Source organism: Leuciscus leuciscus (assembly GCF_965113295.1).
Source record: "Leuciscus leuciscus genome assembly, chromosome: 21".
Lineage (NCBI taxonomy): Eukaryota > Metazoa > Chordata > Actinopteri > Cypriniformes > Leuciscidae > Leuciscus > Leuciscus leuciscus.
The window spans coordinates 3,530,826-3,602,914 of record NC_138745.1 but is presented as its reverse complement, the minus strand read 5'-3'; the positions used below and the strand labels follow the sequence as shown (position 1 = coordinate 3,602,914).

The window sequence follows — 72,089 nt, the reverse complement described above, 5'->3', positions numbered from 1 at the left end:
AAAACTGTTTTGAACTATGAACTGTCCGAAACATTTAGCAATGCAAGCATAATGCATCTATTTTTAAAGATCAAACACAAACAATTATGTAAATAACGACACGATCATTTTTGGATGAATAGTAATAATTTTTTACATTTTCCACAAATATTAACATCATAATTCTTGCTAAGTTTTTTATATTTAAATTTTAAACAATGTAATGTACTGGAGATGCACCAAAGAACCAATATTTATCAGCCAGTTTTGATCAAACCATTGGCATTTCGGCTATAAAAAAGGCCGATATAACAAACCGATATTTCATTAATTAATGCCGTGAAGACACTACATAAGAAATATGTAATGTTCTGTAATATGTCAACTATGAGTTAATGTTGTAAATAAGAAGTATTTGATAGCATGATTAACTTGAAGGTTATCTCACTTTGTGCCTCTCTTATTATGTTGGCCTGATGAATGTTAAATGGATCCAATCCATGTCTAATAAATATGATTTGATAATGCAACAAACCTTAATGCATGCGTTTTTGAACTTTAAAACATGATCAAAACAATCTATTTTAAAGACAAAAGCAAGCAAGCGACAAATATCGGTATCGGCCAAAAGCTGTTTGTTAATATCGGTATCGGCCCAAAACGATAATTAAAAAAAATCCTATCAGTGCATCCCTATTCCCTATAATGTATATTTATAATGTTATGCTTTGTGTTAAATTACCTTGGCTTTAAATTACAGAATAGTTTTTTTTTCTTCTTCCCGTTTCTAAATCTTACTCTTTTCTGACCAACGTTATCAAAACGCTTGATTTCTATTTTTCCTCTTATAGAAAGTCATAGAAAATATATGACTTATGACTATCATACATTTTTCATAGATTTCATAGACTATTTATGACTATCATAGATTTTTTTTCTTTTGCTATAGGGACAATTGGGAATGCAAAAAAATATATTTGCTGTGGTCATTCACCATTATAGAGGTTTACACAACTATGACGGAAGTGAAAAGGGTACATAAAAAAAATAAAAAATAAAAACCGGTCTTTCAAACTAAAAATATTTGCATAGCACAGTAATTCAGTGATCTGAACATTAGTTTCACTCTGAACATCTCTGACTCTCCACATCCTCATATATCCTCATCACATACTGGCGTCATTTCTCCTTTACATCTACACTTCATCCTCCGATCTCTCTCTCTCTCTCTCTCTCCTCCTGTTGTAATGTTGAATTAGATCATGCATTGATCCGGACCTCATCTGAGATGTGGATGTGAGGCTGAAGAACAAGCTTTTGAAGGATCAGCTTCGTCCTACAAGATCCACTGCAGGCTACGCGACGCGTGGAGAATATCTTTGCTTTGCTGGCACACATTTGTAAAATAAAACCCCTAAAATGGCACGGCAACGAAGCACCAAACAATTGCCTGCAGTCACCCGCGAAGATAAAATAAAAACACGAATAAAATAAAATATAAAAATAGGAGAGATAGATTTTTTGGGGGGAAAAAAATTAATAAATGAAATATTAAATAAAAAAATAGGGATGCATAAAAATAAATATATAAAATAAAAACGAAATATAAAATCAATTTCATTTTTTAAAATAAAATAAATTAATTAAAATAAGCAAATAAATAAAATAATTGGAATTATTAATTAATAAAATTTGATTTGACAATCAATCACGATCTTCATTTAAACAATTATTCTCAAAATTCCAAGATCAATCTCTTATTCTATGCCTGTATACATTAATTTCTGCAGATGTATAATAAGCAGTCTGTCCCGCTAAAACAAACTTCATCACAATTAATATTAATATAATAAATTATAAGTATTTTTATTTTTAAGTATTCAATTATTTGCTCTCTTCATTTGTGAGTCGCTTTGGATAAAAACTGCTAAATGATTAAATGTAAATTAATATAATAATATGGCATGTTTGATGGTTTCAATCGTTGTTGTTCTGTGAAACATACAATGCAACCAACTCAGTCTGATTCACGAACAAATGACTCACATGAGACGGTTCTTTAGATGAATCAAATCAAAACGAAAATTAAATCCATATGAACAGGTAAGTAGATGACATCAGACCAGAGAGAAGGGCTCCGGTTAGCCACGGAAACCAGACGATGATGCCGGAACCAGTATAACCAGCAACAAACCAGCACTGTCATCCCTCGTAACGCATGTGCCTTTCAGTCATTCTGGCAGCTCACAGCGAATCAACATCCTCGAGGACAGCGGGAAGGATTTTTTCATTGGTCCTCCATGCACTATAGAGAGAGAGAGTGTGTGTGTGTGTGTGTGTGTGTGTGTGTCTTTGGCCACTCTGATTGTTGTGAAATGCTTTGTTTGAGGTAAAAAGTTATGCAGTTAATGCATTTTGAATTAGGATGCTTAAAAAAAAATTTTTGGTGCATCCCTATATTGAAAAAGCAGTCCAAGTGAAATAAAATGTATGTGTTTTATAGAGTATATAGGGTGTGCTGGACTTCTTTATAGGGTAAAAATGTGTCTATATTGTGCCAAAAGTAAAAAAAAAATTGTATCAATTATGGTGATTAGTTTTAATATTTTACAAAAGTTTTTTAGAATATTTTAATAATTGTTTGGGCCTGATTGTTATGGTAGTGCCATCTGAAATATTATCATAAAATCTATAATTATATTTTACAATTATTACGTTCACCACATAAATAGTCTTTATTTTACCAACCATTTAAAATAAAATGTAAAATATTTATTAGGTTTATATATTTATAATTAAATAAATAAATGCAAATAAATAGACAAAAATAAATATAAATAAATAAAATATTTTAAATAAATAAAAAATAAAAAATAAAGAGAAAAATAAATAAACTAAAAAATAAAGAGAAAAATTAATAAAAACTTTAAAAAAGAGAATTTTTTTTATTTTTTTATATATATATTTTTTTCTCTCTTTATATGGACACATTTTTCTTTTATGTCTATGGAGATAAACCATTCATAAGGATCAATGACGACAGTGACTATAACCGGTTTTCGAACCGCCAATCACATCGGCTATCGCAGTTTCTGCGGCAACCGAACATCCAATCAATGCGTGGCTGCCGTGTTTCCAAGATCACAAGTGTAGTAGGAGGCGTGTGGGTGATGAGGAGAATCAAGGGAGGCAAGAGACATGAAAGAGGAGAAACAAAGAAGAGACACAGAGAGTGAAGCGCTGATGATAAAGGATGGATGACGGTTCAAACACATGCAGATGAGGTACGAGAACGCCTCGACTGTGATGAGCCCGCTCGAGGCCAAATAAACCAGATCAGCTGAGAGAAACAGAGCGCATGTGAGCGAACGCAAAGGGAGTGTAAGACTGATGCTAAGAAGCTGAAGGCAACACACCACAACACAATTAGTGGAGAGGCCTTGTTGTCAATTACCCAGAGTCCCATTCTGCTGAAGGACTGCTTCTGAATGGGAAGGACGCTCACTGTGTGAAACGTTATTACACTTAATCCCGGAGTCTATCCCTTTTCTGCAATTAAAAGACTCATTAAGATCTGTAGCAGAGAAATAGTGAAACTCTAGTTTCTTTACAGTGATTCAAGTAACATGAGACAAAACATGATGACCGCCTGTCTAATATGGTGTTTAATTGATACAGTTAATTTTGTCAGCTATTTTTTTATTTAGTCTTAGTCCTGTGTCAAATGTGTGCTTTTTAGTTAGCATTAGGGATGAACCGATATAAAAATTGTGGCCGATACCGATAACCCTTTATATTTGATAACCGATATATTGGCCGATAAATCTAAATCAAAAATGTTTTATATTTTTTGAGAGCCTGATTACAAAAACAAAAGTCTCATCATATCCCAAGCACACCATTATAATGATGTTCTCATAATTTTATGTAGCCGATATGACGGACTTGCGCTGCACATGTCGCACTGAACTGGATTTTCCTTTTTGAAGTGATTCATTCATATTTCAAGCAAAACCATCATGTTGAACAGTGTGCATCTGAAGTGTCTCAGCCCAAGGAAATAATACAATATTTATCAGCTTTAATATATCAGTGAAATGTTCTTATCGGGCCGATAACGATAACATTAAAAATTAACATATATCGGCCGATACCGATATGGTGGCCGATATATCACGCATACCTAGTTATCATCATATTTGGTCAACCTTATCCTGTTTTTGTTTAGTCAAATTTTAGTCAACTAAATGTTTGAGCAAGTCTAGTTTTAGTCAATAAAAACGATGGTTAAATTGCTAATCCCGATTATTTTGCACAAAGTTATAAATCAACAGAAATTTATTTTCACATTTCATTAGAATTATTGCACTTTCACCTATAAACACAAATCAAGCTAATATAGTCGTAAACCACAAACGCTAATATAGTCAAGAGATGTTTATGTTTAGATTTATTACAGTTCATCTCCGAGAAGATTCGATCGCAGATTTAGTCGCAGAAAACAGCGCAAGTGGCTCGTGAGTCGTGACAGAACACCGACTGACTGAACCACACCTTCATTTCAGCAGAAATCTCAAATGGATTAATATAAACGAGCTCATCCGCACGACTTGAGAGAGCGTGTGTGCATGGTTGCCAGATTGCAAATATTAAGTAAAACACCGGGTAGAAAGCGTGTTCTTTTAACAGAACAGCTCTGATTGGTGGACTGGTTTAATTTGCTCTGGATGAATATTGTTGGTGTTACAGGGCTTGAATTGCGTGTATTGAGCATAATCTTACTAATTCCTGCACAAAATCTGCGTGCACATAAAGAGAGGCATTGGATATATAAAACAGTATAATAGGACCATAAGTCAGGTCTTAAAGTGACAGCAGCCTAATATATCGGCTGACAAATTATGAGATAATATTAAAAATATCTATATGGCAGTTTTTCTCCATGGTATCGATGCCAAAATTGTGGCCAGTGAAGTGAGTGGCTGGTAACTTTGGAAAACCACTAGCCAACTGTGGCTGGTAAGTAAGCCCTGATGGTCATATATGTGTATATGATGTACATAATTGGAAATATAATTGGTGCTGAATTTGTTTGTAAACGAGTTCATTTACACGAACTGGCCAAATATGAAGGAACCAAATAAATGTTTAGGAGAGTGTGTCTGATTATTTGACCACAAAGTTGCATGCAGGCTACGGTCACACTACTGAAAATGTATTGAAGTAAGAGTTTATAGTCTCTACTTTTCACTTATTAGTCCAACAAAAGTTCTGCAGTTTGTGGTACCTTGAATGTAATCTTCAATGCATCTGGAACGAAGCCGCCCTCCTCCACCACACACTAAAACCCAGAGAACAAAACAGTATCTTGAGATAAAAATGATCAAACGTTCTTGATTTGTATTCAAGTCACAAAAGCGGTGTGTTTAAGCATTTGTAAGGCTGTGAATTATGAGCCAGTAAAACTGTAGTCCTTTATCTCCCTTCCTTGAGTCGCATTGCTCCTTTTCTTCAGCTTTTCTGATTTAAAACATCCTCTACGCCCCTTTAAAACTCCTCTGAGGCCTGATGTCGAGCGCTTTAGACTCGCACCTTATCCGTAAATATTCCCGTTGAGGCTCAGGAGAGACATGCAGATGCTGCGGGACCGTATATATTAAACACGAGAAGCTGGTATCAATATGACAACCGGCCCATGGTCCAATTAATTATTGATGGTGAGCTGGAAGCCCATATAACTTCACATGCAGAATAGATGTGGAACAGCCGCCCTATAAAAATAGTTTTAATGGTAAATTAAGACTATGCGAATAATTGGACAAGCTTCAGTGAAGGCTTGTGTTAATCACTGCGATGGCTAAGATGAACTTTGTGTGGATGATGGTTGTGCAATTTTTTCCAAAAGAAAGCCATAATTCTCACCCTCAGACTAATGACCACTATTAATTGATGCGTTTGTGAACGTCGACAAACACAATATGAATTAAATGTTCATTAGTAAAACTTAATGGGTCGAAATTAAGTCATCTTGATGGGTTGTGTACTTTGTGTCACGTTTTTTTTTTTTTACAAAGGCCCAATCTTATTTTAATGTCCGTGACCCTGAGTTCATATTTTACCAGGGATGTAATATGTATGCATTACATATAAATATATGAAGTGGATATACAGAAATGTCAGTACTGGTGTGCAAACACTGGTACAATTTCATGGTTCTCTGCACCGATTTTTATGCCATAGCAAAAACTACTGGAGGACTGATTAAAGTTACCATTTGAAAATAAGAAAATATGAAATTACTGATGCTAATAACAAATGTATACATATATACACTTAAGTATGGTCAAAATTGGTACCCAGGAGAACCATGAACCAATGAATCAATGGTCCAATCATAAAAGAGCGCAATTTACCTTATTCCTGAATGAATCAGCAGTTTGAACAAATTGAATTAAGGACTCTAATGGCAGATTTAGTTTCTTATTTAGAGTACCATAAAATAAAATAATAAAAAACACAATTTTTCCATATTAATTTAGTATAGTTCACCCAAAAAATTTAAATTCTGTCATCATTCAGAAGCCTAAAAGTATATATTCTAAAGCTACTTTTTGTAATGTCTATTTGACGGTTTTCTCCTTTAAAAAAATTATGACTTTATATCATATTTTGGGGGTAATTTCTCAGCCAAATTTAATGTATGAATATTTAGATAAAAAAAATGCAATCGCTTGACAGCCCTAATATGTATGTGTGTGTGTGTGTGTGTGTGTGTGTGTGTGTGTGTGTGTGTGTGTGTGTGTGTGTGTGTGTGTGTGTGTGTGTGTGTGTGTGTGTATATATATGTGTGTGTGTATGCATGCGTGTATGTATGTGTATATATGTGTATATATATATATATATATATATATATATATATGATTGATGTGTTATGCATGCAATTTGAGTGATTAGATAAAAAAAAGGCAGATAGCAGGCATTAACTAGGCCAAAGATGTGATGCTAAGCTAAGGTGAATACAAGCACAAATGATAAATAAATGAACACACCCGCAGGCGTCTCTGCATACGTAATGAGTGCTCTGTTCACTTGCTGTTTGAGCAAAGCAAACACCGTTGTCTACATGAAATGCATAAAGCCAGCTCAGCAGGGATCATTATGATCACTGCATGGATATAACTAAACCTAAGCGAGGCGTCTCTTGCGCTCATAGTATAACAGGTCTGGTATTTATAGTAAGTCACATGGTGGGGAAAACACAAAAAAAAAAAACTCAATTGCACACTTATCTTTGAATCTACTGATTCAGGGCATGGGAGGGAAAGCATCCATAATAATCCATGTAATCGGACTCACTACACAACAATCACTCCTCAATTGTGCTGACTTAAAATACTACAGCTAATAATGTGATGTTTAGTGGCGCCTACCCACCTGAGCGAAACCGCACGGGTAATCTGGTAATCTGAGCCGAGTCCTCTAGCTGTGAAGGACAGGCCTTGTGTTTTGCAGCATATTTTTCATAAGAATGAGACAGGACGAGACCATTTGACTAAAAAGTGAAGCAACCAATCACATTCTGCCTTGTTTATGTGTGGCACTTGTTAATCTGTAATGGATAATGGTCACAATAGTAGGCCGATGTCATGCAGGATCATATTGCCCGCGTTATCATGACATCAACAAGCCATTTTAAAAAAGCCTTTCTTTTAAAAACAAATGAACACTATGCTAGTATGCTAAGCTGTTAGCTTGCACACTGAAGGTGAACTGAAAACGTAAAGGGAATCATTTAATTTAACAATTTTTAGCCATAGTAATATAATGAGATGTGATTTACTAATTAACATTTTCATGATTAAAAATTAAATGCGCTATAATTATTCTCTCATTTAAGGCTCTGATACAAGTGAAATGGTGGGACGTCATTTTGAACAAAATCAGGAAAGCGAAGTTTGTTTTAAGAGTTCGAAAGAGCAAAATTTTCCAGAAACGCCTTCAAACTAACATTGGTCCGTCTGAGGCTCCGCCTTCTTTAACGTGGACATCTTCTCCGGTTCAGTCCGTCGAGGACAAACGAGTAAAAACATGAACACATTGGAGATTAATGACATAATTGTCATTAAAAAGTTATTATTATAACTTCACTATTATAAAAACTGCCTTATGCGACTTAAATGTTTGTACAAATCCGTTGTTAATTTTATACTGTAATATTATTGTAATGCAAGAGAAAAGTGTATGTAGTCTACAGTTTATATCCAAATTAGGGCTGTCCAGACTAAAGATTCTTCTAGTCAACTAGTAGTCATTCATTTAAGCCATTAGTCGACTAATTGCACATTTATATTAATTTAATGACTAAAATATATACTGGGGGGAGGAATATATAGCCTATTCAAAGCTGATTATAATGTATATGATAATGATTGTGAATGTGTCAAAAAAAAATGGCAAGGAGACATTATTTATTAATGAACTAGTATTTTCCGAGTCTGCACAGATGAAGCTGACGATGCGGACTCGTAGCCGAGAGTGGACGCGCCTATAGAGAGAAATGCACCATTACATAATCAGCACACATTTGATTTCTATTTGAATTGGTTTAAAAGTAGACATGCTCCGAAAAGTAGTTAACGGAGATCGAGACGGCAAAAAGCAAATCTTGTTTGTTTTCTTTATCTTACAAACATTTTGGCATTGTGAGTTTACACAAACAAAATTAGACCCTTTGCAGTTTCGAATGATCCATATGACCAAAAATGTAGTATTTTCTCGAGTATTTTAAGCCGTTTCTGCTCTTATCGCGCCGGCGCCTCCATGTCATCCAGTAGGGACGCACCGATACCGATACCAGTGCTCGGGTTTCGGTCCGATACTGTGCTCATGTACCCTGCAAATCCAGAGATCTCGCGAGACCACAAGTTGAATTTGCGTCGAGTAATGATAAAGATTGATAGTGGAAAAAAAATTCTGTTGCTTTATCGTTATCGGCGGATAACGCTGTCCAATCACAAGCCAATTTGGTGTGTTACTTATGTTTACTCACTTTGCTGGGGAAGTTCGTGTAAGCCAAATATGTGCAGATTTAGCGATATCTTTATGATATATTAAATACAGCGAATTGTGCAGAATCTGCTCATATCTGGCCTTCTTGAACACACACGTCACTACGCAACAAATAACGACCCGCTCGTTCAGTTGCATTGAAGTAATAACGAAGATTAAAAAGCATTTTGTTAACAGAAAAGACTAATTTTCCAACATCCTACATATTTTTTTATGTTCTTTGTACTGTATTGATCTGTCCACCTAAAACACATTTTGGGTGAAAAGGATGAGGATGAAAGAGGAAGGGAAGAGAAGGCTGGGTGACAGGAATTTGCTTGAATAATAATAAATAAAACTTTATAAATTTTATAATAATTTCTCAGACAAATTCAATGAATGATTAATTCGATTAAAAAATGTAGCCTAATCGCTTGACAGCGCAAATATATGCATACACACATATACATGCATATACATAAACGCACACATATGTAGGCTACTAATATATATATATATATATATATATATATATATATATATATATATATATATATATATATATATATATATATATATATGAGACATAGTTAATCTGGTTTATTTCTTTTCTTTTTTTTGGCTAGTAGAAGTCTTGCATGGCTGGTAACTTAAATTTAGTGGCCAAATTGGCAGGTGAGCGAAAAAGTTAATTTCAAAGCTGTGGTTCTATAATATTGAGAATGATTTTTAGAACTATATCTTTATTGTTTATCTTTACAGTTATCATCCTTGGTGTGAACTGGCCTCAACTATTGGGGGCAAATCCAAATGAATCACTCGTGAACAAAAACCCCAGGCCTATTGTGAGCATCAGACGGATGGGTGTGCCATCTGAAGCTTAGACTCGGCACTGGTGTAAAAAACATCCACTAAAGGCCTTCATCACACACACAGTGTGTGTTGTTCTGCAGCAGGGCTTTATAAGCTCCTCGTATTCCTGCTGTTCCTTCACGCGTACAACCTGACAGATGAGAGGCGAGCTGGTCCCTTTCCCCACCCGATGCGATCTGGTTTCTGACAACTTATGATTAATCTGTCAATTGTGACCCAAGAAGGGTAAATTCAGCATTTCGCCCATGTCTAAACGCTGCATTAAAGGGTAAGTTCACCTAAAAATGGAAATTATGTCATCAATTACTCGACCTTGTGTCGTTGCAATTTGCAAACCTGTAAGACTTTCTTTCATCTTCAAAAAGAAGATATTCAGTAACACTTTACAAGAAGGTTCATTAGTTAACATTAATGTATTAACTAACATGAACGAACAATAAGCACTACATTTGTTACAGTATTTATTCATCTTTGTTAATGTTAGTTAATAAAAATACAGCTGTTCATTGTTTGTTCATGTTAGCTCACAGTGCATTAAAGAGATACTTCACCGATTAGCATTAAGCTTTGTATCAGTAGAAACCCGGTAGTATTTTCGCATGACCGTGCTTCCCTCCCTCATGTCCCCCTGAGACCAGAGATTTCTGTATTGTGTGTCTGGAAAAAAAAACCTCTGACGCAAAAATCGTCATTTAGTGTCATCAGAGGCTCTTGTGTCCAGAGGCGAGAGACTCCAGCCAATAGGAGGAGCTCGTCCCGCATGTCTTCAACCCGCCGACAGGGGGATCTCACGATAAAATGCCATCTTTCAGTTTCGGGTCGACTAGTAGCCTAGCTGTATCATTTCTCCCGATACTGCCCTCTGTAACCGGGAGATATGGCCTGGGAGTGTCCTCGTAGGGCAGTGAAGCAAGTGCATTCTGGGAGTTGTAGTCTTTCATCCACATGAGCCAAAAACACATTTTCTGGCTTTTCTCAATCTAGAAGGCACCAACTTCTAAAAAAAAAATTCACATTTCTACTACATAAATGACCCAATTTAAATACACATTCATCTTTCCAGCGGTGAAATATCCCTTTAAGTAATGTTAAGAAATGCAACCTTTGATTTTAATAACTTTAGTAGATGTTTAAATTAATATTAACTAAGATTAATTATCATTCGTTCAAATTAATATTAACTAAGATTAATTATCATTCGTTCATTCTCAGTTCATGTTAACTAAGGTAGTTAAACAATGAACCTTATTGTAAAGTGTTATTGATATTTTTATTGAAATCTGAGAGATTTCTGTCCCTACCATTGAAACCCAAAACTTCAAAACGCTTCAAAACGTTCATAAAGAGAGAGATCGCTTGATGAACCGAGCGTGTCGTCTGAAGAGTCACGATGGCTTGATGAACATTTAATTTAGGCTTTTATTCACATGTAAACACTGATCCACGAACGTACACCCGAGCACGCAAATATGGTAAACGGAAGGATATGAACATTTTGGCCGATACCGATAAAACTCTTTACATTTGAAAGCCGATAACCGATATATTGGCCGATAAATCTAAATCCAAATTTTTATATAATTTTTGAGAGCCTGATTACAAAACCAAAAGTCTCACCATTAAATCCCAATGTCCCAAACACACAATTATAATGTTCTCATTATAATTTTATGTAGCTTATATCCTGTATTTTCCTTTTTTTTTATGCAATTCCAATCATATTTCAAGCAATTCAAAACCATCATGTTGAACAGTGGCATCTGAAGTGTCTCAGCTGAAGGAGATAATACATTATTTATTAGCTTTAATATATCAGCCAAATTTTCTTTTCGGGCCGATAACGATGACATAAAAAATTACCATATATCGCCCGATACCGATACGGTGGCCGATATTTCGTGCATCCCTAACAAAAGCTCAACCGTACTTGCTCGGTTCATATGGATTTATTTTATGAATGCTTTGAAGTGTTGGGTTTCAATGGAGGGACAGACTTCATTAAAAATATCTTCATTTGTATCTTAACGCAAGTCTTATGGGTTCGGTGAGCAATTGGAGACAGAATTTTCATTTTCGGGTGAACAGTCCCTTTAAATAAACTGTATAATAAGGCTGAGAATAGCGGGTGTGTCTAATACGTCAGATGTGCTGCAATACAAACCAAATTACAGTTTTCCATGAGATATGGAGATTATAGACTTTCAAAGAGTGCCATATGGAACAATCATGATTATGCTTCTAAAACTCTCTCTACTATATGCATTAATACCTCACAGAAAGCTTGTCATTCAATGCATACGGTATATTAAAACAGTGACATTTACTCACTGAATTTGGAAGTTAATGCATACAGGGAAACGATCATGTGGCTGGTTTATAGATAAGAATTATTGGGGGGGGGGGGGGTTTATTAATAATGCACAAAAAAACATCACCTTTGAATAATTTGCAATAATGCAATAAGAAAACATAAAACTCAGTTGACTTGACCTCAATTGTGATGATGATGAGTCATGCAATCCTGAGTGAACCAGATGTAACTTGAGGCAACATGACGGCACTCACCCTAAAGATTCGCCCATAAAATGATTATCATCAATATGTGTTATCATGTGTGACATATCAATCTGGCAAGCCTGTGAGACTGGCATCTCTTTCAGAGCAGAGACGTGTATATCGAGGGTGACATTTGATTTGCATGAATCATGATGCATATTTCAGGATAATCCTTTTGTTTTCCAGAGGGAGATGGGTAGAGTTAGGATAGTTAGTTATTAAACTGTCATTTGATGCCACACGCTTTGACGCCATCGAAAAAGCGATGGAAGTCTGACTCATTTCTGCGAATTGGTTCGTTCGAACACTTATTTAATGAAGCGATTCAAAATAACAAAATGTGCACCGTCACATGGTTCCTAACCGGTTCAGCTGCCTTAGTTCCAGTAGGATTTTCATCCATTTATTTTGAGATAGGGATTTTAAAAAGGCCATGAAATAAGCCAACCAGCTACGAGATTAATCAAAACATTACAAATATGATTTGAAGGAAAACAGCACAGAAAGACAAAGGCACCAGACAGTGAACTTTAATGAGGGAAGAAACCACACATTGGACTATTGTTTAAACACATTATGTATATAAAAACGGTATATTTTGACATATATTTTGAAATATGTCTTTTGCAGTGCATCATGGGAGTGGGCAGGAGTTATTTTGCTGCAATTTTTTTGTTTCCATTCTCTGATTGGTGGAGAGTGTACGCAGAATCATGGGTAATGTAGTTATTCACGAGAAATCCTCGGTTAAAAATTATTATTTACAAAATAAGTTGTAAGAATGTTGGCTAGCGGCTTTAACAAACGCATATACAATCATTTAACGCCTAGTAGTAGCTCACGTCACAGTAGGTCTACCTTTTAAGTTTATTGTTAATAATCAGTTCAATCAATCAAAATATGTTGATTTACTATTAAGGGTTTTTATTTAAATGTAATGTTCGGTTAGTTGAAGAAGACTTGACTCTTTAAAAACGTCATTTAGTTCAGTTATATTTTTGAATAATTAACGGTTCTCGGTTCAAACAAGGCGGCGAACCGATTCAGTGCGGTTGTTAAACGAAGCATTCGAACCGGTTCAAACGATTCATGGAAATGATCCGTTTTAAAAAGGTTCACGAATTGTTGCTAAAATAATGGAATTATTAAAAATGGAGGCAGTGAACATAACTTGTTTGTCCTGAATGATGACACACAACGGACAAATTCCGTGATAACTGTGAAACTGAAACCTCTATTCGTGCATTGGGCAATCAATGATTTTAAAGGCCTGGTAAGCATCAAACAACGAAGAAATTAGGTCGTGTATGGTCAAAATGGCAATTAAACTCGCTTAAAGCAAGTAAAAAACACTGGCAGCTGAATAGCATCTCTTGATCCCCACGTCCAGCCCCATGAAAGCAATGCATAAGGAGTCTGCGCAGGCCAGCCAATGCATCCACATAGGGATAAACGTGGATTCATATCTCTTGGTGAAAATAAATCACGAATTGTGTTTGAGGGGGCAATGCGACTTGGCATCGGGAAGGATGGGCCGATGCAATGCACCACTGGGTTCTGGTGGATTTTATTTACCTTGCGTTTCCTGGTTTCGGCAGAGCCGCTCCACACAAAGCACTGGTATATGACCCGCAGATTCTGCTTCCAGTTGTCCACTTTGAACCCGTTCACATGGGAGCACCCGGCCGGACTCATGACAGAAAACACATTCGAGTTCCTCTGTATTTCAGCGATGAAATGAAGTCACGAGGAGAATTATCCACCAATTGTTCCGTTTTGCCAGGCAATGCGGGGTCGAAGATGCGTACCTTATACATGCGTGGAGCGTTTCTCAATACCCTCGCTGCATAAATATGTCATTCCTGACGATAATAACGCGCGCAAGCTTGTGCTAAAACTGAGCACACTTTGATATTGTATTTTCCAAGTCGGCTGTTTTAATGGACGGCAATGGAATTCAACTGAGCACCGTGGGCGACGCAATCCTTGCGATACTGAACGCTGATTGGCAGATGGCTTGTAGCCCGTGGCTTTGATTGGCTAGCGCGCGTGTCATTTCCGTTAAAGCCCCGCCGACGTTTCAGAACTTTGAAATCTGATTGGCTGGCGCGTCCGCTTGTCTTTGTTCAAAGACTTGGAGCGCTTGTGATTGGCTGCAGTTGCACATCGCGTCGGTCCTTCTGTTCTTGTTGGTTATGTCATTCAAGTAGAAAACACACATGCCTACCTGCATTGAAGTTGTGAATTTGAAAATCAGTGTTGTCATGAGTGTGAAAGTGGAGCTTCTCTGTCCCATTCGTTCATTACGGAGAACTGCTCACTGAATACATGGACTGGTTGGATACATTAATTACACAAGGCATTTTAACCCGTTTTAATATTTTGTTGATTGCATATAATAGTGGCATAAGCTATTTTTGTCATATTTTAGACCATATGAAATACAAATATAAATTTGGCTTAAAACAAACATCAATTTTATCATCTTATTTGGTTGTGACACAGGAATATAAAATAGTGTAACATCAAGAAACACCCCTATATCATCAATGAATAGTTTATAAATAATATTACTACGAAGTGTAACAATTCTAATGACCTATTTTGATAGTGACACAGGAATATAAAATATAAGAAGTCCAAGAAACATCCCAAAATCATCAATAAATGGTTTGTGAATAATATTGCAAGAAAAATTAAGCCTGTAAGTTGAAATGTAAATAGACAACATTCAATTTCAACTTAAAAAAATATATAATAAATTTTTTGCTAGTGATACATGAGTATTATGAGATTCATATGCTCTCAAGAAACACCCCCAAATCCTCAATATAACTGTTTATAAATAATATTAAAAGAACAATTAATTGAAATTTAACAAGAAAGCCTTTCATTTTATTATCTAATTTGATAGTGCCACATGAATATAAGATAAGAAACACCTCAAAATCATCAATAATTTGTTTATGAATAATATTACAAGAAAAATGTAGCCTATACATTAAAATTTAACCAGACAACCCTCAATTTAATTATCTATTTTGTTAGTGACACATGAATATAAGATAACTATCTCTCAAGAAACAACCCAAATCATCAATAGATTGTTTATAAATAATATTGAAATAAAATTAATTGAAATTTAAAAATAAATCCCTTCATTTTATTATCTAATTTGATAGTGGCACATGAATATAAGGATGAAACACCCCAAAATCATCCATAAATATATCTAAATAATATTACAAGAAAAGGAGGATTAATTAAATTGAAAATTCTACAAGCAACCCTCAATTTTATAATCTATTTCAGAAGTGACACCAAAATATAAGACATTCCTCTGAAGAAACACCCCAAAATCATCAATAGATTGTTTATAAATAATATTACAAGAAAAATGAATTGAAATTGAACAAGAAAGCCCTTCATTTTATTATCGAATTTGATAGTGGCACATGAATGTAAGATAAGAAACACCCCAAAATCATCAATAATTTGCTTATGAATAATATTACAAGAAAAATTAAGTTGAAATTTAACTAGAAAACCCTAAATTGAATGATCTATTTTGGTAGTGACAGAAATATGTGACATTCCTCTGAAGAAACACCCCAAAATCATCAATAGATTGTTAATATATGATATTACAAGAAAAAATATTTTTTATTTAACAAGCCCTTCATTTTCATTACCTAATTTGATAGTGGCACTTGAATATAAAGCAAGAAACACCCCAAAATCATCAATAAATGGTATCTAAATAATATTACAAGCGACTAATTATTTTAGTTGTGACAGAGAAATATAAGACATTCCTCTGAAGAAACACAAATTTCATCTAAATAATATTAAGCACCTATTTTTGAAAAGCCCATCTTTTTCCTAACATGACCTGAACATGTTTTCGTGGAAGTCAGGCTCAGGTAGCATTAGTTTCTGGGTATGTGGTGATGTGTGATCTATTTATGGTGAAGCCCAAATCATCAGAGACCTCTAGAGGACTGGAACAAAAGCACACGTTCGCCACGAGCCACGTCTCTGCTGAATCACGGTGAACCGCAGTGAACGTTCGGCTCGAGGGCGAACTGAACATTAGATCGGCTGATGGATGAAACTGTCTTTGGGTGAAAGAGCATCACATCACAGAAGCTGTCGAAACGTCATGTAAATGTCAGCGCACTAAATGGAGCCTGTAGATGCATTTTGAGATGATAACATTGGTCAAGTTCGGCTTTTTGCACGTGTATGATCTAAAGATAGTTTCTTTATTTCGTTCTGTGGCGTTGCAATAAAGACAAGCATCAACTCTTTTGAACAAAGAAGTCCAGTTTCTTTATTTCGCATGACCATGAATGATGACATGTGACAAGTGGCATGTCAACCAAGCATTGATAAATAAACACTGACAAAAATGAGTTCTTGTTTAGGGTTGCACTGTGACAAAAAAAAAAAAAAAAGGGTCATTCCACACATTTATGTTTTCCTCCAATATAGTCCATATTTCAACAGAGCATGAAGGTTTTCCAGCTTTTGGGATGAGGACGGGGACGCGGGGATAACGCAGTGATCCACCCTAACGCTTCAAGAGTAGCTTGACGTCTTGCTGCCGACGTCATCCTCCTGCGTTCCCATACTCTGGAAACGGGAAAACACACATATTAATACTGGAATCACAACCTGGTTTTAGGGATGGGCGATTTTCCCAAACATTTCATATCATCTTATAACAAACGATCACAATCCGAGATCTGAATCGTGATCTTCCCAATTTTGAGATGGAGAATATCCAGACTGATCTATTTGCACAATTTAAAACACAGTATTGCATTAAACAATCAGTTGTCCAAACAATCATCAAACCCTGAGTTAAATGTTAACACACTGCATATAGCATGAATTAAATATACATTGATTCTTATTAAAACTACTACAGTTAATCAGTCAAGAGCAGTGAGTGATGTTGTGTTTGTCTGTTAACATTAATAACAGACAGCGGCAGATATTTGCATGAGGCTTTAAGACTAAACGCATGGATCTAATCTAATGACACGCATCTGATTTCTTTATTCACTTAGGCCGTGTGTCCATCAAAGCGTTTTGTGGCGTATTTTTTTAATGTTCAACTTTGGGTAAAACGTAGCGCTCATCACTGTCACTTTTTACCCAACCGCCCAATCACAGTGGAGGAGGGGCGGGACTTAATACCACACCGACCAACCGCCACATTCTGCTTGTTCAACGTCAACAGATGACAACAACAAGCATAATAACGGAACAAAATAATGTAAAGGTCCCATATTGTACACGTTTATGAAGTTTTATTTTAGGTTTTGATGTCCTGAAGAATATATATTTGCGGTATAAGTACCAAAAACCATCTCAATTATACATTTACAGCTCCTTTTCTCAGGAGCTCTGCCAAGAACAGGTCGATTTGTGCATGTCTACTTAATATTCATGAGCCTCTCTTCTGATTGGCCTGTTGTTTTCAGAGTGATCCACCATTGGTGGGGGTGAGACTGGAGGCGGTGACTGAGTAGTTCTGACATCACATTTATACGGAAGTCACACCGGCTCGTGAAAAGGCACAGCTACTTTATGCAGGCTGTGTGCATTTGTCTGTAGATCGACTGTTTTGAAACTTATATGGTAGTTTCATCGCCCCTAGAGTCTCTGCTACCATGAAAAAAGCCAGGAAATTTCAGTTTTGACAATATGGGACCTTTAAATCAAGAACCAGAAAAAATACGCTACATTGTATCGACATTTTAATATAGAATCAACACAGAAACAAACGATCTGTGAAATGAGATACTAGTAACACTTTCGCGGATATTCCGTATCATAACGAGCAAAGCGTCTCAACTGAAAAAAATGGCCTTAAAGGAGTAGTTCACTTCAGAATTCAAATTTCCTGATAATTTACTCTCCCCCACGTCATCCAAGATGTTCATGTCTTTCTTTCTTCGGTTGAAAAGAAATGAAGGTTTCTGAGGAAAACACTACAGGATTTTTCTCCATAATAGTGACTTCAATAAAGGTCCAAATGTGAGTTTCAGTGCAGCTTCAAAGTCTCGACACGATCCAGCCGAGGAATAAGAGTCTTATCTAGACATACCAGCGGACATTTTATAAACAAAATGACTCTGCGATGCGTGTCCACAACGTTATCACGTTGGAAAGGTCACAGGGGACATAGGTGAAAGTACCGACCCAGTGTTTACAAGTGTGGAGGAGGAAGTTTATCCAACTTCAAAATCGTCCGACATCATTGTTTTACCTTTTTTTTGTAACACTGTTCACTTTGTAAACACTGGGTCTGTACTTCCTCCTACGTCACGCTTGACCTTTCCAACGTGATTACGCAATGTGTGTCGCATCACAGCGAGTGCAAGATGAGCATTTGTGGTTGAAAAAGTATATAAATGTTTATTTTGTTTATAAAAGGTCTGATGGTTTGTGTAGATGAGACTCTTATTCCTCGGCTGGGATCGTGTCGAGACTTTGAAACTATAACTTGGACCTTCAACCCGTTGGACCCCATTGAAGTTACTAAACGGAAAATCCTGGAATGTTTTTCAGGAAAGAAAGACACGAACATTTTATGTAAAAAAGGCAGATATTTTGACATTTGTGAGCGCCTGAAACCCCAAGTAAACTTTACTCATCCGTGTCTCGATTAATAACTCTTTTAAAAATAAAGCATGTCCTGCAGTAGACTGCATTTTATGATAGTCACGTTACATGATTTGAAAGTTAAGTTCAGGCTTTTAAAGAGGGGCAAAAGCACACTGGCATGCGGCACAATGATAATTTTATCTTGATTATCACGTTTTCATAATCGTTTTGAAGCCAAAATCAAAATCGAAACTAAAATTTGATTGATCGAACAGCCCTACTCGTGTCGAAAGGTTTTTATAAAACATGTCATCACCATGCATGAAAATCACATGATATAATTTGGCCAGTCAGTGCAGTCAGAAGTCTTCAAGACTGATCATGATATAGAATCATCAGATCGCCAACCCCTACCTGGTTATAAGAGCTTTCATTCATAATTTTGCTCAAACTGGTACCTTTTGCACGAACTGAGGATTTACGGTGATTTCCTGATCCATGGACTTTAGTTTCTCATCCAATTCTATACATTTCAGCATCTGCATTAGAGTCAAAGACAGATTAACACTGAGACATCTGTGGACTCAAGACTCAAATACTCTGCAATAACATATAAATGAGTGTTTAAATATCTGAAATAAACATTATATAAAGAATAACAAATCAGTTGTGCATAAACATATAATACTGCATTTATAGTTTAATTCAAAGTAGTGCAGAATCTGACATTTCTTCTTCATTTATCATAAAAATATGAGTATGTATTCAAATTTCTCTCAAATGTCCTTGAAAGAGATGATTAAAGAGATAATGAGGGTGTAAATATACAGTGCATGTTGTTCTCTGGTGGTATTTTAGGCTTCATGTTCTTGTTTTCTACTACATCAGCAGTGAAGTAAGAAAAGCACTGTTTTATAATGACTAACCTCTTGGTCAATTTTGTGGAGCATTGCAGGGTTGTTGTATTTCTCAGGGTTGTCATGGAAACAGACCATGCCGTCTTTCTGGTTGATACTTGCATAAATCTCTCCATCATCAATCTGAGAGATGAAAAAGGAAAGATTTGAGCACCAACAATCTGTAAATATTAAACAAACATGAAGCAGGGCAAGACAAATTGATTAAATAATGTGTCCAGTAGTCACCGCAAAAAATCCAGTGATTCTCAACAGGAAATAATCAAGTAGAAAATATATATTTCATATTATATAGAGTTATATATGTAAGCTTGTTTCTGCCAAAGAAATAAATAAATCAAAAAATATCTCACAATTCTGACTTTTTTCCCAATCGCAATTGAGTTTGTTTCAGGGTTATTATTGTAACTAATATTAAAACTATTAAAAACATTTCTGTTTATTGAAATAAAGCCAAAATAGAATAAAATATAAATACAAGTTGAAAAACTAACAGAATAAACTCACTAAATCCACTGGAAATAAATAAAAACTAAAACTAAATAAACTAAAATAAAGAATAAATTAACCTTAATAGCAATAAAAAAAAATAATTAAAAAAAAAAGCGCATAATGAAATCTAAAAATTAAACTAAACATGAACAATAAAAAAAAAAAAAAGGCTAATTCAAAATATTAATAAAACTATGATACAAATGACATTTACACTAGTTCATGTCTAATTTTCCTCTGAGTAACTCGCAAAAAATAAGATGAAATAAAGTCAGAATTGTGAAATAAAAAGTACCAATTTACTTTTTTGTTATAGCCACATAGCGGCTACACGTTCCCTAGTCGCTTACACATAATTACTCACTTTTATTAGGCTTTTCATTTGGATGTATATTTACACATTATCAAAAACTACTGTGGCTGATTAATAATAATATTTAATATAATTTCCAATTCATTTCCAATAGTGAACATCACAAAATAAACGTGATTAGAGGGGCTGTGTGTCGTGAAGCCGATTTCCTACCATATGCAGGACGTATTTCTCGGCTTCTTGAGGGCCGGAGAGCTGAACTCGACTTGCCATGTCTTGTAAGGATAATGTCAAGAATGTCTGTCAATCAAAAGAACAGGGATCACCATTTCCGTTTATCAGCACAGAGTATATCACGTCTGCAAACTTACAAAACAAAACGAAATACACGCATCTGATTATTGTAACTTCAGACCTTGGTTAGCCTCTGAATGTTCTTCTTGTAGAGTGAGGACAGGCATTGTTTGACCAGGCCGGTGTTGTTGTCTCGTGCAAACGTCTCGCTGTGTTTGCTGACCTGAAGACGCAGCTCTGCCGGGTTATTGGTGGCGTACACCTGAGCCAGCTCGTGGTAAGCATTACTGAGGGGCTTTACATCACAAACACACACACACACACACAAAAGATGATTAGCTTATGGAGCCTTTAAAGGGGTGGTATAATGCCCCTTTTCACAAGATGTAAAATAAGTCTCTGATGTCCCCAGAGTGTGTATGTGAAGTTTTAGCTCAAAATACCCCACAGATATTGTTATATAGCACGTTAAAATTGTCACTTTTTTGAGGGTGAACAAAAACACACCGTTTTGTGTCTGTTCTTTTGACTGACACTGAACTGACAACATGTAGAAGCAACAGGACATTTCTGAATGGTTAGTTGATGAATTTATGTAGCTGATGTGTAGTTATCTTCTAGTCATTGATTAGCATATTCTGTCTTGATAATCTATAAATCGTGTTCCCGGGGGCGGGGTTTATGTAAATTTTAGGATTTGTGATGTCACTAACCCGGGAGGAATGTTGTGTAGTCTCTACCAGCCGTTTGTTGTAGTCCTTAAAAAACTATTTCTTTAAAAGCAAAACACTACTTTGAACTTTGAGCGCTGCAACTGCTTCATCTGAACACCAGAGGGCGTCTCACACACACACACACACACGCGCGCGCGCACACACACACACACTAGTGATGGGAAGTCCGGTTCTTTTCCGCGAACCGGTTCTTTCGGACAGTTCGTTTCAATGAACCGGTTCAAAAAACCGGTTCACCAGTTCTTTTACGTCATCACGTAATGACGTCAATTCTATCATCCCGGCGGATAAATATACATTCAAATAAAGGCATTTGTAATCAAAACTTCAGTTAAATAATAGTGCTCATCGTCATAATCATCTTGGATAGGTTTCTTACATTTACGTTTTGAAAATTAACCCTGTAGTAGGCCTAAGGTGATGCGCAAACGCGGATGTTTTACATGTCTTAAAGTGAATAAACTTCATCATTTTTATTTTATTTGTAATTAAATAAACTTACATTTCGCCGAATTCGGCCCCTCATTCAAGTCCTGGTTCACCCGTGCTCATGTATCAGCACAGCGCATAGACAGTAACACAGCATCAGTTGGCCAAAAGAAAGTTCGGTTCAGAGACGGTGTTGTTATCACGCATGCGCAGTCTCTCCAGCTCGTCGGTTCTCCGTATCGAACGTGTCCGAAAGAAACAGTTCTCGGTTCTGTACTGGTGATGCGAGAACTGCTGCAACAACCAGTTCTTGACTCGAGAACCGCCTGTGTGTGAGCTGAGAACTACTGAAACCTTACTAGGCTATAGCCTTATTCAGTCGACAAAACAAAAAACTTGATGCATATCTGTGTTTAATACGTTATGTTTTGATTAACACATTATAAACATTTACTTTTCACCCTTTAAAACCTTGGCAAGAGTTTACGTCAAAAATGTATATCAACTTACTTAGAAATTAAATGATCTGTTCCAGAAAATAATGTTTTAGTATAATAATAAATGTTTAGTTTTACAATCCATTCATTGTGTTTCCAATCTTTAAAATAATACAGTGAAAAGGCAGTAGCCTATGTGATAAAAATGTTTCTAACATGTTTTATTTTGTTAGACTTATTGATGTTCAGTAAAATACTTAAGTTTTGCATGCATTTCGTCCCTCTGAAAAAATTGCACGCATGCTCAGCTCATCAGCTCATCGGTTCTCCGTATCGAACGTGTCCGAAAGAAACAGTTCTCGGTTCTGTACTGGTGGTCCGAGAACCGCTGTACCTGTACGTTCGGTAGTGCGCGCATGCTCAGTATGAACTACTCGTGCTCATCACTTCTCTCAGCACGTCTCAGTTCAGTGAACTGTTGGATTTACTGGAGTAACATATAGAGGTGACTGTCAGGACTCAGGCATGTCCGAAAGTGAGTAACTTTACTAACTTGTTGTGGATCAGTGCTGACGCAAGACGCGAACTGTTTCGAACGATTCAGTCCGATTTAGTGTAGTGGTTCGACCAGTTCACTAAAAAGAACCGGTTCAAAAGAACGATTCGTTCACGACCCGCCCATCACTAACACACACACACACACACACACACACACACACACACAAACACGCCACAGAAGTACCATAACACACATCATTCCAGGAAACCCCTATGGGGCATCACACTCTCTGTATCTGAATAAACAGAAGACTGAGATGCTTTGATAGAATAAGGCAATCGTGGGTTTATTAGTCATGTTTAATCAGTGTCAGAAGCTCATCATCTCACAGGAGGAGGAGCTCAGCTGTCCTTATGAAGTGAGTTTGGAGTAAAAGCATGTTATTAAATGTTGTCTTTTGTTGGACAAGAGGTTCATAAATGCTTCTCATGTCTGGAAAGATGTTTTATGCTTGTTGCTTTTTCAAATGCTCATTATAAGCGACTCAAACTCAGTGCTTTCAGAGTGAGCAGCGTTTACTACTGATCACAGAGCCGTACGTCACTGACATGATGCGCATAGAAAAAAAAAAAAAAAATTGCAGCCTTTGCGATTGCTTAATCGATAGGGATGCACCGATACCGATACTAGTACTCGGGTGTCGGTCCAATACTGTGCTCATGTACTCGTAAAACTACCCCGATGCAACCGCATCCGACACCACTTTAAGGGGCCGATCACATACCGCGTCTAAAAACGTGTTTCTGTAAAATGTTTCTCCTTCTTTCCACGAGCACTTGCGCTCCTATGGCATCTGTCGTTGCTATGCAACCATGAACATAGGCGCGCCACACCGCATGCACGTCACTTCTATTATGAGCGCGATTGCCGCGCGCCTACATACTGAAATAACGAATTTGCACGTGCAAAAAACGCGATATGTGAACAGCAACGGCAACCTGACATTAGCCTAACGTCTCGTCAATTGAGCAGGCAGGAGGAGTAATGTCAGCCGTTTGGAGATATTTTAAGATAAGCGATGATGATAAAAGTAGAGCAGACTGCAAACTATGCTCTGCTAAATTGTCAAGAGGACTGGGGTGAGAAATAGCTCCTTTAACACAATCAATTTGATTATACAAGTTGTATAGGCCTGTTTACTTTGTTACAGTCAGAGAGTGAAAAACACCTGATGAAAATAAAACATTGTTAGAAGAACTGTAATGGTATTATTAAGTACTCATATTGGTACTTGGTATCGGCGAGTACCCAAATGTAAGTACTTGTACTTACAAGTGGTATCGGTGCATCCCTAATAATTGCAATAATCCAAACCGGTTTAAGTGCTAGTTCATGTTAATTGTCCCTAATGTCGAGGCAGAAAGGCTCACCTTTATGAATCGGCCCACGATCTGTGACGTGTATTTGGGAAGCTGCTGGACTTTGCCATGAAGGATGAGGGACACGAGGATGTACTTCTTGTACGCTTCTAACATGATGTGACTGACAGCCATCGCAGGAGTGGTTATTGCCTGAAGATAGACAGAAAAATTCACTTAAGGCTAGAAGAGTAGAATAGATACTTATTTACTGGGAAATTAGACATTAGGATGCAAAATATACATATATATATATAAAAGAAGTTGCTACGGCTGCTTTGACGAGTGTCTGGTGTGGGAGTTTGTTTGAGTTGGTGTGTGTGAGTGTGTGTGAGAGTGTGAGTGTGTGCGAGAATGTGTGTGTTTGTGCAAGTGTGTGTGTGCGAGAGTGTGTGTTTGTGTGTGAGAGAGAACAGAGAGATTTGAAATGTTGTAAAAGTGACACGGAGATGATGGTGTTATTATCACTCAACAGGAGAGTATGTGTTTTATTGAACAGATAAACTGTCATATGGGTCTCTCTAACAGAGTTCACTGTAAAGCATTATCTGTTGTGAAGATCATTTCATTATGGTTGTTGTAGCAATGTACTGAAGTTTATTTGCCAGGACGTATCATGTCTATTAAAGCAACACCAAAGCACTTTTCCTCTTCGGTCCCCCTATAGGTTGGAAGCGGAATTGTCCATTACCACTGTCGTAAATAATTTAGCCTACCGTCGCACGCACGATATTTGTTTATCCAGCACCGGCTTTGGAATGATCAATGTCCACAGCCAAGGTAGAGTATGTTGCATGATTTTATGAAAGAATGATGTATTGCGACATCAGAAACAAAGCAAAACAAAATAATGACAAAGCTTGCTATTTTTTTGCTGTTGTAACGCTTGCCGTAAAGCAAGTCAAATTTGTAGTTTCTTATGTCTCATTCAAACTACAGATCCGCTACCCGATCTGGCAAACTAGCATAGTGTGCGGTTATAGCCGATAGAGGGTCGCAAAGTGAATGCAGAAGTGCCGTTCACCCTGTTACGAGTTGATGAACCACTGAAACGATATTGGAAACATTATTTTAAGGTACAAAAGAATCTTTGGTGTTGCTTTAATGGGTAAAGCTACAGTAACGTCTTCAGCTAGTCAGCTTGAGATCCTTTCCATCTAAACTGGTTAAATCTCTTAAGCCTAGCAGACAATGAATGTTTAATGAGCGATAGGATAATCTCTCTATTTTTTGGGGGTTATTACAAAGAACCATATTCATCCACACAGTCACGCAGAGCCGAAGCACAACCAAAACGACGTTCTTCCACAAAATGCATGCAAGACTGTACAAAAAAAATGAATACCTGTTCAAAGAAATACAGTGCCCGTTCAAAGTTCTTCAGACCCGTGTAGATCATGCCTCCATAGTAGTAATAACACAGAAAGGGCTTTGCGTCGTACGCTCCATTCTCCTTGCAAATATCCATCATGTCCAGCTCCAGGAACGGGACTGCAGGTTTGAAGCACTTGGCTAATAGGCATAACTGTAAACACAGGGCTGCATTATTATTAGTTGCACAATAAACATCTGAAAAAGAAAAAAGTCTGTTTAACCCTCTGATGTTTATCACTTATATCCTGAGTAGACACGAAAATCAATCAAAATCAATCAAAACCCACAGCCAATCAGAACAGCTTGTGGGCGGAGTCAGCCAATCAGAGCAGCGTGTGGGCGGAGTCTCACGGCGAGTGCACAGCACCAGAGTGTAATCTTGACTAGGGATGCACCGAATATTCGGCCACCGAAAATTTTCGGCCGAAAATGGCCCAAAAGTGCATTTTCGGTTTTCGGCCGAAAGACTTTTATCACCGAAACAATACGGCCGAAATGTTGTGATGACGCAAACAGCAGATACCGCGACCTGTACGTGCTTGTCTGAAGCAACATATCTGCGGTGTGGACGTATTTCAATATATCTGAAAGTGACCCACGGACAGCGATTTTTAAAACACAGACGTCCCAAGTGTTCCGGAAGTTCCGGGAGTCTCCCGCGTATTGATAGCGGCTCCCTGATGCCCGCAAATTAGTTTAAATCTCCCGGAATCGCGAGCGAGCATTAGCGCGCATACGTAGCGCGCGCGCGGCAGAGAGAGAGAGAGCGAGAGACCTTGCGTGTGTGTGCAGAGCAGCCGTCATTTATCAGAGGTGTGTGTGTTTACCTTAGCTGTTTATAGTTTTTGCAACTCACGTCCATGAGCATATAGCTGCAGATATTATTATGGGCTATGGCAGTATTGACCTAAATGCACTTTGTTTTTATGGGAGAACATTTAATTTTTAAACCTTTCTGCAGGCCAGTAGGCTTTTACATTATTATTTAATGTACACATGAGTGGGGTCAAGTTAAACATTTAATTTTATACTTTGCAATGTGCTAAATAAATATTTGCATACAATTTTAATTGATTTATTCTTTGAAACTTTAATATTAATTTATGCAATGCCTTGATTATAGTAAAGTTAGTACACAGTCATAGCCATAAATGCAATGGTAGGCCTACTAATAATTGGCATAATTTATTTCGGTGTTTCGGTTTTCGGCCTTAGTTTCCTCTTTTTCGGTTTTCGGTTTCGGCCAAGAATTTTCATTTCGGTGCATCCCTAATCTTGACGGCACATAAACAGTACCTGAGATTATCATCGCCACACTTTGTGTTTGTTGTTCCAGCGCGACGTCACAGAAAAATTAAAAAAGTTTCTAAAACCGAATCGTCGCGTGTCGCCGTCGCGGCTGGTTAGGACAAACACTCTCATTAACATGGAAAACAACCTTTTATCGCGCGCCGGCGCGTGTAGTTAGGACACAGTGTTACAGTCCACATCCTTTTCGTCCACAAGCTTCTTTCTTTTTTCATGAAATGAATGCACTAGATTTTGTTTCAACACTATTTCTTCTTTAAAATGTTGTACTTTCATGGTACTAATATTTAGCTTTTAATTAGGCACCATTTGTTTCTATATAAAAGACTCCTCAAAGGAGCAGTTTCCTGGACATACATTAAGCCTAGTCCAAGACTAAAATGGGCTTTTAAACCAGATTAACAGAAATCGGCTTTCTCCGTCATGGTTTTAAATAGTCCTAAACTTAAGTCTAGTCCAGAGATTAATAAACTGATTTCCTTGAGGAAGACTAGAGCTATTTCAGGACTAAACTGAGGCTTAAACTAAACCTAACACAAGGGAGGTTTAACTTCAGATTAATGTTGTTTCAAAGATGACACATGGATTTGATTACTTGTTGACTATGTCAGTGAAGATCTACAGTAAGTCAAGTCAAGTCAAGTTTATTTGTATAGCGCTTTTCACAATACAGATTGTATCAAAGCAGCTTCACAGTATTAAATTAAAATAATACAACAAAGTTTGTTTCAAGAGGAATTTATTGATTGATAAAATTAAATTAAATATCCCCAAAATATCCCCAACTGAGCAAGCCAAAGGCAACAGTGGCAAGGAACCGAAAAACTTCATCAAGTGACCTAATGGTGTCCTAAAACTCCATCAGGTGACCTAATGGAGAAAAAAAAAACCTTGGGAGAACCCAGGCTCAGTCGGGGGCCAGTTCTCCTCTGGCATTTATGAGCTAGAGGCCGGATTGTAGTTTGAACTGTAGGATTATATGAATGCCTGGCTGAAGAGATGCGACTTTAATCTAGTTTTAAACTGGGAGAGCGAGTCTGAGCAACGAACAGTATCAGGAAGACTATTCCAGAGTTTTGGAGCCAAATGTGAAAATGCTCTCCCTCCTTTGGTGGTTCTGGATATCCTAGGTATGACCAAAAGCCTTGAATTTAGTGATCTTAAAAGAGCGCGATGGATTATAGGGTGATAAAAGATCCGTTAAATAGACTGGAGCTAAGCCGTTTAGGGCTTTATAAGTCAGTAGCAATACCTTATAATTAATACGGAACTTTATAGGTAACCAATGCAGTGATGATAAAATCGGTGTTATATGATCATATTTTCTTGATCTAGTAAGAACTCTAGCCGCGGCATTTTGGACTAACTGTAGCTTGTTTATTGAGGATGCAGGACAACCAGCTAATAAAGCATTACAGTAATCCAGTCTCGAGGTCATGAATGCATGAACTAACTTTTCTGCATCAGAAACTGATAGCATATTACGTAGCTTAGCAATGTTTCTAAGGTGGAAAAATGCTGTTTTACAGGTCAAAAGTTTGGAAACATTACTTTTTTTATATATTTTTGAAAGAAGTCTCTAATGCTCATTAAGGCTGTGTTTATTTGATAAAAAAAAAAACAGAAAAAAAAACAATAATATTGTGAAATATTATTACAACTTAAAATAATAGTTTTCTATTTGAATATACTTTAAAAAATAATTTATTCCTGTGATGCAAAGCTGAATTTTCAGGATCATTACTCCAGTCTATCACATGATCCTTTAGAAATCATTCTAATATTCTGATTTATTATGAGTGTTGGACACAGTTCTGCTGCCTAATATATTTGATGAATAAAAGGTTAAAAAGAACTGCATTTATTCAAAATAAAAAAATATTTTCTAATAATATAAATCATCTTTACTATTACTTTTTATCAATTTAACACATCCTTGCTGAATAAAAGTATTGATTTATTTCAAAAAAAGAAAGAAAAAAAAATTACTGACCCCAAATTACTGACCAGTAGTGTATATTGCTGTTACAAAAGATTTATATTTTTAAAAAATGTGCCTCTTTTTTTTTCTCTTTTTATTCATCAAAGTATCCTAAAAAAGTATCACAGGTTATGAAAAAATATTAAGCAGCAGAACTGTTTCCAACTTTGATAATGAATCATCATATTAGAATGATTTCTAAATGATCATGTGATAGACTGGAGTAATGATCCTGAAAATTCAGCTTTGCATCACAGAAATAAATGATAATTTAAAGTATAATAAATTGAAAACCAATTATTTTAAATTGTAATAATATATCACAATATTACTTTTATTTTTTCTGTATTTTTGATCAAATAAATGCAGGCTTGATGAGCAGAAGAAACTTCTTTCAAAAACATAAAAAATAGTAATGTGTCCAAACTTTTGACCTGTACTGTATATATACACATGCATATATATATATATATATATAGACAAACACACATGTCTTCCTTCAAACACAACATTAACCTCCTGGCAGGTTTATTTTATTTTATTTGTATTTATTTTATTTTTCATGGTCGTCAACAACAGGTTTTTTTTAGGTTTATTTGTATATTCTTCCACAACGTATTGAATCACCACTGTAATGTCCACAAAACAGTAAGGTAATAAAGCTTATGATTCAATCTTACCTGAAGTTGTTTTATTGCTCTAGATGGGTTCATTTGCATTGAATTAATTACAAATAGGTTTCCAGGCATTCCTTTTCTTTGATTCCACAGCTGAAGTGTGCAGTTTTTCTTTGCTAAGTAAAGTTTTTTTCCCTTGGATTTTCTTCTTGGATCCATACAATTTGAAGCTTTTCATGCCTCATTCCATGTTTTATAGGCAAACTTGCTCCTGCTAATTAAAGGGTTAGTTCACCCAAAAATGAAAATTCTGTCAGTAATTACTCTCCCTCATGTTGTTCCAACCCTGTAAGACTTTCGTTCAGAAAGTGAGAGCTGGCTCACTCCTCCATAGGCTTCTCTGTAATTGACACTTGCCGGCCCAGAAAGTTAGTAAAGAGAATGTTTAAAATACTCCAAGTGACTACAAAGTGGCTCAACCTTAAGTTTATCGAGCGACGAGAAAAATAACTATGTCTTGGCTAATAGGCATAATAAAGTCGTTATTTTAGTTGTTTTTGCGCATAAAAAGTATTCTCGTCGCTTGATAAACTTCGTATCGTATTTTAACGATGTCTTTACTAACTTTTCTGGGCCGGCAAGTTTCGATCCCATAGAAGCCTATAGAGGAGTGAGACAGCTCTCAGATTTCATCAAAAATATCTTAATTTGTGTTCCGAAGATGAACGAAAGTCTTACGGGGTTAGAACAACATGAGGGAGAGTGATTACTGACAGAATCTTCATTTTTGGATGAACTAACCCTTTAAGATTAGCACAGTTGGTTTTAAATGTATTTTTTTTTTTAGTTAAGGACTTAGCCCAAGTTTTAGTAATATGTACTTAATCTGTGCTTCAGAAAGCCATGTTTAATTAATCGTTCTAGATTAAGGCCTACTCCCGTCTTAATTTAAACGCTGTCTGGGAAACCTCCCGAAAGACTATCAAAGTCTCCTCTATCATGACTGATCTGTGGATTGTATTTGCATATTCATAGAACCGCGTATACTAAATGAGACATGGGTGTCGAGTTACATTCAAACTATTTTAAGGCATGAAAAAACGTCATTTGGTGATCAAAGATGAGTTTTAAGGGATACAATTATTGGCTACAGGGGGACTTTTAAACTATTCAAATTCAAAAAAGTCAAATTTTTCCGTCTAAAATGATCAAAGATCAACTTGACTAATAAATATCTGGGCTAAAGTCGCCTGCGTTTCTTGCCAGAACGTTCTTTCCTTTACTGAAAATGACAGCTTTGTGGGGATTTAATTTCAATTATTCATATTTGTCAGACATAATGTTTAGTTTGTTCTCTTAGCTATTACAATGACAGACTTTCCACTACAACAAATAATAATAACCACCAAAACATCCCTGTATTATCATTTTCACTGCGTTTACTGTTGCCTCTTACTTTACTTACTACACAATTACATCTTTAAATATCTATAACAAGTTATTAAAACCGTACTGACACAAAGTAATGTTCTCCGACTCCAGACTCACCTGACACAGGTCTGCGTGCACTGAGGTAAGCTGATTTGTGTTCATCTGCATCTTGTCTATGGCCTGTTTAAGTATACTTATTCCACGCAAGGGCTGTGAAGAACAAGACAACTTAACATCACTCGTGTCATTTAAAAATAACAACTCTAAAATGACAGAAAGACACTTGCCTGTTTTCTTTCTACAAGGGCATTTGTCAACTGATGGCACAGACCAGCAACTGAAAGGAGAAAAAAAACTTTAAAAGAGGAATACAAATGAAACAGTAGGCTCGTCGTTTCCATTACAGATTTGCGCAAAACTTTTGAGATTTTTTTCCGAAATGTCGACAAAAAACTATTGCGAAATGACTAAAGTCATTCCAATCATCATGGCGATGGACGTTGGTAGGTTTACATATATCTCAGCCACTGCACTGGCCATTATTATTAATCAAATGAGATGTATGTGTGTTGTCCAATCATTAATGGCAAGGAAAGATCCTTATACTTGAGAGTAGGCATGTGCCGGTATCACATTTTCATGCTGCGATTAATTGAGTGATCTTTTATCACGGTATACGGTATTATCACGATATTTTAATTGCACATGAGAAACAGATGGATTTGGGGGGGGGGGGGGGTGTAAAAAATTCAATAAAACTTGCATCACAAGGTGTAATTGTGATTGTCAAAACATTTGGTAACTAAACTGAATTTTATTAAGTTTAGTGACAACATCATGTTACAATGATTACATGGTACAATGACTGGTAGGCTACTGTTTGTATTGCTTAACACAAATTTAACGATTTCAATTCAATACTTGGGATTTGATTTAAATCTTGATTCAATATTGACTTATTTTGGATAAATATTAGGAAGGCTACAGTAGATAGCCCACATGTTATTTTTTCTCATGAAAAAAAATATCTCACATAATGCTATGTAACCATATAGAGCCCTATCAGCTGGTATTATTAAAGGTTACAAATAACTAATTAAATCAAATATAATGTGGTTTTCATTATAATAACAATTATGTAATGACACAAGTAAAAATATAATAAATATGTAAAAAAGTGCAGTGAACATATTCAGCAAAATACTCCTCTTTATGTTTTAGTCATCTAACATGCTGCTGGTCATTAAATAGTTTAAATGTAACGTTCTGTGACACAATTGTTCTCCTGTTTCATATCAAAAGTAACCTGCTCTGTCTTGTTTGACGGTCTTCGTGTCCTCTTTGCTCCGCGATTTTTCTCTGCGTGAGAAAACGGATGTGTGGCGTGAGCGTGTGAGGAGTCTCGCGCTGAATGCGTTGAGTTGGCAGCTCTGCTTTTAGAAGCGGGATGGATCCGGATAGATCGGCGGCGGCCATAGACTGTAGGCGGCGGCGTTCCTCCTTCCGCCATGCTGCTTCTCCATGTGAGGACTGTTTACATTAGACTAGAAGTGCGCACCGGCCGCATGCTTATACACGTGGCGATTGTTTACATCAGAGTGCGCACGTGTTTCGCGCAGCATAGGCAGTGCTTGTTTAAGCGGTTGATGGAAAATAAGCTATAATGCGCGTTCTAAAAATCTAAATTCGGATCTATTATTTTTCACGGTATTTTAAAGTGCCCGCGATAACAATATCGTGCATATTCATTACCGCGATTTATCGCATTACCGAATACCGGCACATGTCTACTTGAGAGCGGCTCATATGAGGAGATTCTGGGTGGTTCTCCCTCATTTCTGCTTCGAGGTCTTGATTGTTAGCCTAGAAATCTAGATCTTTATTTTGCAGCCAGTGTGGTCTAGCAACTCTCCGTTGACTTTCGAGCTGGAAAAACCAAACTCAGGTCAGGCCAATCACATCGTGTATAGAGTAGGCGGGGCGGGCTTAACATAATGACGACAGAGTTGCGACGGTTCCCTGCTACTTGAAAACAAAGAATGGCTGCTGCTGCTGGAGAACAGCGGTCTTTCGAATCGGCTTTGGCCGTGACTCTGGAGGACTTGGAGTTAAGCTTTTCTTTGAGAAAAGAGCAAAGAACGGCACTTAAGTCATTTAAAAAAAAAGAAAGATGTGTTCGGAGTTTTGCCGACTGGATATAGCAAAAGTTTTATATACTAACTAGCCTTCTTCGTTGCTCTGATTGGTTGTAGCGCTATCCTATTGCGTGCAGAGGGATTTTGAGAGACAACCGTTTATCCCGCCCCTCGGATTGAGCCGTGCCAATGGTGAGTTGCCAGACCTAACATCTTGAAGTAGGTCTGGCTTGCCAGGCTACTTGATTGTGGCATTTATTTGAGGTTTAGAATCCAGTATTGCTGTAATTATTTTGTCTTTTATGAGTTTAATAAAGAACTCTGTCTCGTATTCTGTCCAAACACACCGCGTCATCTACGTCAGGTGACCTGTAAATGTGCAAAAACTGTTTAAATTGCATTTAAATTCACGAGTTTCCATTGGGCGTATTTTCAATTTTCAATTTGCGCAATTTGAAGGGTAATGGAAACGCGGCTAGTGTGATGAAAAAACAAAAGAAAAACAAGCTGAAGTGTTTTCGTACACGTGTCTGTGGCGTATCGGATGTGCTCTCCGTTGCAGGTGCTGATGAAGAGTTGGACTTGGGAAAACAAGGTCTCGAAATCAGGGATGTTTGGCATGGAAAACTTCACAAACCTGCAAAACAGTAACTCTTTTAGACGGCCACAAAACACTTCATGAACTCTCAGTGCTATGGGACTCAACAAGTCACGGACTTACAGAACCGCTAAAACACCAAGCGAGTGCTCTTGGATGTCCAACGCCCCGAGAACAGTGTCCAGATGGGAGAGATTCTTGGCCAGAAGCTCCCCGCTTTTATTGATCAGTTCACATAGTTGAGTCATCTGACCTGAGAAGCACATGAAAACATGATTTCATGTTAGTGATATTATTCTAAAATAAATGCACGTGATCAAGGTATATGTTTTTGTTTGTTAAAAGATGATGAACAATTCCGTCTCCCTGCAGATTTGCTTTACGTGACAAAGAAACATTGATAAGAAACATCAAATCTTTTTATATTTGATTCTTCATACATCCAACACATCAATTATCTTTTTCAGTGACAGAGATGTCATAACTTTAAAATTGTTGTTTTTTATCATAAAAGATCTAAGTCAGCCATTTGGTACAGTTGACATGTATTTTGCTCCATGTATATGAATTTTAATTATATTGTCCATCTCCAGTTAACCAGTATCTCAGATATTGTAACAATCTTTTTAAAAAAAACACTTGATGAAAGCGGAGACCAAATAAATATGTAACGTTATAAGTACAACTGAAAATATTGTAAGATTGTTACTGACTCCTCTTTACAGAAATAACACAAGTTGTTTATAATTTTTATCCATGATGTCAATGCAACTACTAGTAAGATCCGGAAGAGAAACAATTACAGGTTTACAATAATTGTTATGAAGGTATTTTATGCCATATTTTATAAATGACTCAGCTAACATGACACGTTCAGTTATTTCATTAATATAAAAGCTAAGCGGTTATGATGTGCAAATATTCAGCAGCTTTAAGTTTTTGTATTAGTAGTCGGACGAACAGAGTAAGATAAACAAATACCATGTGTTACTGCCTGAAGTATAAACAGCTAGCATGCTATCACGCTAACTAGTTTTAGCATTAAGCTAGTTAGCCCAAGGATTCGTTACTCTGAGTGTTCACGAGCGGTGTAAATGTCCTTACCTTGAGCGGAAAGTTGCCGCACATTATTCACGAACTGCTCCAGAGCTGAAGCCATCGTTTTTGCGCTTTTGAGAGGATGTTTTTCATTCAAATGTCAGAAGCAGCTTTCCAGTACAGAAGGGACGGGCCCTCAGCCGCCAACAGTAAACAACAAATATCGCGAGGTTTGAGTGACAGCTCAGATTCCACGAGATTTCACTCTCACTGGAAAGCAAACTCCGTAGAAGAGATCATTTTGAGGTAATATAAGATTTCACTTCACAAACACATACTTATTATTTATTTAGAGCTAAATGTTTAATTTACAACAACAAAAATCACAGGATTTGGACTTTGAAAATGGACATGTATCTTTAAGGAATAAAAGGAACACGTCATTATTTCTTCCGGTACAAAACAACAAAGACACTCTCTGACTGGAGAGATGATCAACTTCTCACTTTGCGAGCTAAAGAAGCCAGGATTGATAGTTGAATTAAGACTCTGCTTGGGGTGAATAGTTTAGGTGAAGATCTATTTTAAAATCTCTGTTAAATAATAATTTAATGCATTAAAGGTTAAAGTCCAAATCTTTATATTTTTCATTATTTTAGAGAAAAATATTAAAGAAACAATTAAGCAAATAATGATTTGCTTACCTTGTGAGCTAACTGTAAGTTTATTTGGTCATATAGAGCTTCGGATATGTGGCATAATTTAAAAGATATTAGTTGTAGCATTTACATATTTACGGTCATGTTGTAGGATTTTTTTTTTTTTTTAAGTCTTTGTTATAGACTAATCAAACCAACTAGATTATGAGGAGAATCACTATATTTAAAAACTATGATTTGAGCCCAAAAAAGTAGTTAAAAATCGGGCAAAGACAAAGGTGAAAGACTGAACTTTAAGGCTTTAATGAGGAAACGAACTCATTTTACGTTTATTACAAAATATACACATATTTAAGCAGTTTCAAGAAGTTTTTTTTTTTTTTTTCAGAATAATGGTTAATGTTGTTTTTCAGCAGGAATTCCTCCGTTAAACATTATTATTTTAAAAAGTGTGTATAATGGTTATAAGTTATCGTTGAAAAATGAATTCCCCAGTATGGAGAAAATGTTTTTTACTTCCGGAAACCTACTGTTGAATCGCTTTTGTGGGTCCAACCACTGATCAGTGGGTCCAACCCATATATATTTATACATAAACGCCACATTCGGCCACTCCAGACACGTCGGTGCATCCGCCATCTTGGAGCGGTCAGTGTTTCGCCATTCACAGTAAGAATCAATGATAATGAATCAAAAGATTGAATCAGTGACAATAATGATGCCATAACATTGTGCTGCTTTTGGTTGAGTCCCAAATATGATCATCAGGCTTTTGAGGAAGGTTTATTTGTTCAACTCTCAATCATCATTGCATTGCATTATATGTTTTTAAACTACAGAGCTTTGATCATAAATCATTTAAATCAAGTATTTAAATATCATCTTACAACATTATTTGCATATATATATATATATATATATATATATATATATATATATATATATATATATATATATATATATATATATAGTGTATGATATATAACCATACTGTAACTGTATGATCCATAAAGCATGATGTATCAAATATGATACAAAACATGAAACACTATAAACTTTATTTTTTTTCCAAACCTATATACTATGTGCTATTTTTTTGTATGTAAAACATTGAAGAATATTTATGCAGCTTATTTCCGTACAGTTTATGAATGGTGACAAAAAAAGACCAAAAACTGAAGATTTTCACAGAATAAAGGCTATTGCATGGCTTCAGAAAGCTTGGGATATGGTACACAAATCATATGGACTGGTTTTATGATGGTTTTTGTAGCCTGACCTTCAGCTGAACTGATAATAGTGATAATAGTTTTCTGTGTGTGTGTGTGTGTGTGTGTGTGTGTGTGTGTGTGTGTGTGTGTGTGTGTGTGTGTGTGTGTGTGTGTGTGTGTGTGCAGGTGGTGAGTCTGGTGCTGGAGCGGGACGGAGGCTCTGTGATGAGGCGAGGCCCTATAAACCCTGTGTTACGGGACACACTCGCCGTCCGATCACCGAATCCCACAGGGATGAGGAACAGCTGTCCTGCCATCACCATGACCAGACCCTTCGGCGTCAAGCCCAGAGACTACAGCTTTGTGTCCGACGGTGATCAAAAGATGCATGTAAATGCACCACTTTAATGGTGTATAGTATATACAGTGATTCAGAATATTGAATATCACCAGAAGGATTTGTTAACCTTAATCTCTGAGCCCATTCAATTCAATTGGCAATTCTTATATTTGTATGGAATATTGCAGTATTTATCATAAATGATTTATACATGCACATTAAAATTAGTGTACCTTTATAATATGGAATCAGAATAACTTCCTCTTGCAGCATCTCTTCTCTTCTCTGATGACGTGGGCGGAGCAACCTGTCACTCACATGAGATCAGCCAATAGAAAACCACAACCATCCAATCAAGTCCCGCCCTACATTTGTTGTTGTTTCAAAAAGCCGTTTCACTCAGATATACGTCGCAATAGAAAAATCTATCTGTTTCATAACAGTTTTAACTCTTTCCCCGCCAGCGTTAAAAAAAAGTTGCCAGCCACCACCAGTGTTTTTGATCATTTTCTCAAAAGTTTCATGACCCTCAGAATATTTTGTTGTATGAATATCTGAACATGCAAAATATCAAGAAAGAACAGAGCCTCTGCTTTTTTTATTTTTTTTATTCTAGCTTCCTTTTGTTATCAACACTTGAATGAGGGTAAGTTTCATTAAAAAAAGCAACATTGAGCAAAAAGCTGAGAAAATCAAGTTTTTGTCAAAGACAACGTCTGGATGATGATCAGAACACAGATGGAGTAGATCGAGTCCATCAACACACTCAAAGCTTCACAGTCCTGTCACTCGTCCTGGGTCGACAGTTCATTCAGTAACATGCAGTTTTGATTTATATGCTGTTAAATGTTGATGATCGGGTTATTTTACATATGCATATGATTACATATGATATCGCTTGTTTCTGCTTTTCTTCGACTGTTTTGATCCTGAGATTCTGTTCTCTTTCAGAAGATGTGTAATAGCGCCCCCTACCTTATAACAGTGAAAACATGGAAAGCAGTCAATGGCGGGGAAAGAGTTAAAATCTTGGAATCATTGAGAAACCTTGAAATGTCTTAAAGATTGTATTCCCTTAAACACACAGATGCCCTGTCCACCGCGCTTCAGGATTACACAAACACAGGTAAAGTGATGTCACCTCCACAAGGCTGGCTTAAATGTGTCTAATTCCGTCCCCAGAGAACATTCAGGAGGTGAAACTTAAGAAGACCCTGAACGGTCTGGGCTTCAGCTTCTTCATCTCAGAGCTGGACACGTCCCTCGACTGTGGCTCCATCGTGCGGATCAGAACGCTGTTCCCAGGTCAGCCTGCAGAGGAAAGTGGCCAGATTCAGGAGGGAGACGTCATTCTGTCGATTAACGGGCAGCCGCTGAAGGGCTTGTCCTATCAGGTAACCAGAGCTTGTCTTTAACCATTACAGACATGATAGGAATATTAACGTAAACCATGTGAAGGGCCAGGATTTGTTGATTATAGTCCAATTATTCCTTCCTGGGCAATCAAAGTGATGTCAGCCAAGACCATATTTACTATTGAACTGATATTTGGCCTGTGAACTCTGACCCTACAGCAAGTGTTGCAGTGTTTGAGGATTTCTCCTTCAGAGGTGCAGCTGGTTCTCTGCCGTCCTGCTCAAGGTGTGGAGAGAACGCACAACACCCACTATACACTTCATCTGATCTTCTTTTTTATTTAATTTTATATGTTTAGTGATAATTATATAGACACACACACACACACACACACACACACACACACACTCTCTCACTCTCTCACACACACACACACACACACACACACACACACACACACACACACTCTACAAGTCAAAAGTTTGGAATCAAATTTGAAATATGAAAAAAATAAATTCCCTTTTTTTTAGGAAGTATCTTATTATAAAAGAACTTTAAAGAACTTGTTCTATTGTAATAAATGTTAAAGTGTAATTTATTCCTGTGATCAAAGCTGAATTTTCAGCATCATTACTCCAGTCTTCAGTGTCACATGATCCTTCAGAAATCATTCTAATATGATGATTTGATGCTCAAGAAACATTTATGATTATTATCAATGTTGAAACAGTTTGAGGTAAGATTTATTTTCTTAAAAGAAACTCATACTTTTATTAAGCAAGGACACATTAAATTTGATCACTGAAGACTGGAGTAATGATGCTGAGAATTCAACTTTATGTCACGGGAATAAATGACATTTTAAGATCTAATCAAATAGAGAACAGTTATTTCACAATATTACTGTTTTTACTGTGTTTTTGATCAAATAAATGCAGCATTGGAGAGCAGAAGAGACTTCTTTTTAAAAATATAAAAAATCCTGATGATTTCAAACTTTTGAGCGGTAGTGTAGCCTATGCAATGTCATATTTATGTATTTTTAATAAAATATTTGCAGAGAACAACGTCACTGAGTTGTGTTTACAGTAACTTGGAATCATGTTTTATGTTGTTAAGGAACACTTCCACCTATATCCGGAAGTATTTTCGGTTCCTTGCCACTGTTGCCTTTGGCTTGCTCAGTTGGGGATATTTTGGGGATATTTAATTTAATTTTATCAATCAATAAATTCCTCTTGAAACAAACTTTGTTGTATTATTTTAATTTAATACTGTGAAGCTGCTTTGATGCAATCTGTATTGTGAAAAGCGCTATACAAATAAACTTGACTTGACTTGACTTGACTATATCCGAGAAAATAGGCCAACTGACCTGCAGCTGATCCATGAAAGATATGAAGGTCTTCTCCTGGGAAGGTCAAAGAGGAATCCTGGTGCATTATGGGAGAGGATGGATCCTTCAGAGGGGTTAGAAAGTTCAAAACAGAGTGGAGCTGGACTGATTTTCCTTTAAGGAAGTTAATGATACGCACGAGTAGATGTAAAAGTAGAATTTTTCTATACAGCCAAATTGATTTCTGTGACTTTACTGAAATTCTTTGAAAGGGAAATTCGGGTAACTAGTTCTTGCACTTTAATTTCCTCGACCTCTTTTTTTGTTAAATTTTTTGTACGTTAAAATCGCAATACACACACACACACACACACACACACACACACACACCAGACTTTACTATCAGAATTACCACAGCACTTTAAGAGAGCAACTAGAAGCGTGTCTTTTATTTGACTAAAAGAACATTTGTTTGTGTCTCAAGGTCCGTTAAAGGTACAATATGTAATTTTTTCACTGCTAGAGGTCGCTAACCTCTTACAATAACAAAGGCGTAAGTTGATGACGCAAAATTTCCTGCGCAATTATGGAACTTGTCGTCAAGCCGATGGATCTAATAATGTTTATGGATGAGTGAATACACTGATGTTTTTATCATGATATCAGCGCCACACGCGAGTCCCACGGATATAAAGGAATGGAGATTTCATTCTACCAAACGCAAGTGCTGTATTAGGCTATGTTCACACTTAGCGTCTTTTTTGACAAGAAAAAGTTGACAACGGCGTTTTTTTAGCAAAAAAAAACGCTGCCAGCGTTCGGTTACAAATAGCAGCCGAGCGCGTCTTTTGTTGCTATAACAACAGCTGCAACAGTAGCCTAGTGCTGTGTGATGCAAAAAATGTCGAGAAAGAGAAAGTTGTCTCTTGCGTTGGCTTTTGAAGTTACCGGGGAGGAGAATGTCGGTTCACAAAGACGTTTGTGGGTGCACGACAGACAGTTGTTCTTGTTGTTATGGAAACGACAGGTCTCGCTACTCGCTTGTCATTGGTCAGCTGTCAAAAAGGCGCTTGACGTAGGGCGTTCTTTTCAGAAAAGTTGAACTTTTTTCAACTTAAAAAGACGCTCTGAGCTGCAGAAAAAGACGCCGGCGGTGGCGTCTAAAAAAGCGCTCAGGACTTTTTTGAAAAAACGGTTTACTCCATAGGGTTATAATGTAGAACAGACGCTGGCAGTTTGAAAAAAGACGCTAAGTGTGAACATAGCCTTAGTGCTCACACAGGTCAGTGTATTAGACGAATGAAGCTTGTGAGGGAACGCAGCGCTGTTTCACTTGCTCTACACTATCACACTAAACTGCATTTGAGTGTGTTAAAGTTATAATGTTATTCTATGTGTTAGTTTGTCTGTATGAGACTAGCAGTGAGCGAGATCAACATTAGAATAACACACTGATCATATTCTAACATTTCATCATCTTGAGCTATAAAACATTGATTAGTTTTATGTACATTTGCTCACCTGTCTAATAAAGTACATACAAGAGCTGCGTCTCTGTGAAGTCGTGACTCGTGAAGCGCTGTCAAGTCCAAGTTAGTCGCTGATATTGATCCTCGTTTTAGTTCTCCTTTTTTCCCAAAGTCTGCTTGCCATGGTCCATAATGTTTGAACGAAAACAACAACAGCGTGCAGCCAGAGGTTATGCACTACACTCATTATGCACAGAAGTCCACGTGTGTCGTCATGGTTACTATGGCAGTACTTGAGCGGAAACCAGGGATAACGCGGATATTACGTCAGTGACAGGCGACAAGTGAACAGGTTTTCCGGGACGGCCAATTATTTAAAATGGGAATTTCTCTGAAATTAAAAATCTTTGGGAACTTTTGGGATATTGTAAGTACACAACTGCAGGAAACATATCACACTGTGCAAGTGATTTCTGGATATTTTATTACAAAATTCTTACATATTGGACCTTTAAGTGGGACTTAAAATACAAAAAGGAAGCAGACTGAGTGTTTGAAATCCTACAATGATGCCGATCCTGCTCCTGCTCCTTTACTTGACTGGATGAAAAGGCAAATGTCAGTAAGCCATTTTTAATAATTATTCGTGTCCATAATCATGCTGTCATACTGCCAGTTTGAATACAAACTATTTGAATGATGCAAAAAAAAAATCCATTCTGTAGAATAACAGATTTCCAAGCAGAATCAGTGTGAAAAAATCTCTGGGTCTTAGTGTCCTGAATTGCTGTGTTAAAGAGGACATATTATGCCCTTTTACAAAGTCTTTTGCATCGTACTATGACAGTTAATCAGCGAGTTAGATCGTTATACGAGAAACAACGCACCACTGTTTAGTTCCTGTCTCTATGAAGCCCCTCCTTCTGAAAAGCACACTGTGCTCTGATTGGTCGGCTGGATCAGTGTGTTGTGATTGGTCGAGCGCTTCGAGTGTGTTTGGCCCGCCCCTTACCATAACCGCCAGTTTAACAAACTACTAACTCAACCAGGCCCCGCCCCTTTATTCTGCGTATGAATTATTTTAATGAGGAATATTGTGACGTGTTCGTTCCTGGAAGAAACTCACGACTACGCTGGAGGCGTTTCAGGAGTTCAGAAACACTGACACTGATATAGAGAAGAACTTTGTGCTTTGAAACTTTGCAGAGATTTTTGATGTTCAAACAGCAACATTACACACTAAAGAAAGATGAACATGTAAATAAGCATAAAAGGACCACTTTAATTTATGATTGTCTTAAGGTAAAAGAATGCAAAAAAGTTCAAATGACTGAATATACTGCCTGATAAATTAACTTTAGTTAACTCAGTCTTTTTTATTTGCCAACAGCTCGAAGCTCAGTTCCTGCAGTTCCAGAGGATTTCCACAAGGTGGCATTACAGCTTCATAAACAAATCATGTGACCCAAACTCTAAATTGTTTGACTAATTTTTGTCTCCAAGAATGAGTTGTTTGTCTTTTTTTGTTCTCCATTACATTACTACGTAATGAATTCTGTATTAACTCTTAAACCATTATACTGAGCACACTCCACTTTGAGCTTGAAATAATCTTTCAATAGAAACTCTTTTAAAATGTCTTTCTGTAGCATTGACACTTACACAGCGTTGCTAGAAAAGTGTGTAAAACTCTGAGGACCAAACAATGCTGAAGGCAGCTTCACATTTACCTCAACTGCAAAAAATAAAAGTTATTATTTTTGGTGCCTTGCAGTCACAACAAGATATTACAACTTTTGCAAATTTCAGATATGCCTGTTTCGATAACTGAATTATGTACTGTACGTGTTAAATCTTCAGCCTTATCCTTAAGTTTGCAATAAAGATTGAAATGTTTATAAATGTAAACTTTATTCTTTTTTTCAAATAGACAGATGAATTGATATGTTTCTCCAAGGGTTTCACCTCGTCTTTATGCTGGCTAATCAACACATACTCAACACACTGTTATTACTAGACAGCGATCCATAATATCTCTGAGCTTCTCAGTTCCTCAGCTTCCCGAGGAGAAACATCTGCAGAATCCATTAAAGGACCTGCGGGATCTCAGGGTATTTTTACAGAGCCGCTCTTGCCCTGAATTATGTGTCCATCATCCCGTCAGAAAACACACACACGGTCGCTGACATCACGGCTGGGAAACCTTTCACTCAATCTGTTCTTTCAAGAGTTATGGTAAGGGTTACTCTACACCACTGTCAATGACTAATTACTTATTAAAATGAATTCATAATAATCCACAGCTGATGAATGTGAGAAGCTCACAGGAAACAAAGTGATCATGTGACTTCATAATTACCCATCATGCCCTGCAGGAAAGTAGTTGCTGTGTCTGTCAAACGCTCAGACAAACACAGCTTCTGTTCACACCTGACGTGCACTCTACTTTATAACAGTAACAGTTTATTACTGTAACAGTGAAGCGCCCCCAGCTGGTGAATGTGGGAACTTACAACAACAACTACAACACTCCTCACATGAGAATGAAATTTGGAGACGCCATAACAATTTGTTTTATTTAAATATTATTATTAATTGACAAAATATGTGTTTTTAAATGTAAAATATATTGATCATTTCTACTTAAATTTTTTATCATAAATATGGGTGTATACATACAATACCGGTCACAAGTTAGGAAACAATCCTATTTTTTATGTTTTTGAACAGTCTCTTATGTTCAAGGCTGTATTTATTTGATCAATAATACAGAAAAAACTGTAATACTATGAAATAATTTTACAATTTAAAATAATGGTTTTCTATTTTAATATACTTTAAAATACTAGTGCAAAATGCCCGTGCAAAATCAGTTTTTGTGTGTGTTTTTAGTAATTGTTGGTTTGGTGTGTTTGAGTGCTCACTGTTACAATTACACAGCAAAAGTTCAGTGACATTTTTATTTGTGCATGGTAGAAAGCAAATACTGATACTGACATAATGACATACAATAAATGTGGAAAATTGAACTATTCAGGGAGCAGCTACACAGTGATTTATGTCAGAATGTTTATTTTTAAACCACAACCTTCTAAAAATGATATATTTAACGATATCTTTAGCATTTCTAATCCAAACAACGTCAAACTTGGCACTGCACTTACTCGTGCCCGTAGCAAGACACCTGTCGAGTTTGAAATCCATCGGACTAACGGTTCGAGAGATATGCGAATAACAGACATAGAGACAGACACACACACACACACACACACACACACACACACAGAGAGAGAGAGAGAGACAGACGTTTCTGTAAATTATAGATAGATAATATATTCCATGTGATCAAAGCTGTGTTTAACCTAGCATAAACATAGCACACTCACATTTCTATAATTCACATCCGATTTGCAAATCGGGCTTGAAATCCTGTAGTGTGAACCTGAACTAGGCTTTTGGCGGCTTCGACCTGGACGGGTCTGTGACGTCACATGCGCAGTTCTGTTCTTGATGTCAGACGGGGAGCGTGTAGTGCAAAGTAAACACACAGTTTACAGACAAAGACAGTAACGTTAGTGAAATGTATAGACAGAGACAGTAACGTTAGTGAAATACAGTTTACAAACGGATTATCAAACATGGAGCAAGTGTTAAATTACGCTCAAGCTACTGCGTTACCTGCGAGAAACGCCAGCCCAACAGACGGGCCTGAGCAGAACATGACAGGTAAGTTAACATTAATACAAATCTAAACTCACATATATGCAGAGATAACAGTCCCAGGTAGCCAAAAAGATGTGGGACAACTGGCCCAAATCATGTGTCGTTTTTAATGTTCTTCTTCTCCGGTAACGTTAGTTTCCACACGTGTAATTCCTGTCAGAAACTCTGGATTAAGTGTTTTTTAGTTCTCTTTTTTAAACCATGGTTCATGTACCACAAATTGGCTGTATTACCACAGTTTAACCATGGTTTTACTAAAGCATCTTGAATTACATAAGCATTTAGTTACAACAAACATCTAAAAAATAACAACAGAAAGACAAGTTACCATTTAATGATACAGACTTTTACATACAGAAGTTACATAATCTTAAAGAAAATATAAACTTGCATTTATTCTCACATTTAACAAAACAATTAACTACAAAGTTATTTAAAAAAAAATGCTGGTGATAAAATGGTGCTGTGCAGTAGTAAAAAAATAAATAAAATCAATTGCTTATTTACAAATAGAAAAATATCAATTTGTTCCACAATAAAAATGGGTAACACTTTATTTTACAGTGTCCTTGATATGTTACATGTACTTACCATAGTAATAACAGTAAATTATGCATAATTACACTCTAAAAACTGCTGGGTTAAAAAATAACCCAACCTTAACCACACCGCTGGGTCACTATTGGACAGAACACGCGCTGGGTTGGTTTGACCCAAGTGCTGGGTTTTACCATTTAACCCATATTTCTGGGTCATTCATTTGACCCAACCAGTGGGTGAAATTAATCCTCTTGCTGGGTTAAGTCTTACTCATGTGCTGGGTTATTTCTTGTCTCATTGCCTTAATAAAATTAGTAACAAATATTTGTTATATTACGAATGTAAAATAATTATTATCTCTGTAATACAATAAACCAGAGAGGCCACTGTATATGTGATTTCAATCTTATTTTATTTTTTAAAAATTGTATACATTTCTTTAATACTTTTCGTTATTGAATTCAAATGTTAATCAATGTCAAAGGTCTGACATGTCCCCCTCGTCTCATCCCTCAGACACAGATGTGCAGCAATTCTCCAGTCATCTCATTTAGTAAATATTCAACCATGTTTGTCCTCACCTGTTGATTACACAAGTCAAGTCATCTTTATTTATATAGCACTTTTTACAATACAGATTGTATCAAAGCAGCTTCACAGTGATACTGTAACATGAAAATAATACAACAAAGTTTGTTTCTAGAAGAAAATTGCGTCATCGTCCACCTTAAGGCAAATCAATAATATTGTTGAATATTAAATGTCCCCAACTAAGCAAGCCAAAAGCCAAGGCAACAGTGGCAAAGAACCAAAACTCCATCAGGTGACAGAATGGAGAAAAAACTTTGGGAGAACCCAGGCTCAGTCGTTCAGTTCTCCTCTGGCCATCGAGCGAACAGTGTATGATTATGATTCAGGCAGCATTACAGGTCAGAGGTCAGATTGAATAAGAAAATTCAGAATATTTATCCAGTTCCATCTGGTTGGAAGTCGGAGTCATCACACCGGTATGGAGACGAGTTTGTTGAGGATCAGTCGTGTCGATGAGGCCTTCACAGGGCTGATGAGGCTGGCCCTTCAGGGATGCGTCATGGATGGGTCCAGGCACAGGTCCACCTTTTGATCTGGATACGGCCTGGATCCGGCTGACTTCAGTAAACTTTAGAATGAACAGAAAGACAAAAATTAGCATAGATGCCATTCTTCTTATTAAATAATGAGTACATCAGGTGTTATAGGAAAGTGTCCGGCTGACCTATGCAGCCTAATAATCATTTAACTGATTTGAATAATAGAAATGTATAATGTTCTATATGAATGCCAGGTATGCGTTTGTCTAGATTTAAACTGACAGAGTGTGTCTGCTTCCCAGACAATCACTTAGAGTGTTGCAATAAAACTGACATGCAAGTTACGTTTTTTTTGTGCAAGTATCCATTTATTATTGAATATGCAATTAAAATATTGCAAACATTACCAAATGACCAAATGTGAAAAACAAACAAAATGTGTATTCAGTATTTGCAAACTGAATTATAGTAGGCCTAATAGTAATAAAAGAGTAATTTGGACAAATATTATCAACATTAAGGCATTAAAATAAAACATTACTTTATTAAAAGTAAAATATTACTGTAATGTTGATAGTGTCTTTAACGTTAAAACTCACAAACCCTCAAAGCTGCTCGTTAATCTCCTGACTGGCAGCGCTGATGATCGCCTCGTTTAGATGTTACACACAATAAAATACAAGATAGGGTAGGCTATCATGTAAGTTTAAATTTTTTTAAGTTTTAAATATTGACGATCATTCGTTCAACTAAACGGGTATAATTTTCTTCTCAAAACTGGCGCCTGTCCATTTCTCCTTTCCTCAGTCGCTGTAGCCTATATAAAGATTGCAAGTCATACATAAAAAAAAAAACTAGGCTATATCAAGCTCTTGAAAGCCGTTTTTTTTTTCCAGAAACGATGGTTCGAGACATTACAGAAGACACACGCATGACTGTGCTGGAACTAAGTCACTTCTTACGAGTATTTCGAAAACTACGCCAGCAGACTTTTCACTCACTAGCTAGCCTACATTAGAGACTCATTTCCCGCTGATTTTACGTGCGAGCCCTGTGAGGGATATTGCGCGTATGGATTTCATACAAAACGCTTATCTCACTTTTAAATACGCAACGTCCACAATGGATAGGCTTACGATAATTACATGATGAATTTAGAATTTAAACTGCATATTTCAAAAAGGCTGCTGACATAGCTGGTTTAATTTCAACTAAGGATTTAACGATGCGGCATTTTGTCAAAAAAAATTCTAACCGGCTAGCTGTGGCTATTTAATGTTTCACAGAAATAGTTACCCCTCACACTTCCATATCAAAGACTGTATGTTGAACAGTGAAATTAGCTTGCTGCTACCACCACAACTTATTAAAAATATAGGTAAACATTAATATTAACTTACCATAAAACACTGCTTGCTCCGAGTGGCGTGCTCCTCGAGTCAGAAGTGAAGAATCCAGAAAGTTCCGCAAAGAATGAAAAAAGTAACCAGTTGCTGGGTCAAAATAACCCAACCAGCGGTTTATTTGTGAATGACCCCCTTACAACTCATTTGACCCAGCATGATCAACCCAATAATGTGTTTACAGTACCCCAAACAACCCAACTTTTTGACCCAGCACAATCAACCCAACAATTTGTTTACAGAAACAACCCAGCATTTTTTTTGAGTGTACATGCAACTAACCCTCAACCATACCCTAAACCTAACCCTAAGTACATGTAGTTACTCAGTACTTAAATATATAATTACACATAACAATGACACCTTAAAATAAAGTTACATATTGTTCAAATAAACATGACTTAATGCACCTTTAAATACACAGGTATTTGGGTACCCTCAATTAGACCTGAAGTCTAATTGACTTCACTTTTCTCCGTTGAAGTCTGTGGGGTCGCTGTGTCCATTTCTTTTACTGTCTATGCGTTGTTCACATCCGCCATTGCTGCACTGACGAGAATGTAGTTGTTGTGTGGCTGGATGTATTAATTCACATAGCTCTCTCTATATTTACTCCCAAAATCCGACAGTGGCGGTTCTAGACCACAGTAACTGGGGGGGCCAGGCAGGGGCCGCTTGTGCTTTTAGGGGGCACACCTTTAACATTCATCTTAACCTATTTTCAGTATTATTTCAAGTCATTTTTCACCATGTCATGCATGACTGCAATCTCTAGAAAAAGCTAATAAATTATATTAGCTAAGCTAATAAAACAATTTCAATTCAAATGAATGTTTCATTATGTTTAATTGTAGTGTGATATAATGATCAATAATAACACATTTTTAGCATCTAAGCACATCTAGGCACCTTTTTACACCTGGGGTGGGAGATATGGCAATAATATCATATCACAAATATTTTTTTTTTCAGGAAAATCACGATTTTATCACGATTCTTTTTTCATGTTGGTTTTACTATTTTTGCATGTGACTGAGCATTGCAGCCAAACTAATGTCCCTATTTTAAAAGCAAAGCCTTATAGGTAACAAAATATAGGTAACAAAATATAAAATAAAAAAGAATGGCAGACATTTAGGCCAAAGTGGCGAAGATAAAAAATCTTTGTCACTATTTTCTTTGTTATTAAAAATTCAGAACAGAGATACATATTACACATACACAACTTAATATACAAATGAAATAAACAGTGCTTTATTTTTTCAGCTATAGGTGTATTTAACAGTAGAATTGAAGAAAGTAATTAAATGAACAAATATGAAAATAAAACACAACAGACTTAAAGTTCTCAGTCAAGAGCAGTGAATGATTTCCTCTGTGTTTTGTTGTTTTATTAACATTAAAGGGATAGTTCTCCCCCCAAAAAGTCATAATTTACTCTCTTAAGTTGTTTTAAACCTGAATAAGTTTCTTTCTTCTGTTGAAAATAAACGTTATTTGAAAGAATGTGAGTAACCAAACAGTTGATGTACCCCTGTGACTTCCATAGTATATTTTTTTCCTACTATGTATGGAAGTCAATGGGGACCAGCAACTGTTTGGTTTTGGGTGAACTATCTCTTTAAAGGGATAGTTCACTTTGAAATAAAATTTTGGTATGTTTTAGCTTACCTCAAGGGCATCCAATATGTAGGTGTCTAGAGACACGCATCCAAACTTTAATCGAGGATAGTAAGAATGCAAGGGCTTTAGATACTGCTTTGGATGCGACTAGCTTAGTGAACTCTGTACATTGTTCGGTTCCAGCTGAAGTAGAGCCCATGCAGCAGGGCAATTGGGTGACGGTGAGTCGCTATAGTCGCGGGACAAAACACCGCTCTTCCATTCCAATAACAACATTAAAGGGCTAGTTCACTTTGAAATTAAATTGTGGTATGTTTTAGCTTACCTCAAGGGCATCCAAGATGTAGGTGTCTTTTTTTCCGCAGTAGTTTCAATTTTTATATTTTTAGGTCAAACCGTTCTTGTCTGTCAGTCATATAATGCAGGTCGATGGTCACTGTCTCAAAGAGCATGCACAGAGTCCAAATTAAAACAATTCCCCATCGTCCAAATTAAACAATTCCCCATCGTAAGTACACATTGATGGCCTAAGACACGAAACGAGCGGTTTGTGTGAGAAAACGAACAGTATTTATATCGTTGTTACCTCTTGAACACAGCCGCGTCCAGTGATCTGAGGGCGTGGGCGGGTATAGATATATACACTAGATATCGCCTTGGCTACGGTTTCGTTCCAATGAACTGCAGTAGCCAAGGCGACATCTAGTGTATATACCTATACCCGCCCGTGCTCTCAGATCATCATGTAAATAGGAAAATGTTGGCGTTATTTTGTCACTTATTGGGAGCAGTATGCTAGGGCACACACTAAAACGTCCAAATTAAACATTTTCCTATTTACATGATGTGATTTGTATAGTCACAGCGTGTACAAACAACAAGGTCACACGAGACACAGCCGCCATCTTGGGTATGTATGGCCTGATCTAACTCTGGGGGATACGGTGAATAAGCTAAAGTCCCAAAAACTCGGCGTGTTCCTTTAAGCCTGCTGACGACCCCATCCGAATGATGGCCAAAAATATACTGATGAGTTTAATAAAGTTTATTGTACATCACACAAAACATGAAGCGTCAGTTTTACTACAGAAAAGCACCGTAAGAGCTGAGTAAACACCGTATAAGAAGTGCGTCACTTTCTGAGCCTCAAAAAGTGACAATTTAAACATGCTGTAAAAAATGGTCTGTTGGGTATTTTGAGCTAAAACTTCACATACACACTCTGGGGACATCAGAGACTTATTTTACATCTTGTGAAAAGGGGGATAATAGGTCCCCTTTAACAAAAAAAAGAAATACTAGTCCCATACATACATCAATTCATGAAAGAGAAAACGGGTTGGAATCAAGGACAAAGAAATTATTGGTTTGAGTAGAGATTATAACATGTCTTCAATGGGGTCCAACGGGTTGAAGGTCCAAATGTGAGTTTCAGTGCAGCTTCAAAGTCTTGACACGATCCAGCCGAGGAATAAGAGTCTGATCTAGACAAACCAGCGGACATTTTATAACAAAATAGACATTTATTTACTTTATAACCACAGATGCTGGTCTTGCACTAGCTGTGATGCGCCACACATTGCGTAATCAGGTTGGAAGGTCACGCGTGTTCCGGTTCAGAAATGTAGGGAAGGGTGAAAAACTCTCATCTCATTTTCTCCTCCAACTTCAATATCGTCTGACATCGTTGTTTTACCTTTTATTTAATTTAATCTTTTTGTGAATGGCGTTTGCTTTGTAAACACTAGACCTGTTCTTCCGCCTACGTCACACGTGAGCTTTCAACCTGATTACGTAATGTGTGTCGCATCACAGCTAGTGCAAGACCAGGTTAAAAAGTATATAAATGTTTATTTGTTTTATAAAATGTCCGCTAGTTTGTCTAGATAAGACTCTTATTCCTCGGCTGGATCGTGTAGAACCCGTTGGACTCCATTGAAGTCACTATATGGAGAAAAATCCTGGAATGTTTTCCTCAAAAACCTTAATATCTTTTCAACTGAAGAAAGAAAGACATGAACATCTTGGATGACGTGTGTTTGAGTAAATTATCAGGAGATTTTAATTCTGAAGTGAACGAATCCTTTATGAGAATGCAATATTCAGCTTAAAAGATGCTTATAATGCGGTGAGTGACGTGTGTGTGTGTGTGTGTGTGTGTGTGTGTGTGTGTGTGTGTGTGTGTGTGTGTCTCTTCTCTTAGAGAAAACTGAGATCTGCATGGATTTCATCGAAGGATTCTGCAAGCACGGTGGTAAGAGCCCCATAACTCTGTGCTCATGTGATTCATAGAGTCGTGTGTATTGTGAACTGAACTGCACTCTTGTTTTCCAGACTCATGTTATAAGGAGCATTCCAAGTTGCCCTATAAATGGGAAGTTAAGGAAGGATCCGAATGGAAAGCACTTCCTTACAATGAGGTCATTGAGAAAGATTACTGTGATCCTAAAAGAATATACAGGTGGGTGATGAAAGCACATGAGGATGAAATCATTGAATTGCTAGGATGCTGAAAGTGGTTGCTATTCAATTGCTGAGGTGTTTGCATTGGTTTTAGTGTGTTGCTATACACAATAATAAAGCTGTCTATTCAGTCAGTGTATTAAAGGAGAACTCGGCAACTCTAGCGAACTCTAGTCACTTCTTCGCTGATTTTTCCTTTTGTTGTCGCATGTTTTCCCCACGAGCTCCCCCTACAGCTGTGGGGGGGGCGTATATTTCACAACACGGTCGTAAAAAACTCATTTGCGGCGGCCTCCTCCCCCTCTCTACCGCTGCTCATGTGCGTTTGTTTTGATCGGAGCAAGCCAACTGTATCGTGTGGAGCTATGTCTACCGAGGTCGGTCATCTGGTAATACATCATACATGCGTGTGTGTTTATGTCGAATTGCCGTAAAGCAATTCGTGTTTCGCGCTCGTTCTCGTTCTCGTTCTCACGAGACTTCCAATTTGCCGGGACGGTAGTCCCCAAGTTGCAAGGTTGGTTTTCCGCCTGGGAACGCTGGGGGGAGCGGGGAAAGTCACCAATATCACCAGAACAGGTTGTTTAACCATCCAAATGAATTCTAGACAGTTTTATTAAGTTAAAAAAGTTACCAAGTTCTCCTTTAACTAATGTGTGGTTTGTCGAGTGTTTTGACTGTTTCTCTCTCTATCAAAGCTCTGGAATCAACCAAATTAATTTTGATACGATGACCCAAGGCCCTCACAGTGTGCGGCGTCTGTCCACAGTGTCGTCAGTGGTCCAGCCCACCTTTCTGTCCACTGAGTGGCTTTGGTACTGGAAGGACGAGAATGGAATCTGGATCCCGTATTCTACAGCGGTTAGTGCCTGTTGTGTTGGCGTAATAAAACTGTATTTTTACTTGTTACATCACAAAAGTAATCTGATTACGTAATGCATGTTACTTGTAATGCGTTACTTTACTCGTTATATCACAAAAGTAATCTGATTACATAATGCATGTTACTTGTAATGCGTTACTTTACTCGTTATATCACAAATGTAAACTGATTACGTAATGCATGTTACTTGTAATGCGTTACTTTACTCGTTTCTTCATAAGTAATCTGATTATGTAGGCTAATGCATGTTACTTGTAATGTGTTACTTTACTCGTTACATCTCAAAAGTAATCTGATTACGCAATGCATGTTACTTGTAATGTGTTACTTTACTCGTTACATCTCAAAAGTAATCTGATTACGCAATGCATGTTACTTGTAATGTGTTACTTTACTCGTTACATCATAAGTAATCTGATTATGTAGGCTAATGCATGTTACTTGTAATGTGTTACTTTACTCGTTAAATCATAAGTAATCTGATTATGTAGGCTAATGCATGTTACTTGTAATACGTTACTTTACTTGTTACATCATAAGTAATCTGATTATGTAGGCTAATGCATGTTACTTGTAATGTGTTACTTTACTCATTACATCTCAAAAGTAATCTGATTACGCAATGCATGTTACTTGTAATGTGTTACTTTACTCGTTACATCTCAAAAGTAATCTGATTACGCAATGCATGTTACTTGTAATGTGTTACTTTACTCGTTACATCATAAGTAATCTGATTATGTAATGCATGTTACTTGTAATGCGTTGCTTTACACGTTACATCTCAAAAGTAATCTGATTAAGTAATGGATGTTACTTGTAATGCGTTACTTTACTCGTTATATCACAAAAGTAATCTGATTACGTAATGCATGTTACTTGTAATGCGTTACTTTACTCGTTACATCAAAAGTAATCTGATTATGTAATGCATGTTACTTGTAATGTGTTACTTTACTCGTTACATCTCAAAAGTAATCTGATTACGTAATGCATGTTACTTGTAATGTGTTACTTTACTTGTTACATCATAAGTAATCTGATTATGTAATGCATGTTACTTGTAATGCGTTACTTTACTCGTTATATCACAAAAGTAATCTGATTACGTAATGCATGTTTCTTGTAATGCGTTATTTTACTCGTTACATTATAAGTAATCTGATTACGTAATGCATGTTACTTGTAATGCATTACTTTACTCGTTACATCATAAGTAATCTGATTATGTAATGCATGTTACTTGTAATGCGTTACTTTACTCGTTATATCACAAAAGTAATCTGATTACGTAGTGCACGTTACTTGTAATGCAATACTTTACTCGTTACATCATAAGTAATCTGATTATGTAATGCATGTTACTTGTAATGCGTTACTTTACTCGTTATATCACAAAAGTAATCTGATTACGTAGTGTACGTTACTTGTAATGCGTTACTTTACTCGTTACATCATAAGTAATCTGATTATGTAATGCATGTTACTTGTAATGCGTTACTTTACTCGTTATATCACAAAAGTAATCTGATTACGTAATGCATGTTACTTGCAATGCATTACTTTACTCGTTACATCATAAGTAATCTGATTATGTAATGCATGTTACTTGTAATGCGTTACTTTACTTGTTACATCTCAAAAGTAATCTGATTACGTAATGCACGTTACTTGTAATGTGTTACTTTACTTGTTACATCTCAAAAGTAATCTGATTACGTAATGCATGTTACTTGTAATGCGTTACTTTACTCGTTACATCATAAGTAACATGCATTATGTAATCAGATTACTTCCGTGATGTAACAAGTAAAGTAACGCATTACAAGTAATCTGATTACGTAATGCATGTTACTTGTAATGTGTTACTTTACTCATTATATCACAGAAGTAATCTGATTACGTAATGCACGTTACTTTTAATCTGTTACTTCACTCGTTATGATGTTATATTTTCTTCATCAGGAGGGGGGTCACAGCTTGTCCGCCATCTCTAGTGCTGAACTTGAGCAGAAGTATCAGGCTGATAGCAGTGCTGTGGTGGAGTTCACAGCCGGATCACATACCTACACCCTCAGCTTCCAGGGTAACCTAAAAAATCACCTTTACCATTCAGGGCTCAATGATACAGACGAGCAGTGTGAGCAGTGTTGGAGAAAGTTACTTCTAAAAGAAATGCGTTACAATATTGCATTACTCCCTTAAAAAATGACATTCTTTGTTTCATTTTTATATTAGCTACCGTACAACTCTTTTTTTTTTTTTATGTTTTAATTCAGTACTTAATTAAGTGTTAAAGCAAATTAATTAAAATAAAAAGTAACGCATTACTTTTTTAAGTAACTTAAATATTTAACAAGTATATAATTAAACAAGTAACTAAAATATTTATGTGTAAATTTATAAAGTTGCAGCGATAAAGTAAACTGATTATGTAATGCACGTTACTTGTAATGCGTCACGTTATTTGTAACTTGTTAATTTGTCACCATGGTAACATTATCTGACTGGTAGTGGTCTTGAAGCTCTTCACGCAGCTCTATAAGACATTAAGGCTGAATACGATGACTGTCGTCTTAATGCCATCTTGACTGATCTTGCTCTTCAGATATGATCCAGGAAAACAAACTCTACTTAACCAAAAAACTCGTCACACGTCGTCCCAAATTTGTGTTGGCAGCTGATGTACGAACAATCAAGACAACGTAAGAAAATACTCCTGCGCTCAGACTCATTCTCTCTCAAAAACGTTCTAAAAAACGTGTATGACAGAACACTCTTCACATCTGTTTTCAGGACATTTAACAATTTAAAGGCTCTGCCGGAACACTGGGATGAAGCTGTGACTCCTGAAATCGGATACAAGGTGAGCGCAGATTTTCTGATTCCTTCACAATGACATTGATTTGTTCAACATGTGGATGTTATCCTGTGCTGTTTCTTCGCAGAGAGTGTCGCTGCAGAGCATGTCAAGTGAATACATCAGAATCAGTGAAGAGTTCTATCGCACCATGAAAGACTTCAGCATTCTGAAGATTGACAGGATCCAGAACAGAGCATTATGGGAAGGGTATGAGTGGTAAGTCCACAAGACATGCACTCACCATTCTAAGGGTACGCTTACACGACACGACAACGATACGCTTAAAACGGAGAAGTATTTCCTTTGAGTTTTCCTCATACTGACGACATCATTGTCAAAACGATCCACATTCACACGAATCTGTGAAAACGACTAAAAACGCTGCATTCTGCTGCCAGGCCAGTAGATGGCGATGAAACACTATAGATTTAAAAAAAAAATGTTTTCATCTAAAAAAAAATTTTTTTTTTATTGAATGCCAGTCACATGCAAATAATAAACATGACAATAATCCAACATATAGTGTAAAAATATTAAACTAATATCCACATTATTCCTGCACCCCATGATGCTTTGCGCGAATTATGGGTGTAACTTCTGTTAAACTGTAAACAATCAGTGAAACTCTCGCTCTATGAACGCAATACGTTAAAGAAGTGTCACAATGAGATGACATTAATCTACTCACCCTTCAACCATCCAAAATTAAAAGGAAATTTAAAAGTGTAAAAGCATCAACAAGGTATTTCAACAGACCAAATAACCCCAAAAGTGCGTAATATATAGTAATATATCTGTATTATGTAACTTATGTTGCCTTAATCAAAAATGTTCATTAACTTCAGCATTACGTGACACTATTTCAAAGTGATTTCCGCCATTTTGACTGATTATAAATTGCATTTACCTGTGAAAACAAACCTGGAAAGAGACGTGAGGATTTGAGGAGAACAACGAGAGATTCTTCGTGCATTCCAGTGAATTATTAATGCAATATATCGTAAATTAAATCAGGAGAACAGACCACAAATGTGCGGGATATGTTGTCCTTTTTCATACTTTTACAGCGGATTGCAAATGGAAAAAAGAAAGCAGCGACTGAAAAGAGCTCTTGCCGTAGTTATAACATCACGTTAAAATAACAAGTATAACGTTATTCTCATGATCTCTGAAAATAAATCATGAAGGGAAGCTGACAGATCATCCAGTCAAACTGACGATCAGCTTTATTTGTAGGGCAACCTTATAACCTTATGATTTAAAATGATTAGTTTCAGCCTTTTTGAATGGAAGTTCCTCAAACCGGAAGTGCCTCCCATAATTCAAAACGCAGTGAGGTCGTCAGGAATAAGGTGGATGGACTACAACAAATAGGAAAAGAAAATATACAGTGTAATATATAAATTAATAATACGCGTAAAAATAAAGAAAACAAATGAAACGCTATAGACTGAACACGTGATACGCAAGTGCGTGACATCATCGTCTTCAGAGATTCGCATGCACTTTAAACCCGTTTTCAAAAGTTTGCGTTTTCAGGCACACAAAACTCTGTAGTCGTGCAAACGAACGGCCAACACGCATAAAAAGTTTTACATTTTTATTTGAAACTGGTGTGGTGTAAACAGCGCCTTCGATGAATCGCAGTACGACTGACGGTTTTGACCCTTTCAGGAAGAAGGACTACATGAAGAAGAGAGCCCGAGGCCAAGACGTGTACGAGAAGCATCTCTTCCACGGCACCAACCGCAAGAACGTCAACGCCATCAGCTGGAACAACTTCGACAGTAGGATCAGCGGGACGCACGGAGCAGCCTATGGGAGAGGTGAAGTTAATAAACAACAATACAACAGGTTCTGTCATCGTTCACTCGGCCTCGTTCCATGTCGGAGAACGTTCCCTGATGACAGAATTCGCACTATTCCTTTAACCTTCATCCTTCCCTTGCACTTTATAACACATCTTTCCCTCGCGGGTCAAAGTGACCCGAAGCCCTAAAATTATACTTTTTCTTTTTTTTTTGTCCAGAAAGCTTATTTTATTTCATTTTAATAATATCTTTTCTATTTTTTTTTAGATTTTTTTTACATTTTAATTTTAATTTTATTTACTTTTAAATTACTAGATTTGATCAATAAATAATAAATAAATTGTAATTTAAGCAAATTCCTCACATTCTTTCAACTTAAATTCAAAATAACTCACAATTTCATGCATAACCCTTTTAATTCAGCTCTAAATATCTTTGTCGACCTCTTGTGGAAAAATTATAATATAACATGATATTTCGTGACTCTAGATGGCCTTATAGCTCTATATGAGCTGTTCCTCTGGGTCAGTTTTTCTTCAGTGTGCATTCAGATACACATGTACACATTATACAATAATTTTTGGGTGAATTTTGAGCATTTTTCAGTTTTTCTATGTGAACTGAAGCATTCCTCGCATTCATTCATTCCTAAGGGGGCAAATTGAGCCGCGAGAGAAGGATTTGTTACTGTTTTTCATTTCAACCACAAAACTCCTCGAATGATTTAAAAAAAAAAATGTTTTGGTGTATTCGTGGTTCAAGTGCGACACAAGTCCTGAACCCCTCTGATGAACACTCAATTTGTAAAAAATGAGTTCCGGGCCACAATGACCCGAGGGACGGAGGAGAGGTAAATCCCTGAGTATTCTTCATCTGTTTTCACAGGGACTTATTTTGCCAGTGATCCGAAATACTCACACTCCTACACCGGATACTCGGACACGCGCTCCATGTTTCTGTGTCGGGTCCTGATCGGCGACTACACTAAAGGATACTGCAGTTATCTGCGGCCCCCGTCCAGAGACGGAGGAGACATCGAGTTCTACGACAGCTGTGTAAACGACGTCTACGACCCGTCTATATTCGTCGTGTTCGAAAATCACCAGATCTACCCCGAGTATCTGATCGAGTACACAGACTCAAGTAAGAAGAAGGAGGAGGAGAAGAAGAAGAAGGAGGAGGAGAAGAAGAAGAAGAAGAAGGAGGAGGAGAAGAAGAAGAAGGAGGAGGAGGAGAAGAAGAAAAAGGAGGAGGAGGAGAAGAAGAAGAAGGAGGAGGAGAAGAAGAAGGAGGAGGAGGAGAAGAAGAAGAAGGAGGAGGAGAAGAAGAAAAAGGAGGAGAAGGAGAAGAAGAAGGAGGAGGAGGAGAAGAAGAAGAAGGAGGAGGAGAAGAAGAAGGAGGAGGAGAAGAAGAAGGAGGAGGAGAAGAAGAAGGAGGAGGAGGAGAAGAAGAAAAAGGAGGAGGATGAGAAGAAGAAGGAGGAGGAGGAGAAGAAGAAGGAGGAGGAGAAGAAGAAGAAGGAGGAGGAGGAGAAGAAGAAAAAGGAGGAGGAGGAGAAGAAGAAGGAGGAGGAGGAGGAGAAGAAGAAGAAGGAGGAGGAGAAGAAGAAGGAGGAGGAGAAGAAGAAGGAGGAGGAGGAGGAGAAGAAGAAAAAGGAGGAGGAGAAGAAGAAGAGGAGGAGAAGAAGAAGAAGGAGGAGGAGAAGAAGGAGGAGGAGGAGGAGAAGAAGAAAAAGGAGGAGGAGAAGAAGAAGAAGGAGGAGGAGAAGAAGAAGGAGGAGGAGAAGAAGAAGGAGGAGGAGGAGGAGGAGAAGAAGAAGGAGGAGAAGAAGAAGAAGGAGGAGGAGGAGAAGAAGGAGGAGAAGAAGAAGGAGGAGGAGGAGAAGAAGGAGGAGAAGAAGAAGAAGGAGGAGGAGAAGAAGGAGGAGAAGAAGAAGGAGGAGGAGAAGAAGAAGGAGGAGAAGAAGGAGGAGGAGAAGAAGAAGGAGGAGAAGAAGAAGAAGAAGGAGGAGAAGAAGAAGGAGGAGAAGAAGAAGAAGGAGGAGGAGAAGGAGGAGGAGAAGGAGGAGGAGGAGAAGAAGAAGGAGGAGAAGAAGAAGAAGGAGGAGGAGAAGAAGAAGGAGGAGAAGAAGAAGGAGGAGGAGGAGAAGAAGGAGGAGAAGAAGAAGAAGGAGGAGGAGAAGAAGGAGGAGAAGAAGAAGGAGGAGGAGAAGAAGAAGGAGGAGGAGAAGAAGGGGAAGAAGAAGGAGGAGGAGAAGAAGAAGGAGGAGGAGAAGAAGAAGGAGGAGGAGGAGAAGAAGGAGGAGAGATGTTCTGGGGTCGAATTCATGAAAATCGTAAGAAAATTCTTAAGAAAATAAAGAAAGGTAAATATTGAGAAGTTCGTAAGAATGTTCCTCAGTACAATTCTTGAAAAATTCTTTAAAAGTCCTCAAATATTAAAGTTTTTGGGAATATAAAATATTCTTATATTTTTTCTTAATTTAGAGAATAAGAAGAAATTGTCACTTAAAGGGATACTTCAGGATTTAGCATTAAGCTTTGTATTAGTAGACAACCTGTAGTATTTTCGAATTAACGTGCTTCCCTCCCTCATATCCCCCTGACTCCAGAGATTTATGTATTTTTTGTCTGGAAAAAATCCTCTGATGACGCAAAAATCGTCATTTTGCTGAAAAGTTCTCTTCAGTGTGCATTCAGATACACATGTACACATTATACAATAATTTTTTGGTGAATTTTGAGCATTTTTCAGTTGTACACAGAATGTACAAATAGTGTCAGCCGTCTTTCTTTGGAAGCTAAGCTAGCAGGCTCTTGTTCTGTGGAGAAAGCTGAGTATTAGGGGTTACCATCCTCTTTTTCCCAGACATGTCCGGCCGTCGAGATCGTCTAAAATGTCCGGGATTCGGCTTTTGCTTTCTGCAGTCGCCATTATATTGTCTACATGCACACCTTTTGTTTCATTAGCCCCGTTTACATGTAGCATTGTATTCCGATTATAACCAGTTTAAAAGTCCAATCAGAATGAAAATGCTCCATGTCAGCACCTCAATCGGAATAAAAATGCTCAAACCGATTGAAATTTCAGTCGGATTGAAGGGGGTGGAATAAACCTTTTCATGAACCGATCAAACTAAAGATTACACCATGTAAACGAGCTGATCCGATTACTTTGAGTGTACGTCTTTCTGCACATGCCTGGTTTTGCGCCAGATAATTCTGTCAGCTAACATAATGTTTTGTTTGTGATCCGATGTGGATTCTGATCACCTTATAAGGTAGGAATATTTATACCCGTTGCAAAACACGATGCACGCTAACCATTACCATAGTAAACATGGTAAATATGAACGCTTGAAGAAATCAGACAAATCATATATCATAATCCTGTTTTTATTTTATCTGCCAGTAGCCTACGTCTCGTCTCTTTATACAGTCAACCGGAATCCGTCAATCAAAACGATCTCAATCGGAATAGCAAAAAAGTGTGCATGTAAATGGGGCTAGTGAAATACGTGAGTTTGCTTTTTGAGCACAAGTCACTGATTTATTATGCACAGGAAATAAGGGCGTTTTACTAAAAACTGAAACCTTCCTGCTTACTGCAATAGGGGATTCTTCATCAAGACCAGAGTGGAGAATTGACGCTTTAATGTCAACAAATGAAGGCTTATACAGAGTGCTGAAGGGGATGGTGGAAGGAAAATGGTTTCGTAGGAGAAAATACACGCTTGTCCAAAGGTGAGACCAAAAACAAGAACGAAATGGAAATGGAAATAGCATTGCTTGAAAACATGTAAAGCTCTTACACAAGTGACAGTAAAATTACCTTGATGACAAATAAGCAAAGTGTAAAACACAGCGGATTGACAGTGAATGTTTAGCAATGAATAAATGTTCATGGGCATCCAGAGAATGCCATAGTAACAGCAACATTACCTTACATAAACTACATATCTCAGAATCAAACAGGACTAATCAGCTCTCTTCTGAAAACTTTTACAGAATGCCTGGATCTACTTCGGAAACTTCGTGACAGAGAGTTAAGGATCAACTTAAGGAACATTTTAGGTCATGACTGGTTTAAAGAAACACCAGACACAGATGCAATTGAGTCTGAGCTGACAGACGGTGAGTCTCTAGTTATAACCACTCTGATTCATGTCCGCTTCAGCCTGATGTTAGGCAACATGCAGAAAGTAAACATGCATGCAACTTTCCCCGAAGGAATGGATAGCATTAGCAGGGACGTGTTCGATTATGGATATATCAACAGCTCAACAGATGCGTCTGCACAGAACAACCCGACAGGTAACATTAATACAAATCAATACTCACATGTATGAAATAACAGTGGGACACATGGGGGTGTGCGATATCACAATATTTGATCGTGGATGATTAAAATGTCTCCACGATCTGCTTTTGAAGAAATGTCGTAGTATCGTGTTACAGCGCACATTCTATCAGTTGCAGTTCTGTTACATTCACATCACATGTTAAGGCAGAGGATAGAGTTACACTCACGGGTCGGGACACTGCCATTCACAAAAGTTGCCGGTTAAACATTTCACTCGCATACACCCGAAGCTCACAGGCACTGAAAGCCTGTCAAACAGCGCCTAGATACTGGACTAAGTTATCTTTCTAGTCTTATTGTGCTAATACTGTCAAATACACACAAGCTTCACATAAAAACAGTTGGTTATGTCTAAAGTGAAAGCAAATATTTGAGAGAAAATCGAGTGCGCGTCATATGCATGTATATTAGACGCGTACCGATCTTAAAGTGACAGTAGCCTAATACTAAACATGCTGCCGCTTGTCCTTAAAGGGCCCCTATTATGCTACTTTAAAGGCTCCTGATGTGGTTCGGAGTCTCCTACAACAGGATTAATAGACACAGTTTTAGGTAATAGTGGCCCACAGCTGATTAGCAGAAATATTTCAGTAAGAATAATAACGTGAGTTAGCCAGTTAGCAGGAGAGTCTTCGAAAGAATTATATTTAAAGGTGTTGTTGATTATGATTTCACTATTTTAACTTTAGTTAGTGTGTAATGTTGCTGATTGTGCATAAACAAAGTCTATTATTTTTGGGGTGTTTTGAGCTAAAACTTCACACTCTAGGGACATCAAAGACTTTTGAAAAGGGCATTATACCCCTTTAAATTGTACTATACTAAGTGTGTATTAAATCTGCAAAGATTTGTATTACATGCATTATATTGAAACAACTTCAAGTATATTAAGTGTATTTCAATATATGCTTAAGATCAATTTTAAGCTATTTGCACTATATTTTAATATTAAATTGTACTAAAATGGAACCACTTCAAGTACATTTAGTACATTTAGGTGTATTTCTTTACAGTTCATTAAAAATATACTTTCATATGTCTTAAACTACAATTATAATATATTTGAAGCTTAATTTTAATGTTCCTCAAAAACACTTCAATAGCATTCCAGCTCATTAAAAATGTATTAGCATTACACTAATAGTTTATTATAAAGCTGTTTTATTCAGTATTCAAAATGCTATATTAAAAGTGCAAAAATAAATCTATATGTTAAGACATACACAGACTTTGAAATCAAGAAAACTTTAATATAGTAGCCTATCTTGTTGTGTACATTGCAAAATAAAACATAAGAGTACATTAAAAAGGTATAGCAGCATATATAATCTATTGAACAATGCATAATAACAAAGATCAGTGAAATGCTATGGCAGAGCTAGTATATTATTTTTACATTTTTGTAGAACATTTGAGTTATACCTGTATTACTGAAAAGTACACCATGAATATTACATCACTAAATAAATAAGCATCACAATGCAATAAAAAAAATAAAAAAATCTGTTTTTTTACAGAAAAACAATGTGCAGAAGTGAATAATGCATTAGGTGCAAACTTAGGTCTACCTTGATGACGAATGAGCAAAGTGTAAAACACAGGGGAATGATAATGAATGATAGCAATGATTAAATGTTCATGCCATAGTAACAGCAACAAATGCTTTGTATGTCATGGTAACATTCACCTTATGTGTAGCCTACTACAGAAAGGTCAAACGTGATTAATCTGCTCTCTTCACAGAACATTTTCCAGACCATTGCTATAATGCAAAAAACTACTTGACTAGAGCGAACCCCTGGATTGAATGGAGAACAACTCTTCAAAAAAGTAAGAAAATGTTTTTTTTGTTTTTTTGTTTAATCAATTCAGGCCTTTAAATCAAAAATACATGATTTGAGATAGAACAGTCTCAGACCTGCCAACCTCTATGCATTTTGACCTCAAAGTACGCTGGTACGATTTGTCACTCTAAACTACGCAAAAACCTGGTGCACGCGCTGTACTCAAATCAAGCAACAGTAGAAGAAGAACAGTTCGACCGATCATAGCGCTGGTTCATTCCCCAAAAAGCAAGCCAGGATGATTGACAAATGCATAAGGCTAATGATTGAAAAGAGACAGCAATACAGAATCCCGCTCGATCCCCCTTCCACTCCTGCCGTCTGACGGATTTCTTAAGCGAGGACAGTACAGTAGTCTCGGTGCTTCTGACTCCTTACGGTAAACAGGCTGGGGGAGATTTGTTGAAATATAGAATTGAGTTTACTTAATCCTCTGCGTGATCGCATGGATTGACTCTAAAAATACGCTCTGTCATTCATAGTCACTCTGAACAATATAATCTAAATAAACTTTAAATTGCTATGGCTTTATGCAAGTGCTCTGACTTGTGGATGACTGACAACTGCGAGTCTGGAGAAACAAGCATTTATTTATTCATTCTCAGTGTTGAGAAATGTAGCATGACTGTGTAATGTTATTGTGTTAAAAATAACTAAAGTACCTAATTATGTTACATATTCATTTAGTATGAAAACTAGCATGTTAATTACTTATGGATTTAAAAGTACCATTGTCTCAGTGCTGCGCGAGCTCTCTCTCACAAACGCACGCACACACAGAGAGAGAAGACGGGCAACTGTAAGTCAAAATTTTGTTCTTGCTTGTGTTTTTTTCTGTCAAAATATTAGAAAGCATTTTGTATTATCCATCATTATCCATTTTTAAAAATCTTTAAAATACCGTTAACAAAACCACTCATTATATAGGCCTACTTGATAATCTTTTTACGTGGAAGTAAAAAGTCTCGAGTGTCTCACGGAGGAGCTACGGGAGCATAAAAGGAGGAGCGACGACAGTGAAGAACAGGAGAGGATCAGCAGTTCGTTACAACAATACAGCACAGCCGGCCTGGAGTGATGCGTGCGAGTGGAGGAGACGCTGCGCATGACATGTGACGTATTGCATTTTGTATCTTTGTAGCCTAACTTGTGCAACTTTGTACACATTTGTTTGAGTTCATTATTCACATTTGAGTTCGATTGCTCCTGTCTGCCTTGTTGCTTGTGCTGCTGTTTGCGTTGGTGTGTGTCTGAAAAGCTTTGTATATCTTCCTGTTTTGAATCATTATTTACTATCATTCCTTGTTGTTTATACTGCTAAATATAACTTACTCAACATCACACATTAACCTGACATAGCTAGCTTCAAACTAAATCGTTATTGCTAGCACAACACGCCAGCAATTCGCTAGCCTGTTAGCGTGCCATCCGCGCGCTCTTTTATTTATTTATTTTTCTCGCGCACGCCTTTTACGAGTCCATCAAACAACTTAGGTGAGTAGGATCAGTCAACAAACACGATAAGTCATGTCATCTTCTCCTCTTATTGTTACTTGCACCTCATGCAACATGTTTAGCATATCCTTCTCTGTCAGCACAGAATTTACATGTGATAAATGCAGGGAGATAGTAAAGCTGACGGGGAAGATTTCAGAACTAGAGACACGCATCCAAACTTTAATCGAGGATAGTAAGAATGCAAGGGCTTTAGATACTGCTTTGGATGCGACTAGCTTAGTGAACTCTGTACATTGTTCGGTTCCAGCTGAAGTAGAGCCCATGCAGCAGGGCAATTGGGTGACGGTGAGTCGCTATAGTCGCGGGACAAAACACCGCTCTTCCATTCCAATAACAACATTAAAGGGCTAGTTCACTTTGAAATTAAATTGTGGTATGTTTTAGCTTACCTCAAGGGCATCCAAGATGTAGGTGTCTTTTTTTCCGCAGTAGTTTCAATTTTGATATTTTTAGGTCAAACCGTTCTTGTCTGTCAGTCATATAATGCAGGTCTATGGTCACTGTCTCAAAGAGCATGCACAGAGTCCAAATTAAAACAATTCCCCATCGTAAGTACACATTGATGGCCCAAGACACGAAACGAGCGGTTTGTGTGAGAAAATGAATGGTATTTATATCGTTTTTACCTCTTGTACACAGCCACGTCCAAGTGATCTGAGAGCGTGGGCAGGTATAGATATATACAATAGAAGTCGCCTTGGCTACTGCAGTTCATTGGAATGAAACCGTAGCCAATGCGACATCTAGTGTATATATCTATACCCGCCCGCGCTCTCAGATCACTTGGACGTGGCTTTGTACAAGAGGTAAAAACAATATAAATACTGTTCGTTTTCTCACACAAACCGCTCGTTTAGTGTCTTAGGCCATCAATGTGTACTTACGATGGGGAATTGTTTAATTTGGACGATGGGGAATTGTTTTAATTTGGACTCTGTGCATGCTCTTTGAGACAGTGACCATCGACCTGCATTATATGACTGACAGACAAGAACGGTTTGACCTAAAAATATCAAAATTGAAACTACTGCGGAAAAAAAGACACCTACATCTTGGATGCCCTTGAGGTAAGCTAAAACATACCACAATTTAATTTCAAAGTGAACTAGCCCTTTAAACAGGTTCTCCCCACTCGGTTAAACATTCTCGGTGAGAATCCTGTTGATTGTGCCCTAGTTATTGGCGATTCTATTACATGGAACATGAAAATAGAGACACCAGCCACCATAGTCACATGTTTGCCGGGAGCCGGGAGCCAAGAGCGCATGACATCAAAGCAAATTTAAAAGTGCTGGCAAATGCTAATCGTAAATTCTCTAAGATTATCATTCACGTCGGCACAAATGATGTTCGACTCCGCCAGTCGGAGATCACCAAAATTAATATTAAAGAGGTGTGTGAACTTGCAAGTACGATGTCAAACACTGTAATTTGCTCTGGCTCCCTTCCTGTTCGCAGGAGTGATGAGATAGTCAGTAGATTGTGTTCACTCAATGGATGGCTGTCGAGGTGGTGTCTGCAAAATAATATAGAATTCTTAGACAATTGGAAAAGTTTTTGGGGCAGACCTGACCTGTTGGAAAGAGATGGTATTCATCCCTCCTGGGATGGTGCTGCTCTTCTCTCTAGTAATTTGGCTCATAGTCTTAGAGATAAAACATGACAATCTGGGGCTCGGGTCAGGAAGCAGACAGACTGGCTAAACCGACCGTCTGCTAGCTGTCTCACGTCACCAAGGTCAGATAAATCCCATCACATAGAGCCTCTTTCACCTAGCTATCTTCACATAGAGACTGTGTCTGTTCCCCCGAATTTGGAAATCCAAAAAACGTTTCAACCCATCTAAGGTTAAAAATGTAATTGATGTTCAACAAATAAAAAACAGCTATAATACAGATGAGCAAATGATAAATCTTGGGTTGTTGAATATTCGATCCCTTACTAAAACCAAACGATTACATTACTTTAAATGAGTCCACCCCGCAAGATTACTGTTATAAACATGAACCTCGTCTGAAAGGCAAAGGGGGAGGTGTTGCTGTAATTTATAGTAATATTTTCAAAATCACTAAGAAATCTAGTTTTAAATGTACTTATTTTGAAGTGTTGGTGATTTTTTCAATATATATTTGAATGTAAAAATATATAGTGTAAATGACAAATCACGTTTGAGATTTGTGCTGGCTACTGTATACAGGGCACCATAAAGATTTTGTCAAAGAATTTGCTGACTTTCTATTAGAGTTAGTATTGGCTGCAGATAAAGTACTAATTGTTGGTGATTTTAATATACATATAGATAATGAAAAAAATGCATTGGGATTGGCATTTAAAGACATTCTGAACTCTATTGGAGTTAAACAACACGTTTCAGGACCTACTCATTGTCGTAATCATCCTCTAGATACTCTAATATTATCACATGGAATAAATGTTGATGCCGTTGAAATTCTGCAGCAGAGCGATGACATCTCAGATCATTATCTAGTCTCGTGTAAATTACATTTAGCCAAGGCTGCAAAGCAGACTCCGTGTTACAAATATGTGAGACCTATCACTTCTGCCACTAAAGATTGCTTTATTAATAATCTTCCTGATCAGTTTCATCATCTCAGCATCCCGGATAGCTTAGAAGAATATTGCAACAGAAACTTTTAACTCTCTTTTTTCCAGCACTTTAGACACAGTTGCTCCGTTGCACTTAAAGGGATACTTCAGGATTTAGCATTAAAGGGATACTTCACCTCTGGAAAGATGAATGTGTATTTAAAATGGGTCATTTATGTAGAAGAAATGTGAAATAATTTTTGAATTTGGAGCTTTCTAGACTGAGAAAAGCCAGAAAATGTATTTTTGGCTTATGTGGATGAAAGACAACAACTCCCAGAATGCACTTGCTTTGCTGCCCTAGGAGGCCACTCCCAAGCCACGCCTACCGGTAAGAGAGTGCGCAGTTAAACAACAAGGCTAGGCTACTAGTGAGGCTCCGTGAAGAGTCTGCCCGGGATTTCACGATCGCCCAAAATGTCCGGGATTCGGCTTTTGCGTTCTACAGTCGCCATTCATTATGTTTACTGTGGCGAGCAGGACGAGACTGAGGGCCATGGGAGAACGGCGCGAGGCCGGTGCATTCTGGGAGTTGTTGTCTTTCATCCACATAAGCCAAAAATACATTTTCTGGCTTTTCTCAGTCTAGAAAGCTCCAAATTCAAAAATAATTTCACATTTCTTCTACATAAATGACCTATTTTAAATACACATTCATCTTTCCAGAGAGTGGTCAGCACTCACCTGATCGCCTCCATTACCAACAGCAGCAGGGGGTGTTATACCGGGGTGTACCGTCTAAGTATGGTGGATTTAATTACCAGCTGGTTGTTCCCGCTAACCTAGTTCCGGAGTTTCTGTCTCACTTCCACGACAGTCCGTTGGGGGGGTCACCTGGGAAGGATGAAGACCCTCCTGAAGATCCTGGAGGTGGCCTGGTGGCCCACAGTTCGCAAGGATGTTTGGAGTCATGTCCGAGCTTGCCATATCTGTCAACAGAACAAGGGTTCGAATGAAAAGCCAGCTGGCTTTTCTCCAATCTACAGAAGTCAAAGCACCAGGGGAGATGATAGGAGTGGACTTTATGGGGCCATTCCCTTTCAGTAAAGCCCGGAATTCAGTTTTAATGGTGGTTGTCGACTATTTCAGTAAGTGGGTGGAACTGTTTGCATTGAAGGATGCCAAGACACCAAAGGTCTGCCAGATCCTGAAGAATGACATCTTTACACGCTGGGGGGTACCTGCCTTTCTTGTGTCTGACCGGGGGCCCCAATTCACTAGTCACTTATTATGCAGCCTGTGTGAATCGTGGGGTGTTACCCAAAAGCTCACGACAGCATACCATCCCCAGACGAATCTTACAGAGAGGGTCAATAGGACATTATAGACCATGATTGCCTCCTTTGTAGGGGAACATCATCAGGACTGGGATCGGTGGCTGCCTGAGTTCCGGTTGGCTATCAACACAGCCGTGCATGAGACCACTGGTGTGTCCCCTGCTGTGCTGGCTTTGGGGCGCCACCTTAAAGGCCCGCTAGAGCGCCTTATTCACAAGTCTCCTGCACCCAGCACATCTACATACCACACTGTACACTCACATACATTATTACTGAAGGAGGTCGAAAGACATGTGGGAATGGCAAAAGCCAGACAAGCCAGGTACTATAATGCACGACGCAAAGATGTACACTTTGATGTTGGGGATCTGGTCTGGGTTAGGTCACATCCGCTGTCTAAAGCCTCAGCCAAATTCTCTGCCAAGTTTGCACCCAAATGGTCAGGGCCGGTTAGGGTAGAGAAAAAACTTGGTCCTGTAAACTACCGTCTTCGTTGGCTAACTGATAAATTGAAGGTGGATAATGTAAATGTGGTAGACTTGAAACCATTCTATGGTCCCAATAAGCCGCTGGCTGGGGGGGGGGGGGATGTAATAGTCTCCTATTCTGCCTTCATTGTACAGCTTTTTGAGGTGATGATAAACATGCTTTGTGGTATTGTTTTTTGTCTTCACGTGTAAAAGAAGAGAACTGTTATATCAGATGCCTGTGGCGTAATCACGGACTGTTATAAGGACTTTTATTAGTTTTTTTCTTCTCTCATCATTGTTTTGTCACGCAATATGTTTTAAGGAGAATGGGAAGTGACGTGGGGGGACTCTGGAGTTCAATCGGGGAAGCGGTCTGAGTTTAGCAGGCTCTGTGTAATAGTTGCTTGAGGAATTCATCAAAGGGACTAAGAAACTCTTTTTTGGTGGATTACATTACGATTGTTTTTTCTGGACTACTACAGCTTCCCATTGGCTAATCAGACTGTGGCGAGATTGCGTAAGTTCACTGGGGATATATTGACTGCGGCTTCTCGCCATGCTTCGCCTGGTATTTTTGTTTTGTGTCTCTTTCTTCACCGCGGAGGACATCTATGTGGTTTGAATGAACATTTGGTCTGCTGGCCAGGACATTGGGACATTGGGGTTCTGAGGGTTAAATGTGCGAGGGAAATTGTGATAAAGTTTGCAAATGTTTGTTTGATGTATCGGAGTGCGGTCGTGCCTCCAGCGCTGAAATATCTGCATGTTGCCCAACGGGGTATTAATGTGATATATATCTTTAAATACACTTTGTTGAACTTGTGTTTTATTGAATTTTCGTTAATATATAATTAATTCAAGTCTACACACGTGCAGATTGATTGTATATTTTTTTCCTTTAGTGGTTGTTTAACGAAAGTAAGCTGCTACTGGCTTTAATTATCCCAGCAGGTATCAGATCCGCCCGTTACCTTATGTTTTGCGAGAAGTACTTTTCCCTTGCTTTTATAGTGTAAGGGCAATTGTTACAAAGGGATCCTCCATAAGGAGAAACTAGTTGGCACTTTAGCACCCCGCTATGACATCGGGTCCAGGCGCAGGTCCTTCATCAGATCTGGATACAGCCTGGATCCGGCAGGCTGCGGGAAAACCTCAGGATAAACAAAAATTAGCGTAGATGCCACATTTTTCTTATGATGTAACGAGTACATCAGGATTTATGGGAAGTGTTCCCGGTTCCGGCTGACCTGATCTATGCAGCCTAACACTGAATTATAGAAGTGTTATGTGTATGCTAGGTCAAAGAGATGTGTTTTTAGTCTAGCTTTGAACTGACAGAGTGTGTCTGCTTCCCGGATAATGGTAGGAAGACTGTTCCAAAGTTTTGGTGCTAAATAGGAGAAGGATCTACCGCCAGCAGTCGATTCTGATATTCTAGGTATTATCAACTGGCCGGAATTTTGAGATCGCAATAGACGTGAAGGACTATAATGCGTTAAGAGCTCTCTCAAGTACTGCAGAGCTAAACCATTTAGTGCTTTGTAAGTAATCAGCAATATTTTAAAATGTATGCGATGTTTAATAGGGAGCAGTGTTGACAGAACAGGGCTAATATGGTCATACTTCCTGGTTCTGGTAAGAACTCGAGCTGCTGCATTTTGGACCAACTGTAGTTTGTTTATTAAGCGTGCAGGGCAACCACCCAGTAGAGCATTACAATAATCTAGCCTTGAGGTCATGAACGCATGAACTATTTTGTTCCGCATTTGTCAATGAGAGCACATGCCGTAATTTAGATATATTTTTAGGATGGAAAAATGCGGTTTTACAGATACTAGACAAGTCACTTTCAAATGAAAGATTGGTATCAAAGAGCACACCCAGGTTCCTAACCGACGACGAAGACTTGACAGAACAGCCATCAAGTGTTAGACAGTATTCTAGGTTATTACGTGAGGACGTTTTTTGTCCAATAATTAGAATCTCTGTTTTTTTCAGAATTTCAGGAAATTACTAGTCATCCAATTTTTTTATATCATATTCCGTAAATTTTTTGAATTGGTAGTTTTCGTTAGGTTGTGAAGAAATATAGAGCTGAGTATCATCGGCATAACAGTGAAAGCTAATTCCATGCTTCCTAATGATATCTCCTAATGGTGGCATGTACAGAGT

General features: G+C 37.5%; 3 protein-coding genes and 1 long non-coding RNA gene across 9 annotated transcripts in view; 1 reads left to right on the top strand and 3 right to left on the bottom strand.

Annotated features, from left to right (window-relative positions):
• The window catches only part of usp22 (ubiquitin specific peptidase 22), a 50,359-nt gene extending 35,911 nt beyond the window's left edge, over window positions 1-14,448 (bottom strand). For 3 of the 5 annotated variants that reach the window (XR_014201134.1, XM_082152137.1, XM_082152138.1), the window contains exons 1-2: window positions 14,032-14,448; window positions 5,267-5,320 (exon numbers count right to left, since the gene is read on the bottom strand). Coding sequence is in view for 4 of the 5 variants with exons in the window: in XM_082152137.1 (XP_082008263.1) it covers window positions 5,267-5,320; window positions 14,032-14,151 (174 nt within the window). In the remaining variant the exon portion in view is untranslated. The remainder of the gene's footprint in view (window positions 1-5,266; window positions 5,321-14,031) is intronic. The other 2 variants (XM_082152139.1, XM_082152140.1) reach the window with 2 other exon arrangements.
• Window positions 14,449-16,762: 2,314 nt separating this feature from the next.
• Window positions 16,763-35,293, bottom strand: cops3 (COP9 signalosome subunit 3). Its single transcript, XM_082152156.1, has 12 exons — window positions 35,156-35,293; window positions 34,175-34,304; window positions 33,978-34,090; window positions 31,606-31,655; window positions 31,436-31,528; window positions 25,953-26,132; window positions 24,620-24,760; window positions 21,212-21,385; window positions 21,010-21,096; window positions 20,001-20,114; window positions 19,533-19,613; window positions 16,763-17,091 (listed from the first exon to the last, which is right to left on the bottom strand). The coding sequence occupies exons 1-12, from the start codon at window positions 35,208-35,210 to the stop codon at window positions 17,038-17,040; spliced, it is 1,272 nt and encodes a 423-aa protein (XP_082008282.1). The 5' UTR covers window positions 35,211-35,293; the 3' UTR covers window positions 16,763-17,037.
• A 48-nt stretch (window positions 35,294-35,341) lies between these two features.
• On the top strand, window positions 35,342-43,049 carry LOC309485374 (putative protein FRMPD2-like). Of its 2 annotated transcripts, none has more exons than XM_082152215.1 (7): window positions 35,342-35,395; window positions 37,146-37,332; window positions 38,482-38,693; window positions 38,874-38,940; window positions 39,775-39,795; window positions 40,012-40,727; window positions 41,263-43,049. In XM_082152215.1, the coding sequence occupies exons 2-6, from the start codon at window positions 37,185-37,187 to the stop codon at window positions 40,038-40,040; spliced, it is 477 nt and encodes a 158-aa protein (XP_082008341.1). In that variant the 5' UTR covers window positions 35,342-35,395; window positions 37,146-37,184; the 3' UTR covers window positions 40,041-40,727; window positions 41,263-43,049. The 2 variants fall into 2 exon arrangements, with proteins under 2 accessions (XP_082008341.1, XP_082008340.1); XM_082152214.1 differs by lacking the exon at window positions 35,342-35,395 and adding an exon at window positions 35,448-36,417.
• A 6,379-nt stretch (window positions 43,050-49,428) lies between these two features.
• Window positions 49,429-50,554, bottom strand: LOC309485397. The gene is made up of 3 exons (XR_014201170.1): window positions 50,463-50,554; window positions 50,145-50,432; window positions 49,429-49,867 (listed from the first exon to the last, which is right to left on the bottom strand). It is a non-coding gene; the product is annotated as an uncharacterized lncRNA (long non-coding RNA).
• Window positions 50,555-72,089: the final 21,535 nt, after the last annotated feature.

Bases quoted from the DNA above. Each gene is read 5' to 3' on its own strand.
- cops3 (XM_082152156.1), bottom strand. From the start codon at position 35,210: ATGGCTTCAGCTCTGGAGCAGTTCGTGAATAATGTGCGGCAACTTTCC. The intron at 24,761-25,952 runs GTATTCATTTTT...GTCTATCTTCAG, and splicing joins CACTGTATTTCTTTGAACAG to GCAATAACCACTCCTGCGAT. The intron at 20,115-21,009 runs GTAGGAAATCGG...TTCATCTCTCAG, and splicing joins AGAAATACGTCCTGCATATG to ATTGATGATGGAGAGATTTA.
- LOC309485374 (XM_082152215.1), top strand. From the start codon at position 37,185: ATGAGGCGAGGCCCTATAAACCCTGTGTTACGGGACACACTCGCCGTC. The intron at 37,333-38,481 runs GTGATCAAAAGA...TTCCGTCCCCAG, and splicing joins CTACAGCTTTGTGTCCGACG to AGAACATTCAGGAGGTGAAA. The intron at 38,941-39,774 runs GTGTGGAGAGAA...TATGTTGTTAAG, and splicing joins TCTCTGCCGTCCTGCTCAAG to GAACACTTCCACCTATATCC.